A 60,868-nucleotide genomic window follows, 5' to 3' on the forward strand; every position below is an offset into this window, starting at 1 on the left:
TAACTAACCCAGTCTGATCTGGGCCATGCAGTTTCGTTAGCAAAATTCTGAAAAAGTTTCAGCCTACGGTTCCAGATCGCTCCCGAGAACATTTTTACTTCTTTTAAATAAAAATCTTTGCATCTTAGTAGAATTCGTACGTTTCAACAAACGCTTTTACATCTAGAGAGCACTTTCTACATTTCATCCAAACTTCTGTATAAACTTCAAGATTTTCCAGGAACCATGCGGGCCCAAATTTCGAATTTGATAATGCTGATGTTGTAGGATATGATGCATTGAAATGACTGCATTATTTAAGAGCTTATTTTCGAGGGAAATGGAGTTTCAGTTTTAGTTTTTGCAATTTATGAATGCGTCATCAATAGACATATCTATATATATATATATATAACATAGCTATAAACTTTCAGGACTAGTTTGGACAGCCCGTTTTTTGCCGGAAAATTACGTAATTTTCCGTGATCACATTTTTCTATTATCTTTTTTCCTTACATACATCAAATCGCTACGGTAATTTTTCTACAGAAAATCCTAGACAATGCTTAAATATCAGAAAATCCAAACACAACCTTATATATCTATATCAGGATCGAGGTATAGATCCACAAAACACAATAATGTGTTTAAGAACTGAAAAACTTGAATTCTAATTTAGGGGCTACAATAAAGTTTTAGAAATGAGGATTGTGAAGAAAAAACTTTACCACATGCACCGATTCTTAGTCCAGAATCTCTTCAAAGAAATCGAGCTTTAGGAACTTCTGGTCGTATTCGATTTCACTCGACCATTTGAAGCTTTTCATGTTTCACAAAGTGAGACTTGATCGACCTCCCATATTCCAAACCAAGGGCTCTTTTATCACCCCATAGAATTCATAAAGGACCACATTCAAGAAAATCAAGATCTCGTAATCATACTTTTTAGAAATTGTGATCTCCAATTTTTCTCATACAGGAAGCAGCCTAGATTTTGAAGCATCAAAGAAGCTTGGAAAGATGGAGAAGAAAAAGAGCTGATGTGGCATCATTTGAGAGGCTGGAGTACAATCAATAAGTAGAGAATAGAGAAGAAGAATGGAAAACAAGAAACGTTGAAAATGACATGGTAAATATTTTGAAGATGAATGGTGGCAATTTTCAGCTGAATAGAAATATGGTCGACGTACATAATAAATTGACGTTTGTATGTGGAAAATCGCTGAAATAAGTGGGATCCAAATGCTTGCACGCAACGCTTTTTGGTAAGACAAGTTTTGTTTGATTTTTTCAATCGCTGGGATAAGTGTGAACTCAGTGATGCCAAACGCAGGGAGAAATAGTAAACCATATGATTAGCTTGCAATTAAATCATTGATGGTTTCTTTTCAATGTTGTCGTTCAAGAATTCTATTGGAGAGTGTGAAAGCATGGGGGACTAGAGAATCTAATATCAAGGAATAACATCTGTTGATAATAGGATGAAAATTAATGCTGGGTAACTTCTTTTAACAAAAACCTTTGAATGTTTGTTGCAAACATCAGTCATGGTACTAGATCCTGTGCTGCATGAAAGGTGCCGTTTCTTGATGAGAAACGCTAATTGGCTGCTGCTAGAGGCGTGTGGCAATCATGATGCAAGAATAAGTTGTAAGAATTTGAGATCAATCAAAGGGAAATTCTTTCAAGCAGTCGCAATTCAATCAATTAATTCGCGGAGCCGCCTGCATCCAGCAGCAGACTTGCCTCTTTTTCTACAAGGAGCAAGACCAAAATACCCTCGATTTTATGATCCCTTTCACTCAAGAACTAATTTCTGATCTAACCATCAAATTGAAAAGTGAAGCGAAAAAGTCTAACAAAGTAGTTCTGTGATCTCTTTCAGGTAAATATCTAGCACAATTAATGAGAAAGAGCCTTGTCTAGGGAAGTAATTACAAACTTCTTCCTGACGAAAAGCAACAGGGCTAGCTAGATAAGGTCAAAATGCCTGTTGGCTACTAGAAAGGTTGTGTTGGCCACACTTGCAGTAGCAGGAATAGTAATATAATTGATCGTGCGTTATTAATTGCTTATCGCGGCTTAATTGACCAAACAAATTTCTGATTTTGTTCTTAGGAAGTGTGAAGTTTGACAACAATGCACGCTATTGGACCGCAGCTACATGCGATAACTTAAATAAAAAGTAAAAACACCATAGAGCAGGTGACCGCGAACTGTTTTTTCTTTATCGGCCAATTCCAAGACAAACTTCTTTTAAGTTTGTGCATTAAAATATTACTTTGACCTCAAATCCCAAGAGAACTACATATTCCTAAGAAATGATCCAACAAGGCAAACCCTAGTTTTCATTCAAGAGATTAATTACTAGGCAAAAGAACAAATTGTAAGTACTAAAGTGACCAATGGAACAACATAGAAAAGTTAACCATTCTTACATCAACTGATAATAAACAAAGTTCTTATATTTCCTACCCTACCCCTCCCACCCCTTTCCCCTCCCAGAAAAATTAGTGAAGCATGTCTCATCCCTCCCGCGCCTGTCATCAAAGGGTCCCCACAAATGCCAATAAATAGCGACCCCCGGGAAGGGAATACATCGTTCCCAAGTGAGTGTGTGTTGTGTGAAATTCAACAATAGTTAGTAAACAAGTTCTCCTCAAGTTGTTTTAGCACATTCCATAGGAGAGAGCATCAGACTTTTACTTCCCTAACCTCATAGTGTCGACATGGTTTGCCAGAAAGATGCTTTGGTGCAGAAAGTCTGCGAGTTCTATGAGAAGATCTCAAGCCTTGAGAGCCTCAAGCCCTCCAAAGATGTCGACATGCTGTTTACACAGCTCGTTCTCACGTGCATCCCACCAAATCCAATTGATGTAACAAAGCTGTGCAAAAGAGTTCAAGAAATGAGGTCCAAGCTCATTACACTTTGTGGAGAAGCTGAAGGGCATCTAGAGAGCCACTATTCGACAATCCTAGGTTCCTTTGACAACCCTCTTGACCATCTCAACACCTTCCCATACTTTAATAATTACCTTAAACTCGGCCGGCTGGAATTCAACATCCTCAGCCAGCACCTGACCAATATCAAAGTCCCAAGTCGAATTGCATTCGTGGGCTCAGGTCCCCTGCCTCTTACTTCAATTGTCTTGGCTTCTTATCACCTGACTACTACTTCCTTTCACAACTATGATATTGACCCTTCCGCCAATTCCATGGCGTCCCGCCTCCTTGCATCTGATCCTGACTTGTCCAAACGAATGTTTTTCCACACCAAAGATGTTATGGATGTTACAAGCAGTGAGTTGAAGGAGTACGACGTTGTGTTTTTGGCAGCCCTGGTGGGCATGGACAAGGAGGAAAAAGTTCGAGTTATCGATCATTTGGCCAAGAACATGGCTCCAGGGGCAATCTTGATGCTCAGAAGCGCTCACGGAGCAAGAGCTTTTCTCTATCCAATTGTTGAGCCTCGCGACCTTCAAGGTTTCGAGGTACTCTCAGTTTTTCATCCCACGGATGAGGTGATTAATTCGGTTGTTATTGCCCGGAAGCTTTCAGTTGGAATGCCTGTTCAGTCACTGGATCAGGGGCTTGGAGCTCATGTGATGTTGCCATGCAAATGTGCCGAGATTCCAGCCTTCAATCCCCTTAATAAAATGAACATGATTGAAGAATTTGCAGCTGAGGATCGTCTTCTGTGAATTGTCTCTGATCTCACTTTCTCCTAAAAGATATATTCTGGCTATGCTGTCCCTTGATGGAATTGCTTTTGTTGCTTTTGGCCTTTTCTATGTCTCTCCCTAACTGTTTGATCCACTTCAAACAATGTGCCCATTTGTGCCCTTATGTAGTGATTTCTTGAAATAACAGAAGTATTACCCCTTGTTTCAAAAATTTGTACTAGTACTCTATAGCTATATGTGTACCTCTTCTCTAGTAATCTATGAATTCAATAACGTTTATGTGGTTGCAAGTCCATGATTGCTGCCCCATTACATGCTTTTGTTTTTTAGCCCAATTTTTAATTTGTTGTTATATCGGATCATACAAGAAAAAGGGGACAATGAGAGTTGAATTTACACAGATGTACTCAATGATGGTGGGTGACCATTATTCCAATCAAGATTGCATCTACCACAAGGAAAGTCCAAGCTTGCGCGATTCTCATTCTGGTATTACGGCTATGAAAAGAAGGTAACAGAAGATGACTTAATTTGCTATATTGATAGCCACACATCTAGAAGGTAGCAAGAATATGACATCAACTCTTTTTTTCTCTTGTTTTCTGTGCTTTTACTTCGTTGCAATAATTGATGGATTGAATTATGACAAGCCCCATGTCCCAGAATGGTCAGGATTAGCTATTTTTGGGATGTTTTAAAAATTTTATTATAATTATATATATAAAAAGATTTATTATAAATATTTTTGGAGGTGTTTTTGATGTTTTTCAGAGGATTTTTTTGAATGCATTTTAAAGTATTTTTAGAATTTATAACTATTTTGGAATATTTTTTAAAAAGTTTACACCACTCACTTCCACCATCCACCACCACTATCCCTTCCTCCTCTCTACTTTCTTTCCTCTCCCTCCTTCTCCTCCCTCCTCTTCCTCCTTCCACCGCCCCCCCCCCCCCTTTCCTGCCCCTCATATCCATCTCTCCCTCACTAGTTCTAGTTGTGGCCAGAAACCACAACTAGTCACAGCTTTTGGTCATGACCCTTCTAGTCGTGGTTAACAAAGGGGTATCATAGGTAAGGGAAGGGAAGGGATAGGATGGCGAGGAAGGGAAGGAAGGAGAGATAAAGGAGATGAGAGAGAAGAAAGAAGGAGGGATAAGAGGAGGGAGGAAGGAGAAGGAGAGATGAGAGAGAGAACGACGGTGGCGATGGTAGCGGAGGGTCAATGGCAGTAGAGGGTGATGGGTGGTGGTGGTGAATAATGTATGGAAGAAGAGAAGTAAGAGATTTATTTTTTGTGTTATTTTTAGGTATATTTGAGATGTATTGTGTTTTTGTAGTTATTTTTAAATTGTTTTTGAAGTTTATTAATAAATTTGAAAGATAAAATAGTTTTTTAAAAATCCCTTAAATTCAAATAGACCCCACATTATTTCGACTATTTATGCTTCCATTTGTGCCACCATCAATCAGTCAATCAAATGCAACAGCAGATATTATCAACTCTAATTTTGCACTTTTGTCTTCAAGTAATTAACTTCTCTAGATGATGCAAGCATTTGAGTTTTGTTCATTTTACTTTTTGACTTGTGAATCACCAAGGATGCCGATCCAGAAGCAATAGTAGATATGGCTACTCTATTCTTGTTGTGTCTTGAAGTAACTTCTCTAGATGGTGCAAGCATTGGAATTTGGGATAATTTCAAAAATCTCTCCTGAGATTTCTGACAATTTTAATAATCTCCCCTAAAATTTGTAAAATTACACAAATCTTCCCTAATATTAAGGTTTTGATAACGAAGTAAGTCCAATTAGAAAAAGTAACATTAAAAAGCATTTTAAGGAGAAAGATGAAATTTTTATTTCATAAATATCCCTTATGCATGTATATAAATTGTATTAGCAAAAGAAAAAAAATAACTAAAGTTAGAAACAATTAATGCACATATTTAACTACTCAAAAAGTTCACATTTAATAAATTAGATAATAGAGATAAGTAAAACTACACTAATGATTACAAGATTCATCAAAACAAACTAGTCATCTTTTTTAATATAATGTTTGCTATGATTCTTGTAACTTTGAATAGCAAAATTTTTTAATTTTGCCTTTATTTTCCCTCCTTTTAATTTTTTTTGAAACTCTTGAAGTTGTGACAATTGTAAAATAATTTTAGAGAAACAGGGAGACAAATGTAAAGTAATTTCATGAAAATAAAGGAGAAAGGAGGGAAAACAGACAAAATTTAAAAAATTTTCTGTTCAAAATCACAAGAATTATAGCAAACATCAAGTTAAAAGAGATGACTAGTCTGATTTACTAAACCTTGTAATCATTAGTGTAGTTTTGTTGTTTATTTGTATTATCTAATTTATTAAATATGAAACTTTTAAGTGATTAAATGTATATATTAATTATTTTTAACTTTTAATTATTTTAATTCTTTTACTAATACGACTTATATACATGCATAAGGGGTATTTATGAAATAAAAGTTTCATCTCTCTCCTTAAAGTATTTTTTTAATGTTATTTTTTTCTAATTGGACTAACTTTATTATCAAAACCTTAATCTCAGGGGACGTTTGTGTAATTTTTTAAACTTCAGGGGAGGTTAGTGAAATTATTAGAAACCTCAAGGGAGGTTTTCTGAAATTATCCCTTTGAATTTTGATCATTTTGCTATTGACTTGAAATTCACCAGGGATGCGGGTCTACCTTTTCAGCTCATCAGTATTCCCATACAAAGAAAGCTTCTTTGTGTATGTTTATTTTGGTTTTACTAGTAGCCCTCATTGTAACATCCATCTAATCAACAAAATTGGTAGTCCAGTGCAAAAGATGAAATGCAATGTATCCACAATCCAGTAGGCCAAGTGAAGAATAAGAAGTTTTCTGTTTATAGAAGGTCAAGATTGTTAAATTGGTGGAGCAAAACTATTTAAAGTCTGATGTCCAAAGTTGAATTTCTGAAATTTTCTTTAATGTAAAGCACATTAGAGAACTTACTATCCTATTGCACATTGTACTGTTTCAGCTTTCTTATTCTTCTTTTCATCCTGTATTGTTGTGTAAAGTGAAGTTAATTGGAGCTGAAATTTCATCATGTTAAGTATTGCTTCTCTTTATGCTATCTCGAAATAATTTACGCTAGCTAGGACGTTTTTCTGATATTTTTTCTTAATTTTTTGGTTGGATTCGGATTGTTTGTTTGTTGGCCATGTACTGATTCCCATAAAATTGAGGAGGACTAAATAGATATAACTAGAATTTCTCGCCTTGTGATTTAACTATTTCATGGTTATCCCCCGAATTAAATTACCGTACTATAGCCCCAATGAGAAGATGCACATTAAAACAAAGTGCTTTTTTCGTTGAATCTTGAATATGTGAAAAACATCTATGTATTTCAAGGTCATTTCCAACTCTAAAAGAAAACCTCGGGCCTGTTTGGCATCCAAGATTTTTGCCGTACTTTTAACAGACAAATTTCTTTATAACTTTGTCTACAATAACTTTCTAAATACATTCTAAAATTTTTAATATACACCCCCAAAAATATCCAATAAACACACAAATTTTTTCTTTTTTTCCCGTATTTTCTTCCTCCTCCCTACCTCAACCAACCACCGATTAGCTTGCAACTGGTAGGAAGGAAAAGGAGGAAGGAGGAGGAGGAGGGGGAGAGGAAAGGGAAAAGAGGAGAAGGGAGAGAGGAGGACTAGGGAGGGGGAAGGGAAAGGAAAAAAAAAAAAAGGGGTGAGGTGGTTGTGGTGGCTAATGGTGGCGGGAAGGAAGGAGGAAGAAAAAGAAAGGATAAAAAAGAAGGGTAAAATACCAAAAAACCTCCCTGTGATTTGATAAATATTCAATTTAACTCCCTTTAGTTTGGAAACCTACACTATAACTCCCTGTGGTGTTGAATAAATTGAAAATTGGATAGAAAGCATCCAATCTAACGGTTGTGCGTGAAATGTCAATATTGCCTCTACTATATGTAAGATGCTTTTCATTCAATTTTCAATTTAGTCGAAATTACAGGGAGTTATAGTATAATTTTTCAAACTAGAGGGAGTTAAATTAAATATTTGACAAACCATAGGGAGTTTATTTATATAGGGGCAATATTGACATTTCATGTATAACCGTTAAATTGGGTGTTTTAATCCAATTTCAAATTAGTTGAAATCACAGGGAGTTATAGTATAGGTTTTCAAACCAGAAGGTGTTAAATTAAACATCTAATAAACCACAAGAAGTTTTTTGGTATTTTACCCAAAAAAGAAAGAAAAAGAAAAGGGAAAGAATTATTTCTCCAAATTCTACACAAAAGATTTTCTACAATTTTTTTAGTAAATTATAGTAAAATTTTATACAAATACCTAAAAAAACTCATCATCCAAATAGAGGCATCTATTGCCCATATCTTAAAGCTAAGACATCTAATTATGAGAAACACTTTATCACACGAAACTAATGTAGTTCGAGTTTTACTGCTAATATCTATTTCACAACCCTAAATTTTGGTGGGATAGATTACATAATTTAGGAAGTAAAGCGTCCAAAATTAAAGTCAAAGAAATTAGAGTATAATGAATTTCATACTTTAAAGGATAAAGTGTCCAAACTTGAAGTTTAAGATTAAAGTGCAAATGTGTTTATATTTAAGGTTTCAAAGTGAATTTAACTTTGAGTTCTACAAGTTTTTTTTCCTTTTGGTAAAAAGTTATTTTAATTAACAATTTGGTGTCAAGGTAAAGGGTCAAAATTGATGCTTTTTTTTTAGGGTAAAATACACGGAACCTCCTTATGGTTTCGCGAAAAGACACATTACCCCCTTATCATTTAGAAACCTACACATAAATATCCTAAACTTCATAACTAAAGTGAAAATTACCTTTTGAACCGGCTGAGGTACCGGTAACAGGTCGAATATCTGGTCTAACTTTATATTGTAGACATCAACTTTCAACCACTATACGATCTTTGACCTCATTTTCTCGAGAAAACAATATTCTGAAAATTACTTTAAGAAAGAATGACACTTTGGCTGTGTCTTCCTCGGTTTCATTTCCACCGCCACTGACGACGACGAGCAATCCCCCGGCCCAGTAGCAGCCATGGTTCACGTCAGTTTCTATCGCAACTATGGGAAGTTGTTCAAAAAGCCTCAACGTCCATATGAGAAGGAGCCTTTGGATGCTGAGTTGAGGCTTGTTGGAGAATATGGACTCAGATGCAAGAGGGAGCTTTGGAGGGTCCAGTATGCATTAAGCCGTATTCGTAATAATGCTAGAATGCTTCTAACTCTTGATGAGAAAGACCCTCGTCGTATCTTTGAGGGTGAAGCCCTCTTGCATAGGATGAACAGGTATGGCCTTTTGGAAGTCAAAATAAGCTCGATTATGTCTTGGCTCTGACTGTGGACTCGTCTTCAAGACAGGCATGGCCAAGTCAATTCACCATGCTCGCGTGCTTGACTGATATTATTATCAGGACATTACAAATAAAACTCATCATATCCACTACTTGATTATGTAGCTACACGTATAAGTTGGGTCATAGATTGTTCAATGGCACATATATCTAGAGTCAGATGTACCATTTCAGAGCATCACCTTATCCTGGGCAAAATTCTCTACAACGTGTGGTCATTATTGGTGACATGGGAAAGGTTTGAAAACTTTTGGATACAGATTAACATGTATACCTTTTTCTCTCACTCCATCAACAGATCTTTTTTTTCCGTAGTTGCATCAATGTGGAATATTTGCACTGCTCAGTGCTGCGATTGTAACCCTTTTCCCTCATTTTGGTGGCGATGACTTCCCAGAGAAGCTTGTGCCGCTTGGTTTCCATGAAGGTAGGATCCAGCTCTGCCCGAATCATCAAGAAAATCCCTGGTTTCTTGCATACTCCATTGAGGGAACCTATCACCACCACCTGTGTCAATATGAACGCTCCTGCTGCTATCATACTGATGTTGATGCTGATGCTGATGACTTTCCATAGTCGGTCAAGATCGAAAGCAACTGCTACTAAAATATATGAGTAGAAGGTGATGGTGATGGCGGATCGATCACTTTCGTCGCGGAAAGAACGCAGTCATGATTCTTGAATCATAAAAAAGAAGATCAAAAAATATTTGTGTTATTTAGGAGGAGAATAGACAGAGGCACATCAGGGTTGGAAGGCAGGTAGTTAATGTTCCTTCATTTATGGTGAGAGTTGATTCCCAGAAGCACATTGACTTTTCAATCACCAGTTCATTTGGTGGCGGGCGTGCTGGAAGAGTCAAGCGTAAGAACCAGAAGGCAGCTGCTAAGAAAGCTGCTGGTGGTGATGGTGATGAAGAAAATGAAGAGTGAGCCATTGCGTGTTAGATACCTTCTTTCTTTTACCCTCCAAAAGATAGCTTTACATCTGACTGCTATTTGGAATTTTGTCCTATTAGATTTTTCAGAGTATTGCATTTTCTACAGAAGAGAGTATTCCTTTCAAAGCTATCTTCTGCAATACTCTCTTCTTCCCTTTTTCCTTTTCAAAGGAATCTCGCATACCCATCGTCACTAAGTCACACACCCGGTTATAGGTTAATTTCCACTTTAGTTATAAAGTTTAGGGTGTTTATGTGGAGATTTTTAAATGATAGGAGGTAAGGTGTCTTTTCGCGAAACCACAAGAGGATTCCTTGTATTTTACCCTTTTTTTTAACTTACAACAAAAATTTTACTTGAGAGTTTCAGCTTTGGTCCGAAGCTTACAAGTTATGCTCCTGAGTGTTCTAATTTTTTTTTAAATGATGTTTGCAATTATATCTCACCTCATAAAAACCTGTGTAATATGCACCAAGATACACTTTAGTCTTATGTCAAAAATATCATTTTGCTGAATATGGGAGTTGGGAATGCTACATACCAGAACTTCATCATGGGGGCTCAGGCCAGATTCTAAAATGAATAACCTTCAAATGGCAGCTACTCAGCTTATCCGTTTGGATTTCTCATTTTTTCAAAAACAAGTTTTTCATAAATAATGGTGCAGTAATACATCAAAAAAAAACTCCAAAAAAACTATATCCATACAATAAATCAAAAACAACTCCAAATATACAAAAAATAAAAAAGATCTAAACCATTTTCATCTACCATTGATCACCACAACCCACCACTACCACACCTACCTTCCACCGCCATCATCCCCTCCTTTCTGCTCTCTCCTCTTTCCTCTCCCTCCCTCTTTCTCCTCCTCTCCTCCTTTTCCCTTCTCCTACCCTTTCCCATCACATCTTACCCCTCCTCTTCACCCCCTCCCCAAAAAAAAAATTGGCCTCGACTAGAGGCTATGATCTACCCGTGATGTCGTGACTAGAGACCTTGACTGGCCTCAGCTAAATCTAGGGTTGGGGAAAGGGAAAGAGGAGGGGTAAGGCATGGCGGGAGGGGAAGGGAAGGCAAAGAGAATAGGGGAGGAAAGAAAGAGAGAAAGAAGATGCGAGGTGGAAAGAGATGGAGGAGGAAAGGAAGAGGAGGAAGAAAAAGAGGGAGAAGAAGGGAGGTGGTGGTGGTGGTAATTTTTAAAAAATATCACAAAAATTTTTTAAATTTAAAATATCTCAAAATATATCTCAAAAACACTTTAAAAAAATCACGAAAAACATTTACAGTAAAAAGTTTTTAATATACACTACTATAGTAAAATATTTCAAAAACACTCCCAAAAACAACTAATCCAAATGGGGCTGGTCTAGTTTCCACCTGGATCATAGGTTTGGAATTTTACATGAAACTGTAATTTGTTAGATGAAGGAAATAATTAGTTGGAAATGCAAGTTTAACATTCTAATTCCTATTGTTTAAACCAAACTTAATTGATCTTTTTTTTTGGGTTGGGGGGTGGGGGATATACAAGGTAAGTTCAGTACAGTAGTTGCAATGGCAGTACAATAAAGGAAAATTAATATGGAGCTTATAATATTCGGATTTTGGGAATGAATAGGTAATAGCACAAATCAATGATCAGCAACACTTTGGGCTATCCATTACATGTGGGCTAAGCCCTAGCCTGGCCTTAGCTATTCACTTCCAATTATGAACTTACTCGATAAATCTGTAAAAATTGTTTGAATTTTTTAAATTATCTTTAAATGAATTGATTAAAGATCAGATTAGTACTTTAAATTTTCAGGAAATTTTTGGTAAGCCTAATTACTAAAGTTTTTTTTTTTTTAAGGGACCATATTAACCTCCTCTGAAATGTATGAAGTTGTTGGACACCTTGGTACTTTTCTAGTCTTGTTTCAGAATTTCAATTATCGTGACACATAAGAAAAAGTTTCCATATCGGGTTTCTCATACCATACACAACAAAATTTCTCCTCATTGCTATTGGCAGCACTACCAAATACTAGTTGGGAGCAGCCATGATAAAAGTCTGGACGAAATTGATTTAAAACAAAAGCTCTTCTAAAAAAGAAGGAGAATCATTCGAAGCATCTTTCACATTTCGTCAAATGAATTTTTTCATCTTTCACTTTTAAAATATTAATTTTATGTTCCTTACAAATTTAATTTAGTAATATTTAGTTCAAGTCAATAATCACTTTTTAGCCTGAAATTATTATATGACCCACATGTAGTCATTTTTAATTTATAAAAGGGCCAGATTTCACTTTTTTGAATGGAAAAAATAAATACGAATTAGGTTAAAAAAATAAATGCGGTTTGGATCAGGTTTTTTTTTTAGGAATAAAAATAAATATGGATCAAGACATTTGTTTAAGTACAATAAGATCTAACATTTTTATTGCTAAAAAATAATAACATGTGAGTCACATGATAGATTTAGGATAAAAAGTAATAAAATATCTGGATTCCAAGTAAATTTTACTAATTTAAATTTATAACAGGTTTAAAATTAATATTTTAAAAGTGAAGGACAAAAATATTCATCTACTGAAATATGAGAAGACGTTTTCAACGATTTTTCCAACAAAAAAAAAAAAAACAAGCGTGCTAATTATGTAGGCAAATTCATTGGACAAGTTTGTTACCATTGTAAGCAAAATGTTTGAGCTCAACCAATTGACGCCAAATATTGATCTTATTCAGAGTAAATCCTCTTAAATGGCCCATCCGACACAAGGCTTTCTTTTTTCCCCATACATAATACAAAAGTGTGACAGAAGAATCATAATTATTCAACGAAAAAAATCCTAAATGGTGTGGTTTGTCAAGGAATTCTTTGGTCTCAACGAACCAACCTAGTTTTCTAGAAATTGTCAATTTGTCAGCCCAAATAACTACAAATCAAAGGGGGGAAAAAAAGTACGACGATACAAATATTCAGTTAATGATACAAGAAAGAAACACGGAAAATTTTCCCAAATATTCAGTCTACTCTTTCCCGAACACAAGCTGAGGTTCACCCTGTTTGGAAAAATAAAAACTTAGCCGTTTCATGGAATACCTGAGAAAAAAAATTGCCACAGAGACCCTATATAACTTTTTTTATCTAGATGAATTCGGGTGGCAGTACTTCCAATTGTCTGAGACTTCTTTTCTGAAGATTTGTTCAGCCTTGGAACAACAAAGCTGGCGAATGGAGTTAAACTCAAGACCAGAAGCAAGATATAATACGATCTATGTTGCCTAAATTAAAGATAAACAAGAAAAAATTCTGATAAAGAAAATAAAACTCTGTATAGAACTAGATATGAATTCCATATGCCATGCTACATTTGTCAGTAAAGATAAATTCTATCGTGTGTGCAACTTAACTAATGTAACTAGTAGCACTTTTCATTCTTAGATTCCGAAACCTCCATTTCCTCCAGCAGTATCAAAACATATAGGTCCTCCTGGACTTGGAGTGCCAGCACTAACACCTTGCATCAGAGCAAATCTCATGTCCTCAGATGGTTTCCAGTGTCTTTTCCTCTGATTTATAAACCAGTTGTTGATCTGCTTCTGGTCTAATCCTGTTGCCTCGGATAGCTTATTTTTCTCCTCTTCCTGCATCACAACATATACTTGAATTGGAAGGACAAATAGGGTCCGCACAAAAGTAGAATGAAAACTTCTTGATGTCGTCAAGGACAAATCACACGTTAATTTCCAGAGGATTTCCAGACAAGTTAATCAATCTTTCAGGTTCTGTTCCTAAGAGTCTTGTCACTGATATTTCTTATGATAGCCTCCATATAATCAGCTCTAGGTGTATTCATGCCGAACTACAAGAATAATCATTCATTGACATGAAATAATCTGCTTCTTACTTCACTTCTTTTAATATGCAAAAAAGAGACATATAGTGAGAAGATGCCTCATTTAATGTACAAATGAGTTCAATATTTTGTGATGCTGTTAGACTCAAAAGCAGAGTTCAAGTCTGTGTGTGGGAGTGCCAATGAAAAGAAACTACAGAATGTCCTTTTCAAATTGCATCTTACAACGAAAGACGTATTTACTCCAAGCGAATAATTCAGAGACATGTTAGCGCATCAGATGTAATGGAATTACCGTCGGATATGGCCATCTATAATGTGTGTTCCACCAGTCCAGGAGTGCTATCCTTGCATCCTTTGGTAGCTTTCCCTTCTTCCGTTTCTTCAAGAATTCCTTTCTCAAGCTGCTAAGATAGCCACTGTATTTGCGCATCAGCATCTCTTTGAGCTCGCTCTCACCTTGACCAGCAGCAGAAGATTCTTGACTCTCGGCAACTTCAACTTCTCCACAGCTTAGATCCTCATCTGATGTGACACCTGCTTCATCTGATGATATGAGGTGCAAAGAACGATCAAATCCTCATCCACAAACAGATGCATAACAAGTACTTCAGGTGCAACCTCATCCATAAGCAAGTCAAAAGCCTCTACAAGATCTAAATTTATTACAGACACTTGAGCATCCGGCATGTTATACACCTAAACAGAGCATGCATGGAGCAAAAGGAGCTAAAAAAGGGGGCTAACAAGAAAGCAAAGCTACATATTGACGAGTGAAAGCCCTATTAACAAAAAGACACGAGTCAAATATCCAAGTTACTCTATCTCCATCATGTGATGCATTACAATAGTACAAGGAAATCTTCAGTGAACTTGGGGCTCTAATTCATTACAAGATATAGGCCAATTATGCATCATTAACTATGAAAACATTCTCTTATGATCATCTCTCTTTCAACTTCCAACAATTTTCTGATAAGGTAATCCAGATGTCATACCATACATAGGAACAATCAACTACTACATTTTAAAATAGTATAAGCAAGTAACAAGTTCAAATTCAAATCAAGTCATGCAAGTGTGTTGAAGTTTGGATCCATACAGCAATATCACATAATTGTTCTTTAGCTATTATACAAGTCTTAGCCCAACTTTTTTCCATTTTTTTGGTGAGTTCTATATCTATCTTAGGACAACTTAAGGGCACCTAAGAACTCAAACGACATTCTGCACCCTACTAAAATCACTGGAAATTTTATGGTCCACATTTCTCAGCATCCTTTGCTTCAGTCTTCCCAAAAAGTGTACCAAGGATGGGGTCAATGGCGGAGCCAGAAAATCTTCTTAGTGGGAGCAAAACTTATTAAGCTGTGTTTGAAGGATGATTTCTGTATCTCGTGTACTTTCTTTTTTTTTTTCCAAGTCCAATAGCATTCAAGTTTTTTTTCGAGTCAACGACTAATTTTTTTCTCACATTGGAGTCATCCACATATGGTTGTCTTATTAGATTAACTTCAATATGAAAAGCTCGATAAAGTGCAAGAAAAGAACATTAAACCGACGTACAACTTGCAAGAAAATAAATAGTTTATAGTAACTTTCAATTTAAAAGAATAACGTTGGAATTTGACACTTTATATTTATCATGAAAGGTTTCCATCATTTTTTGCAGGTTTTCTTTTCAAAATATATAGCTACCAAAACAAACTTTATTCTAAGTAAATTTTCGATCAGAAAAATAAAAGCTACCAAAATGCTTGACAAAATAAAACAAGAAAATAATATATGTTAGTCATCAATAATTATGTGTAATTTAGATGATCAAAATAATACTTAATGCAAATGGGATAGACCTTAAAGTTATATGTAGTTAACATTGTTTATACCTTAGTAGGGGCAAAGAGTTGAATTTATTATTATGTTTGTAATTCTTTCAAGTTTTTAACCTATTACACAAAGGAACACACTGGAGGCAGTGGGGGCAAGTGTCCCCATTGTGGCTCCGCACTGGATGGGTTATGAAACTGCACAAGCACAAAGCTGCTAAGCCATTATGAATAAGTAAATGGGAAAAATGAACCAAGACTTGATGACTAAATTATTAAACTGTTCCATCTTTAGAGTTTCTACTTCAGATTATAACCAAAATTCCACCCTAGGTAATTCTCTCCTTAAATCTCCGTGGACTCAAAAGCAATCTGCATTCACTGGTTGTCTTTTCAAATTTGCCCCATTGTTGAAGATCTTCAGATGCACTTTTCCATGCCTCTACCTTCCTTATCCGTTTCATTCCTACATCCATTTTGCATATAAATTTCATTATGAGTCGTATCTAGACTTCCTCTCACTTGAACATACCAGCAACCCAACATTCTTCTACCTAAACCCATCTGATAACACAAAAATCATCATGTCATGTGCTTTCATCATTGATCTCTTATAAGACTTTTCTAAGCTTGTATTTTTCCTTTTCTTCAGGTTTACAGACATCTTTATAATGTATACTTCCAATTTATTAAGAAAATTAATAATTTTTCTGAACAAAAGTGAAACTTTGCTTCTCCCCGTTTGCTCTCTGTTGATATATTAAACAAACAAAGAGAAACTTTAGGCACCATGGTCCTTTAGAGGTTCTTTTGATTGTGAAGCGCCCGTATCAGGCTAAATGAAGTTGCACGTGGTAGAATATCAGGAACTAAATCGTGAATGAATGCAATTGTACGAAAAATCACTGAAGGAAACTCTTATATTCAGTCACCTATTTACCTGACATATAAACAAGAACTGACATATAAACGAGAATTCCTTCCAGTAGGTAGGGTTCACAAAACTAACCTGTTTTCCTTTTCATTTGGGTAAATAAAAACGTGCCCGGTGTCCATGAAAAGACCTAGCTTCCAGCGCCTAGCCAAAACAAGTAGATCTAAATGCCTTTTCCAGTAAACTCTCACTAGGAAACTTACATTGGTCAGCTTCAAAATCAGCTGTACAGCAGTCTATAATTGCATCGTCCTTGTTCCAACTAACTTATTCAATCCCAGATGACAAAGTCAATTAGCCGATGAAAATTTCCACTAAAAAGCCAACATCCATTTCTTTCTTTATATCCCTAGTCAAGGTACCTGTAGTCCCACAAACAACAGAAAAGGGACATAATCACTGCTCGTCATTTATTTATCTTCCTTTCTTTTCTCTTTTACCCTTCTCATTAGGAGTAAGACAGTTCTTTTGCTGTTTGCAATGCTTCTGAAAGTTGAAAATAAACCTTAACCCTTCTGTTCCACGATTACTATCTTTATTAACCTATGAAAACTATCAAAATTATCGTCAAAACTGTTCATCTTTTACTGCTTCCTACTGTAGGTGAAAGGGAACAAACTGAAGACTAATAGTGACCCTAACCACCTACAAGCGTCAATTGCCTAGGCTAGAAAACTGACAAGGCCATTAAAAGGGGGGCCTCACCTAAAGCCAATGCTCAAGTGAATGGGAGCTCTTAGCTGCTTCTCTATTCCTACGGCATCAGTGGTAAGAGTTACCGAGTCGGACGTTTACGCCACAGTAACATTGACCAAGAAAATATTCAAATACATGGTTCCTACATACGCATAATTCAGGGTTTAGGCATTTAGCTAGCTTTGTCATGCAGGTTAATCAACAACATGATTAACCAAAATAAAAACTAATCTGATCCGACCATATTTAATAGCCAAGAAACAAAAGCTCCAGCGGTATACGTTGTACAATGATGAAGGTCAACATGAAATGTACTTTGAGAAACCACAAAGGCAATAGAGGAAATATATAATGGTTATAGGTTCACTTTTGCTGCCAAATTTCTATCTTTTGCACCCTCCTTTTGGCAGCATAGATAAATGCTACACATACGAACAAATGCATTACAAAAGCTTGCCTTATTAAACTAATGTACCATGCATAGATTGTAAAGTTCAAAATTCACGAGCTCCTCTATGTTCAAAGCTAGGCATCCCAGAGTTGTCATGTCATGTCCCTTGTTGTGAACTTTTCCTTGTCACTGTTTCTTGAATAATCAATAGTCGATCCAAGAACTTTTCCTACTTGAAATCTGTTACCCTATCTCTTTTGCAGGAGCAAGCAAAGCAACACCATGCATTATTCTCTTTCTTGTCACGCCTCTACGTTTTTGTGACAGACTATAAAAGATTTTTTCCATTCATTTTCTAATCCATCTTTTAAAACCCCAAACCCAATAGCAGGTGAAAACAACCAAAAAAAAAATTAAGGGGTTCAAAAGATCGAGTACCAGAATAATAGTTTGTGGAGGTCATCGAGGAAGACGTGGTTGTGGTAAAATTCTCCTTGCAGAGGTTATTGAGTTCCAACTCAATATTGCTCAAGAAAGTAGTCGCTTCATCAAACGGTTTCAACAGCTCCTCCTTATATCTATGTAGAGCTTCACAATATGATTCCTTCAGCCAAAAAGAAAAAGAAGAAACAGCATCAAAAATAGTAGTGATTCCCAATAGCAAGTAATCGAAAACAGTACTCCAAAATCAAGAATCATTATTAACGTATGTAGAACCCTTGACCCCTTAAATTCTATCTGCTAGAGCAAAGTCTTTCCAACTTACCATGAATTGATCTAGTTCAGGATCAGCACTTATCCCGCTAGGACTGCTTATGGGGCGACTTGCTTTGCTAATTTCTTCAAGTAACGAAGCCATCTCTGGTGGTGCTCCAACCTTTTTTAAGCATAATATACCATAAAAAATTTTGAGGGTTTAACTCATAGTATGTGTGGGGAGGAGTTATGAAAGACTGATTACCTTTCTGCATTCAACATAGGCAGAAACTAAGTTAGGGTATAGATGATGACTAGCAATTTGAATCTTTAAAAGATCTGACATCTCTGATCCAATGACTTCATCGTGACTATTTTCACCAGGTCTAAACTGAACTAAATTCTCAACTGGGCTACTGCGATCTAGCCCTCTCATACTTCCAACTTCAACAGCTCCACCATCGGGACATGAAAATGAGGTGTGAATTCTGTATAACTCGTCCATGAGCTTTTATCCAAACAAAAAAAAAAACCCCAGCGTGTATATCGTTACTATCTTCTTCCTTCAACTTGGAAACCTCGCTTTGAAAAACAAAAACAAAATCTTCAAGAAATTACACTATATACAAGAACGCGATGAAAACGCTCAACTGTCATGCTCAGAGAATCCAGACTATTGAGTGAAAAACGAGGAGAAGTTCAACAAGGTTTTGTACACATATCATAAGATGGACGGGGATGGAACCTGAGAAATTACGAAGGAGTTAACAAATTTATGCAAAAGGGAAAAAGATGAAAAGGACTAGTCTTGGATAACTTTCTTTCTGTTCCAATATTTGATGGGAGGAAAAGAAGAGAGGTAAAGAACGCTAGTAGAACTATAGTAGTACTTAGATTTAAGATTAATTAGCTGAGGTGGTGGGGTTTGAGAAGGACGATTGATAGGCAGATAGCACTTGCAATATTGCAATATTGCATAGTACTTGATTTTTATTTTTTTTCCCCAACAGCTCAACTAGTCAAATATGCACAGATGCATGCGTGTGGGTTGGCATTGTTGTTTAGTATAATGTGTGGGTGAAAAAGTTAGGGAAAGTGATGAGGAAGGGTTACGGAGGAAGGATTGGATGTTCGAGGTATTTTGGCACGTTTTCGCACGCTGGGCAACAGTAGAACATTGATAGGGTCCGGGGCCGAGGGTGCTGCTGCAGTGGCAGTACGAAACAGTGGTATATGTGACTTAGCCTCAATTTTTTTGAACCAAGCATAGATTGCCTTTGGCTTTGAGCGTTTGAAGAGGGGGATAGTTGTGGACTTAGCCTGTATCTATCTGAGAGATGGATGTGTCAGTGCAGTAGTGATAGATAGGGATAGAAAGAAAGGAAGGAAGAGAGAAAGAGATTGTTGTGATGTGACGAGGCCACGTTTCGGGAGATGATTAGAGGGCCGGGCTGCAATTGTGGGACAGCTGCTCAAACTTTGACGGGAGTTTGCAGCTGTTCCATTGTCATCAGTGGAGTGAAACAACATGACTCCCTAAAGGCATGGAAGTCCCAGCCCTGAATCCTTCCAATTCTCTCATTACACCGCTGAATTTATAGGAGCCAAACTCTTGTCTCTCTCCCTCCTTCCCCGTTGTTAAAACCTCCTCTTTTCTCTCTAGGAGTTTCTTTGATGTTTCCCTTTCGCTATGTTAATTACAAGTGTCAATCTTATGTATGCTATTAGTATATATATTATTGTTATTATTAGATATACTAGAGGTACCTTGGCTGTGCAACGCACAGTAACGGCCCTCTAGAACATTAGTTAAATATATAGTAACAAATGTTTTAGTACATAATGAATAGAAATATAAGAAAAAAATTAAGTATAAAAATAATTAAAATTTACTGTGAAAAGAAATTTCATATATAAAGTTAACCCCAATTTATTGTGATCTGGAAAAAATAATTTTTAACTAATATTATGTGTATGTAATGATACCAAAAAAGAAAAGAAAGCAAATCCATTATGAGTGCATTATCGATTTAATAGCAGCATAATTTTAGTTGTAATTAAATAAAGAGTAGTCATAATGTTTCTAACATTTTAATAATTAGAAAAAATATAGAAAACCACAAAAACCTGTCACTATCTTCAACATCAATAAAAAAAAAATACAAACTTGCATATTTTTCTTTCTTTTTTGAGAGAAAGAGCTAGTTAATCTATCCATTTAAATCATGTCTAATAGCATTACAAATAGGTAAAAACATTATCTAACCAAATAGTTATAGAATACGTATAGAAAATTTAAATAAAAACATGAATTGCCATATTTGTAAATCTACATATACAAATTCAAATCCAACAATTTGTTTGATTGCAAATATATCTTCTTAATCAAAATAGAATTTTCTAATAATATTTTGTAGAGTGACACTCTAAGCTAAAAGCCTCAATACTAATTTCCCACCAAATGCATTCCTTTGAAAAACTGCAATTGTTTTATCTATTCAAATCGACAAAATATTATTAACTTCTTTAGCCAAATAGTAATGATATGTCAAGTTCTATGCCTAACAGTCATCTCAAACTCTAATTACATTATCTATCATTATGGGCAATAGAAAGGGATAAGAGTACAAAGTCATATAGAACCAATTTAAGTAGAAATCTAATTTTACACTTCTTTTATTTCCAAGCTATTGTTTGCTAAAATTAAAACCATGAAAATAAACTACTTATTATGTATACAAGCTAGTCATTCAAAATGTTGAATGAAGAGATATAAAATATTATCTTCACATTCTAAATTGCTAGCCCCAACAATTATTTTACCCGTCATCCATCTTATCCAGTTTATAAGCACTTTTCACAATTAATAAACTTTATATAAATTAAAATATAATTACCTATCCATAAATTAAGAGATTCTGGTTAATTTTAATTTAGTAGGCATCATTTTTTTCTTCTTGATCATCGTTTACCTTGGATTCTCATTAATTAGATTTTTTTCTCCTCTACTGTAGTACTATCACCTTATTATCAAACAACAATTTTAATAAATAAAAAATTAGAATTAGAATGATTCTGCATAATGGTGTTATTTATTTTATGAAGGAAAAATAGTTACAATTCTTTCATTGTTAGCCTAAAAATTCTTCATGTAATCACCACCTATCTTGTTGTCAACCTTTTCCAAAAATAAAAAGATCAAAAAGTAGTTTCAGAATAAATAAAATATAAAAAAAGTAAAAAAAAATGTTTCTTTAGATTTGGGGAAAAATATTCACAGCATCACATACCTATTTTGGGCAGAAAAGAAAGTCAGATGAAGAAGAAATATGTGAGAAAAGCAATAAGCAAAGGTTGCCGATCAAGAAGTAAAAAATGACAAAAAAAAATCAAATAGTATATACCAAAAAGAGACATTAAAAGTAGAAGATCATGAATCATAATTATTGGACTATGGAAGAAAGGAAATATCAAACCCATTCTTGATCTCCGATAATGAAATCATTCATTTAGTTAATTATGGACAAAAATGAAAGAAAATACATCAATTAATCCAATAGAGAAAAAATAGAATAAATGATGAATTAGGATGATAGGGGAAAACATGGAGTACAAAGTGGAAACTAAATAACAAACCTGCAGTGTACATGGGGATTTGTTTAATTATCTTTAATCAAAAAGGAGAAAGGAAATAAAATGAACAAAAGAAAAAATAAAGCAAAATGAAGAAAAGAAAAGGAATGGGCTACGTGTCAAAATAAGAGGGATCCACTTGGCAATCATTGGAGTTGCTATAGTAACTCCACTTTCTTCTTATATAATAGGTAGATATCACATATATAAAATATGAATTTAAAATTTAAAATTTAATTATATATTATTCATCTAATCATAATAGTGTTTATAAAATTTACTCTAATTAAAAGGGATAACATCAAAAACTTCTACTAAGGTTTTTGACAGTTAAAACCACCTCTCATAAAGTTTGAAAAATTACGAAAACCTCCTCAAGAAAGTATGTCTTCTAAAATTGATGATGTAAGCAAAAAAAAAAAAAACCAATGAATATCCAATATTATCCCTCGCTGATATGTAAAAAGAATTAAATGTTAAAAGTCAACTATCACATTATCCGTTAGGTGAAAATTTCAAGTAAACTTTTTGTAGAAAAATTTAAACCATGGTTTAAAAGCATTCTTTTTTGGTTAGGTGATTTTTGAAGATACTTATTTTAATAAATGCCTCCCTAATTGGTCGATCAACTTTTTGTGAATTGATTAATAAATCTAGTCAAAAAAATTGAGAATGAAGTATAATGCATTAGATTAGTTGATGTTTGAATTTTAGGATTACGATAAAGGAGTATTACCAAAAAAAGAAATTTTATTTTTTCTTTTGGACTCATTTTCACTTAAAATTTGTAAAGTTTGTGGAGGTTATTATAGTCTTGTCATAGCATCAAAAGAGGTAAGTATAATTTTTTAAACTTTAGAGGAGATAGACACAATTGTCAAAAATCTTAAGGGAGGTTTCTTAAATTATCCCATGTTAAAAACTAAAAGACATGCACTTGTATGTTGAGAGGTGCATGTTATCTTATGTCATTTCCATAGATTTAAATTTAAATTAGATTAATAATCACTAAAACATACAAACTACATATATCAAAAGATACCCTAGTAACTATCAATTTGTTTGGATCGAAGATTATTCAAAAAAAATGGAATAATTGTATCATTTTTCAAGACATAGAATTAATGTTTGTGAGATAAAAAGATTTTTTAACAACAAAGATAATTAAAAACATGTTTAGGATGCAATAAGATTTTGAAAACAATTGCTGTCAAAATAGATTTGTTTGGATTAGGAGTGCTTGGAGACGTTCTTAAGAAAAATTTAACTGCAATTTTGTAGTTTAAAATTTTTTTAAGTTATTAAGGTTGGTTTTAAACCACTACCCTTGCCTTCCCTTTCTTTTTTTTTTTTGGCCATCTCGTCCAACCACTTATCAACTTGCCAACCTCTCCCTCTATTCCCCCGCCCCCCAAGTCACTTCTCACCATAACCCGCAAACCCCTTCCCCAACACTAACAACCCACCATGCCTCTTACTTATCACCAAAACTTTGAACTAGTCGAATCAAGTCAAATGCTTGATTTTAAACCCCTGTTCGTATATTATAACAATATGATTCAAATTCAATCGAATACTAAATGAGACATAAATGTTGTTCGAATTTGATTCATTAATTTGTATAAATGTTAGAGTTTGACTTGTTTGATTTAACGAGACAAATTTGAACTCGAGTTTGAATTTGAGTTTGAAAATGATTTAATTATATTTTCTAAAAAATAATTCTTTAGATAGAATAATTTTAATTATATTTCTTCGTTATAAAAATAAATAATACTAATTTTATATATAAATATTTTTTTTGATAAAAATACAATATATATTTAATAATATCAAATGTATTTATACATGTATTTATTATTTTTATGTTTAGTTCACAACAGATTCATGTTCGCTCGATTATTAATAAACATAATATTGTGTATGAACTCTATTCATTTTTTATAAATCAAACTTTTCTGAACTCGAGCAAGTCGTACTTGAACATGTTCACAAATAGTTTAATCCATCACCTCTACTTATTATAGGATTGTCAATGGGGTCGAGTCAACTCGACCTCGACCCAGTTGACCTGAAAAAACTCATTGAGCCTAAACTTGAATGGGGTTGGGCAGAATCTGGGTTTAAATATTAGGATCGGACTAAATATGAGCAAAACTTGGGTTATACTAGATTCAGACTCGATTAAAATCGAGCCCATATATGAGTATAATTATATATGTAAAATATCTATAATTTATAATTATACATAATACGACATAAAATGTTTATAATTTATATATAAATTTGTATTAATTCATAAATATAAAATATATATTATATATAATTATGTATTTAATTAATACGAGTTTGTGCTAAATCTAATTTAACATTGAAATTCATATAATGGTGTGAGTTGAGTTTAACCTTTTAAATATGAGCTCAAACTCAAAAGATCGAAACTCAAAAATTCATATAATTTGTAAACCGAAATTGGGTTTGCTAAAGTCCGATTCAAAAAGCAATGAGGTTGGTTGTAGGGTAAAGAGGTGGGGGTTACTGGGGATGGCAGCGAATGTGGAAAGAAAAATGTTGGGGGATGATGGAAGGGGATGGTAGTGGGGAGCTAGAGCCTGTACTGTAGGGTATGGTAGAGAAAGAAGCGATGATATCGTTAGTGTGTTTTTTCCTTTTTTTTTTTTTTTTTTTGGAATGTGTTTTTAAGGGGTTGCTATTTTGTTTAAAAACGTTTGTCTTTTAAAAAAACCAATACAATTACATTCTAAATTCTATTTTTTTTTTTCTAAATTCTATTTGGATTCCTTGTTTTTCACAAAAAAAAAAAAGTATAGTAAGTATCTAAAAAATATGCTAAAAATACCGAAAAAACAACCCACAAAACACCCCAACACGCTATCATCCAATCTCACTCTACCACCGCCCTCACCACTTCTCACGCCCCCCGTACGAAGGAAGAAGAAGGCCGAGAATGGCGGGGCCAGAAAGATGAGGAAGAAGGGACAAGAACTGCTATAATTTATAAAAATTCCGTAAAAAAATCTTTAAAGCACCTTATGAATTTCTTATTCAGATATTCTTTCAAAAGACAAAATCCACAATATATTTCAAAACCCAATCAACAACACCCAAATTTTGTTTAAATTTAGAGTAAATTTTGTATGCATTAATAGCGTATATATCATTACGATCAAATACATGACATACATGTAAATTTTAAATTCAAATTGAAATTAGTTATCATTTACAGTAAATTTTATGATGTGTATAATGTCAATGTATACAAGATTAATCTTTAAACTTATATATTTCAACCACTATTTTATGTTTTTGACTATCTTAACATAACATGCCATGTTATGTGTTTGGATCGTAAAAAATTACACTTTATTTACACATTATTTATACACGTTGATTTGCTTGCATCATCAATACATTTTTCAATTACCTTTTTATCTCACATACATCATATCAAAAAAAGTGTTACAATACTTTTTTTTCATAAAATTATCTCAAATAATTTACAATCCAATCTTAAAACAATTTCTAAACTACCCAACTCAAAAACTAGACTACATTAGTACATACAAATCAATTGAAAAAAAAAGGGCCTTAAAATAACTAATAAATGTTTTCAAGGTAATGAACGCTGTGAGAGCTGTTACTCATCTACCAGAAGAGCGGATTAAAAGTCCTCGAAGCCAATAGACCGGGAAAAGAACTCATCTTTTTTTTTTTTTTTCGGTCAAAAGAGAAAAGTAAGGAACTCTGTCGATGCAGTAGAACATAGTACAATTTGTCAACGTAACCAGCGATGAGGAAGAATATATCCCGTTGAACGAAATACATATGGGTGCTTAATATGGCTTTGCTTAAGATTCATATTGGTGCTGTGCACCCGTATGGGTGCTTAAGTGCCATTTAATATGACTTTGCTTAAACTTTATATGGGTGTTGTGCACTCGTATAGTCCGATAGTGATTTAATCCCCGTCGGTTCCCCGTGATCCTGTTGGGTCACCCCCCTAGATTAGGATTAGGAGTAGGTGTAGATGTAGATGATGACAAATGATAAAAAAAAAAAGAATGAAATACACCGTCCGAGGAAATGTATACCTAGTTTTCAATTGAGAAAACGTCGTTGGCCGCCACTGGCCATTTGGTCTAGTGGTCATCACCCTCTTTGATGATGCTGAAAGTCAGGGGTTCTACCCCTGCCTCCCTCAAATTTGCCACAATATATGGCTGGTCTTAGTTGACCATCTTTCCTTACCCCCTACCCCTTCGGCCCTTCTCCCTAGATTAGGCTAGATTAGAACCCTTGCCTCCCTCAAATTTGCCAGAATATGTAGCTGGGCTTAGTTGACCATCTCCCCTTACCCCCTATCCCGTTGCCGACAAAAAAAAAAAAAAAGAGAGAGAGAAAATGTCGTCGGCCCAAAGACTAATGAAAAAAAATAAACCGTTGGACTCTTTTTTTTTTTTTTTTTTTTTTAAAAAGAAGAAGAAAAATCCAGTAAAAATCCCCCACAGATATAGGTGCCATATAGTTTTGAGTAATCCTTTTCTTTAATTAAGAGCTTCATCTCCTAATTACACCAAAAAAATTAAGAGCTTCATCTACTTTGAAATTAGTTATCATTTACGGTAAATTTTATGATGTGTATAATGTCAATGTATACAAGATTAATCTTTAAACTTATATATTTTTTCATCTCCTAATTACACCAAAAAAATTAAGAGCTTCATCTACTTTTTTTTTTTTCATCAACTCTTAATTATATTCTACCAACCTTTTCATTTCCCTACAGTAGTAGATGAAATGTATGTGGTCTTGATATTAATATTTAGATTTTCCTAATGAGTGTCCCTGAATACATTCGTTAACATACCTAAATTACATCTAATTTATTATATGAATGTAAACACTTGTATTTATTGTCCTTTGAATTTACACACTTTCCCGAATTATTTTCATTCTTGCCAAAAAAAATTAACAATTGAACTTTCTTAACTAGATTTTATTATTAAAATGGCTCAAAAATTTTTTTTTCTTACCATGCCTTGAGGATTGAAGTTTTTATTAAAAGTTATATTATATTGCACTTGAAATAGTAGTGACGTTGGAGACAAATTATTTGAGTAAATGAGATATTGTGACGTACATACACAAGTTTGTAGTACATCTACTTGTCTTAAATGTATAATTAATCTTTATGCACTCTTGTTCAGTGTATTATTGTCAATAGTATTGAGATCTCTCAGTAGAAACTTAGGCTCAATTGGTTGGCAGTTTTTAGGAATAACTTACTAATAATGGTGCATGTGTGACAAAAATGTGATTAACAATAGGGTCCGTGTAACAGGTGTCCAGTGGACACTCGTTAAGATATATTTTAGGTGTCATATTTTTAGAAATATAAAATTAATTAGGAAAAGTAAATAAATATATGGGAATGTAGATAAAATTAAATAGGAAAAATATATAAATTCAAAATAGGGTAATAATTGTAATATATGTATGCACATGATAAGTAAGGTAAATTTTAAATATGTTAACAAGAGCACCCGTACGTCGTGCACCCGTCTGATCCGGTGGTAGTTCTGTCCCCATCGGTCCCCCCATAGGTCCAGTTGAGTCTCTCCCGTAGTTAGATTAGAATAGAGTAGGATTAGAAGTAGGGTTGACTATTGACCAAAAAAAAAAAAAAAACAAGAGCACCCGTAAGAAAAATTATTATTAAAAATAAAGTTACCCTTATTATTAAAAAAATTAATACTTGAAACTCTCTTACCATGCCTTTAGGATTGAAGTTTTTATTAAAAGTTATATTACATTGCACTTGAAATATTTGAGTTGTGACAATGGGGACAAATTATCTGAGTAAATGAGATATTGTGACGTACGCACAAGTTTGTAGTACATCAATAGTATTAACTGTATAATTAATCTTTATGTACTCTTGTTCAGTGTATAATTGTCAATAGTATTGAGATCTCTCGATAGAAACTTGGGCTCATTTGGTTGGCAGTTTTTAGAAATAACTCACTAATAATGGTGCATGTGTGACAGAACGTCATTAATAAAAAGGTTTGTCCAACGGGTGTCCACTGGCAGTTTATCTAACAGGTGCCTATAGAGCACTTGTTAGGATACGGAAAGTATATAAATACAATAGAGGATAATAATTATTTGTACGTGTATATATTTTGTAGGTGAGGTGAATATTAAGTGTGTTAACGAGTGTTTTAAGAGCACCTGCTATAAAAATCTTTTTTAGAAATGTAAGACTAATTAGGGAAAATAAATAAATACAGTAGATAAGATTAAATATAGAAAGTGTATAAATGCAAGAAAGGGTAATAACTGTATCATATGATTTGCATCTTATTTTCACACACTAACTTATTTGCAATATCAAAACATTTTTCAACCACATATTTTTATCTCACATATATATAACATCAAAAAAGTGTTACAGTGTTTGGACTGCTGAATTATTTCACATAATATTTCATTTGCATCATAAACACATTTCTCAATCCACCATTTTATATTCGCAACTACGTTTTTATCTTAAATACATCACGTCACAAAAAGGTGCTTCAGTAATTACTCTAAATAATATTTCAAATAATATGCTATCCATATTTTTTTTCAAAAAATTATCCCAAATAATCTTCTATCCAAACATAAGTCTAAAGGTGAATTTCAAATATGTTAACGAGCACCCGTTAGAAAAATCATTAATAATAATGAGCATGTAAAGTAAACTTTTAACAAAATGTCAACCAAAAGGAAAGAGGAAAAAGAAAAGGCAGAGATATTCAATGGCATCCCCAGAAATCAAACGAATCATGGAGGCAAATCTTTTGAGTTATATAGGATATACTTTGTTCACCAGATATGATTGTGCATCTCTTATTGACCAGAACCTTTTAGCACATATTATTAAATTAAGATTACGAATTGTAGGTTGAAAAAGTGATTGTGATTTGTGAATCTGCATTTGGAAATGATTATGTTGTTTAATAATCACATGATGCTGTGCTAAAAAAGTATTAGTAGTTTTATAAGCTTTAATGCATAGTCACTGCTGCAGAAACTAAACGAACTTCTTCGACCTAGGATCCTTACCGGGTGCCCATCTGAATTGTGGGCCACTGGCTGGCACATTCAATAGGGCCCCCAATAAGTGTTCTAAATAGGAAATCCATTTCCCCAAAAACAAAAAACAAAAAGAAAAGATACGAACTATGATAAAAGCAAAATATATGTGGATACTTTTGTTTTTGTCTTTTTGATATAGTATTAGTGTTTAAGGCACACTCGATTCGATATCCGTGTAATTAATAACAAATATATTTGTAAAAAAATTATTTATAGTACAAAATGAAAGAATTGCTTTTTTTTTTTTTTGTAAAAGAAATGCTTAAAAATTTTTGTAAAAGAAATGCTTAAAAATTATGAAAAATCTTGAAGAAGTCAAAATAATAGAAAGAGCCGTCTCGTGGATAATTGGAGAAGTATACGTGATTTGCAATTGTGAGAGTAAAAAACATTTTCTTGTGGAGTCGAACTAGAATTAGAACTCGAATATTTGTGGATAATTGGAGAAGTATACGTGATTTGCAATTGTGAGAGTAAAAAACATTTTATTTTCTTGTGGAGTCGAACTAGAATTGGAACTCGAATATTTATACAACTGAGTAAATCGAAATCAAGTAACAGTTATAATTCCTTCAATATTAGATCGAGTTCAAATCTAACGAGTTTGACAGTTTAACCCTATTCGTATGTTATACGAACAAAAATTGAACGCCAATTATTTTGGTGGGCTCCGGCAGTCGAAAGATAACAAGGAGGTCCACCAGAAGAACAATTAGGCCGAAACAAGGAAAGCTTACCCATATACTCCTGCACCTCTATAAGGCTTAAATCAGTACTACAGACAGAGACACAAGAGGAGAAGCTACAAGAGCACAGGGTTTCATGAAAATCTTATGTCATCTACACAAACATTGGCCGCAATTTCTGGATCCAACAGGGGCCTAAACTTGCCTGAATTGCTAATGAAACCAGATGCCCAAAAACCATGCTTTTCTTTCTTCTTGTTAGTGGGAATGGAAATTAGGTTGCAATTTTTGTCGTTAGCCTCTTGTTTGGATTGCAATTTTCCAAAAATTTTTTTTTTACATTTTTCATAATCACATTTCCTAATTATCTTTTTTAACGTCACATATATCAAATTGCAGTAATATTTTTTTTTACATGAATTCCAGAAAATAACAACCAAACGAAACAACTCGGCCCCTATTTCACTTCCGCATTTATACTTCGAGAAATTTTCATGTGATAAAGCCTTTGTTTTAGTCTTCTAGAGTTTAGTTTGCTTTCTCTCTTAACTTTATCTCTTTTTTTTTTTTTTTTGGGGTATGAAACAGAAAAGAGATTGGATGGTCAAAATTTAGGATTAATTTTTCCTACATTGACAGTGTATACACTATTAACATTGGATGAATGACAACTATGCAAATTACATAGTTGTCATGAATCCAACGATGATAGTATATACACTGCCAGTGTAGGAAAGATTTACTCCAAAATTTGTTACCTCAACGAATAATGGTCGTGACTGAGTCACCAACATTTTTCCAAGTTGCTTCCTGTTCCTTTCGCTTCACATATGGAGTTGTATTCCACTTTGAGTTTACAGCCATATTCAGGTTAAAACTGGTCTAGAACCACATTTTCTGTAATTCATTAGGGTCCATGAATATGATTTTCCGGAAAAAAAAAAATTTTGTAACTTGTACGTGGGACTTTTAAGTACCATGATGCATTTTATGGATCAAGATTGTCAGGTTACCCATGATTCTATTATGATTTCACACGTTATAGTTAAGAGATTATGCTTCATTTTATGGATCAACTTAGTTTTGTTAACGACTCAGTTTGGTTTCTTCTGTAGTGCCGTCTCAGGTTTCATGAACCCTGAACAACAGCTACGTATTACCATGCACAGGGACGAAACTGCTCTTGCCCTCTTTATGGCTGCTGGCATTTCAATTTTCGTTCATTTTTTTTTAAAGGTTGGGACAATATTAACTAACTGATAGAAAACCTTCCAAGAAAATCAGTTCTGCATATATATTTTCTCTCCATCAGAAAGCATTTCGCCCACGCAGACTGCAGATAAGAAACTCGGTCGCATTTTCACACACAAACACACAGGGTTTTGTCTTGTGCGCTTTACAAGCCCATAGGGGTTACATAATTTAGTCTGCACTGCAAACTGTTGGTGTCAATGCGAAAGCCAATGCTGCGAATGGCATAAAGCTAGGCAACTAGCGAACTAATTACACATCATCTCGAGGTGCAAACACTGCAAATGTTCTAGGCTTGACAAGGCTAACCTCATAAACATTACCTACGAATTTACAGTCACTCTAGCACAAAGTTAGACGATACATAAGCTGAACCAGGCCTCTCTCTAACCACGAGCCGCTCGGAGGAAGTTATCAAAAGGACTTGCAGGAGGCAACCTAAGAGCCAACCATGACTCCTTTGGCATCTCCAAACCAGAAACTGGCCCGTCTTCACTGCTTACCTGCAAATATAGAAGTTCCAAGGTCACAACAATTATCGCAATAGCTAATTGAGCTTAGAAATTCTTAGCTCAAGACTAGAAATTCAAGTATCAAAGCAAGAGCTCTTTGGTTTAATCTCCCGGGTAAAATGTTGGTCTGATCAACAGCATGCACATGAAGCTCCAGGAATCTCAATGTACAGTTTCTAGCTGACAATTAGTATATTCACTCACCTTCCTGATTGCTGACAAGCCATAATATCCAGGATTTGGTGGAAACGTGGTGTCTGTCTTCACAAAGTGACCATCATTAGTCAACCAGTTTGAAAGCTTCTTTCTAGCATCTGAACCAAGAGCTTCACACTGACTAGCCATGGTATGATAGGGAAGCGGAGAAGTTGAGACAGATGTTCCAGCAACCTGACCAGCAACCTCAAGTGCCTGAAGACACAGTGTCAGATTTGTAGACAAAGAAGAACATGGTAAAACACATAAACCTATGAAACCATAACTACAGCCTGTGTATCAGATAATGAGCATCATAGACAATTCTATTGTTCATGAAACATAAGACTAGGGAGCAATTCAAGGCTACAATAAGCCTGTAGTGGCACATGCCATACCCCCTACCATCCTCAGGTGTTGTGTGTGCGTGTGTTTTTGAAGAACCATGATGCAATTCATATAAAGTTCTGTATGATTTTTCAAGAAAGTTGGATGAACTGTTAGGCCAAGTCATTGATGATAGTTTCAGTCACAAGTTTAATTAACTTAGTGCACAAGTATCAGTAAAATAATAATGTTAATCTTTCTACGAATTGGTAGTTTGTTTCACCCCCCTTTAATGTTAACCCATGCCTTTGTAGACAAATAATATTAACCCCTTTTAATATTAACCCATGCCTTTTAATATTAACCCCTTTTAATAATAAAGTTCTGCATCCTTTTCTCCTTACTACACCCCATCTGTACCAGATATTGTAACTGACAAGTAATCCTAGAAAAACCACCATATCAGCCTTTAACGAGTACATATTCAGTTCAAAAGATCCATAGTTTTGTGAAACAAATCCTGACCCTAAAATACACTATCTATTTGTTTTTTTTGGTTCAAAATTGTACAAATCACAAAAATCTCAGTTTCTTTTTAATACAACATAACAATGAGAATTTGAGTAATCTAATTTCATACCATCAGCTCATGCTTTGAGTCCACAAAATGTAGGTATCAGGACAAGGACAGCCCTACACAGCCAGCTAAGGATTCTTGGTCTGACCCAACTATCAAACACAAGTCTGTGCAAACTCACACCTCATCTCATTCAGTTTCACACTATTGCAGCCAAAGCTCAAATGAGATTTAGCTAAATGTGAACTCATCCAAAAAGGCCAAGAAATCTATTGTTTGTTCATTCACTCGCTGTTTCTCATAAGAATCTAAAAAGAACTAGACAACTAATTGCCTCTAGACTTCAGAAACATCTTAAGCCTTTTGAGTCTGAACAAAGGCAATATCTAAAGGTTTGGAACTCTGCAGTCTTTCGGTTCAATTTTAGTTCATTTTTGTATTTCTTGTGTCTGTGCTCAGTATGCAGTAATTCATGTATCATTCAACATAAGCCTTGAGAAATTATAACCAACACAAACAATTTTGTATATTTCTTGGCCCTTATGCTGTCTATTAATATTATGTCGCAATTTAACTTTTGAAAGTGCGACCAAAGACCGAAGCATGTGCATGCGTCTGCATCATACACCCAGAGAGAGGAAGATTACTGATTCCAGAAGTTGCCCAATGCTGACAACATGTGACATGGAAGGGCATGGTGACATAGGCGTTTTGATGAAGCGCGAGATGTCAACAACTGAAGATTCACTGATGATGTCATCCTCACTAAGCACATTTGCAGGAAACTCCTGCAGCAAGAAGTATAATCAATGGCAGCTCCTGCTTCATTATTAGCAAAAACATTCACAAAGATGGTAATTATAGACAAAGGTCTCCATAAAAGTTCACTCCTAAAATAAGTTAGGTCAAAGATCTTATTCAGCCTTTTTTAACACACCGTTTCCAACTTGAGAAGGAAGAAGCAAAAGTTGTGCCTTCTTCCTGCTTCACTGGAAGCAACATAATAAACTTAAAGGAACTTACACCATCAAATGATGGAGATTCCTTGGAGAAGGGTACTCCATGCACATGATCAAAGTCAAGTGGGCCAAACATCAGCACATCATCTGGTGTGAATGCTTCTGACAGCTGATTAATCAGATCCTCTTCCTCAAGCTAATGAACAAACAGTCAATAACAATGTAAGTCAAGCATTTCCTACCTGCCTGCATTCATTTCATGCAAAAGCATAGAAAGCCTGGCCTTGAAGCATGAAACAATAGTATTTTGAGATAGAGAACGAAAGTCCAAACTTTTTCAACAAGCTCATACCCCAGTAATGGTAGATAAACTTGCAACCAAAAGATCTAATATAGCTTTCTCAGATTGTTTAATCTTGCCATGTAATTGAGAGAGTAAAGCTGCAGCTTCCTGGTTGTCACCAGGAGAACCATATTCTCTAACATCTGCTTGTGGTCTAACATATACTTGGATATCATCATTAATGCCAACATATGGATCAACCTGACCAAAAAACAATATGTAAGCCCATCAGAAAGAACACTACAAAAGTCCCATACCATACAAAGAACTACCCAGACTGGAAAGTTAAGCAAACATCAATGCATGGTAAGATATAGAGAGGTAGACAAAGCTAGTTCTGGAGAAATGTAACACTTAAAGACTAGTTAATTGACCATTTAGTGTTGACAACAGAAACAGTTGAAATTCAGAAAATGTGTCAAAGTGTCCACATTGCCAAATCAAGAGGCAATTTCAGATCTACAATGAAGAGTATAGTGCCCAAAACCACTCGTATATTGTACTTATACCACCTCACATTCCTTAGCAAATGCTATAGCATCATCTAATCGTGAAATAAAAGAACGTATATGAGTCTAGTATCATTCAAATTACGTAACCATGACAAGTTATAACAACCATAAATCAGTAATTTTATCGCAAGTTGTGATATCAACATAATCAAGTAGGGATACGGCTTATAAGCACTCACATCAAAATCGACTGAAGTCTTGATAAGATTAATCAAATCAGCAATATGATATATCTTAGCTGTAAACATGAGCATTGCAGTCGATAACACAATAAGCGATCTCCGGTATGCAGGAGAAAAGGTCCCTGTGAAGGGTAAAGAAGTTGTTAATGATACAATACCCTACTAGACAAGTACACTTTATTCAAAAAGATATTTTACATACCATTGTTAGAGTCCAAGGACATCTTCAAAAGTGAAAGAGGGAAGTGAAAGAAGCGTATGATCAAGTTGCCACGGGGGCTCTGCAACAACAAAAGATCATTAGACCTCATGCAATTGAAGGGGCATACACACACACACACACATTACACGTGGCACAAATACATAACTGGAAGTTGCACATTTTAGTAAGCATACAAATCATTATCTATTTACCTCAACCCACCCCGTCGGCCTACAAAAGAAAAGGTCAGGTATGATGGATGCCAAGACTCAAAGTTTGATACACAAATCTAATAGGAAAATGAAACACTGCAAGTATATTTAAAACATGATAAATGATCTGAATCCTCACCTTCAAGCGTGAAGTAATTAGTGTTAAGAAGAAAGAATGAGCTATAGCTTCAATATTTGCTGGTAGATTATCAGAAAGATTGGCTTGTATCCACAAGGCAGTTAGCACCTGGGTAATTTGGTCCTTATTAAACTTCATAACAGATGGTTCCTGCATGCACGAACATGCCGATCACGCATGTCAAAGATAAATAGCAAAGACAAGTTTCCAAAAAATGCACAAGGAATCAAGTTGGGAAGAGAAATTTCTTACAGCCTCAATCAAGCTCGCTGATCCAGGAGTCTTGTCAATAATATAACTTATTTTGTTAAAATTGGGAGAGTTTCTGCGAGCCCACCCCTGATGAAGTTCTTCTTCAACATCTCTTTCCTTGGAATCATCTTGAATGCTATATCCATTTTTTAGCTTAGTTCCATCTTTTCCCCTCCTGAGCTTCTCAAGTAAAGCTGCAACTGAGTCAAATGTAGAGGAACTATTCGAATGCCATCTTTTTGTGTAAACAGAAACATCCTTTCTTGTTAGGTTAGAACTCGGAATGAGAAGAATTGAGAGTACGTGGTGGCCTCCAACACGTACTTTAACATCAGGATGCAACATCACCTTCAAAAGTTGAACTAGAAGCATATCTGGGAATCCCTGCAAAGTATTTAAACTGTAATGTGGCCTTCCCTCAAAGAAAATCCTAAAATAACTCTTAATTTGAATGTTCAAGTTGTTAAACTCAGCTTTCTGCAGGGTTTCTGAGATAACATCTTCCATTAATACTATATAACATCTATAAGTTAATATGAGGATGCAGAATCAAGGAAAGTAGAATAAGAATTGATGGTTTAGCAAGCAAAGATGACAGATGAGACGGAATCACACTAGATTAGATATTGAACCTCATGCTGAGATATAAGTCAGTGCAGATTTGTTTTCAATGCTTTTAGTAGGATATCATGCATCTATGTGATTAAGAGCTGGTTCAAACAGTAGAATGAAAGGCTAACCTGGAACTAAAATAATATTAAACTGGAAAACAGCTGACAAGTCTTCCACCCACCCTTCTTTACCCCGAAAATGGTATGCATGCAAAACATTACTACAAAGATTGCATTACCCAATTAAAGCACCAAACCTGCTGCACATGGGAAGAGACTGCTGCTAATGAGATCATGTGAGCTAGAATGACTAATGATCCAATGGTGGCCCTGGCAATAACTTTAACAGTTGAAAGTGTCTCCATTGACATGGCCATAATATCATATAGTGGTCGGCCATCACTAATCTACAAGAACAAAAAATAGATTTCAGGCAGGAATAACGTTTTTACCTACAAGTGAACTACAATTTCACTAATCGCAGATCTATAAAAGCAAGGATGTCTGCTGAAGGTGTTGGTGCTTACCCCTTTAGCAGTTTCCAGCAAGAGATCTTCAATGGAAGTTTGAAGTGTGAGATTCATATCCACTTCCTTCTCCCCATCTGATTCAAATGTTGCCTGTAGGCATTTGCGCAAGTGCCTGCAAATGTCACTAACAAATCCAACATCTAAAAGCACAGTTCCACTTCTAATCTGTTGAGCCAAAGCAGTAGCTGTTTGGACCACAAAAGATTTAATTTGGGGATCATGCACAATATTCTTGTGGTCAAGATGGCGAACCACACTAGCTAAAATCACAACCTGATTCCCTGAAACCGATAAAAAGAAAAGTTTAGGTTGATCAAAGTTCAAATACAGAGATGAAAAAGAAATGAGATGAAAACATTAAACAACACATATTTTCCTTCATGAAGCAAGTTAAATAAGTTCAATTATCTAAACCAAAACTTTTTAACTAACTAACAAGAAAAAGTAAAGGTTGGAATAGGTTAAACTTATTCTGTTCTGAGTTTGTTCTTTTCCTTGAAAACAAGTACGCACACTGCTACTTTCAATTACATTCCAATCCTTGAATGGTTTACGTAATATTCCTAGCAAATATATCTTCTAATTCACCTATTTATGTAGAATAAGGAACCATCTAGATGACTACCACTAGTTGTACAATTTAAACCAATACCACAAGCAGCCACATGAACAGAACGACAAAAATTCTGAAGCAATAGGACCGAACGAAATAAAATCATCACAGAGGAAAAATAATGATTCATGCACTAACAGCACAACAATGAAAAGATGCCTGGTTGGAAATTGCTCAGACTTGACCAGAGCAAGATAAGACAAACTATGTTCATTTTTTCACAAAGTAATGTCATAGGACATCAATAGAATCTGATGATAAGCAGGAGAGGAAAAGAAAAAGACAGAAATTCCTCAGTGCAATGTATTAGAAGACCTAAAGAGACAAATAGCTTGAGCAAAAACCAACCACATCAATCCAGTAGAAGGGTGGCTCACCTGAACTTTCCATAAAGTAGCACATATCAGACAGAACTACCAACGCCAACCCATGGGGTGGAACCCAGTGTCTTCCACTGTCAAAGTAGACAAACATTGGATCTAATACACGGCGAATTGTCGTACTTTCCTTCGCCAGCTCCATCATCCTCTGTACACATATCTGAGCCCAAATATTTGGTTTCTCAACCTCTTCTCTGCAATCCACAAAATCCATAGAGTTCCACCCATTATTTTCAACAAACTGACCTCGCTAATTGAATTCTCCTACAACAAACTGACCTGACTAATTGAGAAGGATCTTTCCAGTCTGGTCGAGGTCTGATGTTGATACTACTAGGGCTAAATTCACCAACACCCCTTCCTTCACATCTAATTACTTCATCAACCCAATTATGATGTGCTTCACCTCCATCTTCATCATTTTCATTGTGTCTATCGGGGTCATAATTTACTAGTGTAGCATGAACAATCTGAAAAAGCAATACAGAAGCTTCAGTACTAATATGTACTTCTTAAGATAAGCTTCTAATAAACGGTGAAACAATGGAAAATTCCTATATCAAGGCATTTAGATAATTGACGAGACTGAATTCAACAAGCATATCAACGGGCCCTTTTTTCTTTTGCAGGACTTATATTCCATGTTATTTTAATAAATAGCTACCCCAAACAGGAGATATCCCTTATCTCCTGTAGGTAAAGATGGCTAACACAGGTTCTTTTTAGCCATTGACATGCAATCTTAACTTGCTCATGTGACAAATTCTCTCCCTTATCGTCCTAAAAAAGGACCACTATCCCATGGTTCCAATTCAAATCTTCATGAATTGATCCTCATGAGAGATTTCTCATAGTGAACTAAACAAATGAGAGCAGATAAGCACTTCAGATACATATTGATCAAAGTGAAAATTAACACCAGCAACACCAAAAAGGCAAGTTGATGGCATATGCAACAACTTAAACAGTAAATTTTCAGATAAGACTTGAGAGAATTGGAGTGACTGATCAGATGCAAGGTCTTCTCATTGAATCAATAGCAAACAGATGCAGAGAAATAGAATTCCTGCTAAAAAAGTCTCTAAATTGCTATCAATTCATCAGTTGTAAACATATCAGCATTAGATTACCAAATGTTTCAACCACCTCCCACAGCAAAAGAAAGAAAGCGAAAGAAAAATTGAAGCTTACATGTGTTTATTCCCAAGAAAATTACCCCCTCTCAAACGAATATTTGCATAAGAGGCAAACCTTCACTTGCCATAAGAGGCACAGTGCTGACAATTAGAACATACAGATTTGTAATAGTTTGACAATGTACTGAACCAGTTAAGAATGAAACAATCTCTAGCCATTTGACTGTTAACATTAACCATTTATTTTGTAATGGAAGTCATCCACTGTCACTTCTAATGCATTTTCATTTCCCAGTTATTTTTGCATCTTTCAACCATAGAAAGCTCAAGAAGTAATTAAGCAACTACGGGCTTGTTTGGAAGCTCAGTTTTTTCACAAGTTTGTATGCTACTAGTTTTTTAACAACTTTTGCTACAGGAATCCCAAAAACTTATTAAAGTTTTTAACCTACACACTTTAAAATACCAAAAATTTACAAAAAAAAAAAAAAAAAAAACACAACCCTTATCTTTTTCTTTTTCTTCCTCCCCCATCCCAACCCACCACCACTTCCGTCGCCAACCACCACCTCTGGCGTCGGGGTCTTTTTTTTTTTTTGCCTTTCTCCCTCTCCCCCTCATCCTCCCCGCCATCCTTCCCCTTTACCATGGAATATGCAGAACGCCTTTCCCCCACTCCTCCCCCACCACCCATTTGCACCAGATTGCGGGGAGGGGGAGGGGGGGAGATGGGAAGGCTAAAAATTGCAAAAAAAAAAAGTTTCTGTTGGGCATTGACTGCGCCTTGACTGCCAGGTGAGGGAAGAGGGAGGGGGAAGGGCAAAGGGGAGAAGAGGGGGAAAGGGAGGAGAGGGGTGGCGGGTAGGAGATGGGGGAGAGAAAATGCGGAAAAAAAAATTTTCTGCTGGGCATTGATTGCGTCTTGATTGCTGGGCATTGACTGTCGGGCGAGGGAAGAGGGAGGGGGAAGGGCAGAGGGGAGGAGAGGGTGGCGGGTAGGAGATGGGGAGAGAAAATGCACAAAAAAAAAAAAAAAATCTGCTGCAGATTGCGGGGCTGAGGGAGAAGGCGGGGGAAGGGGGTGGTCGGGCTGAGGGGTGGCGAGGCAGAGGGGAAAGGCGGGGCAGAGGGGGAAGGGGGAGGCGGGTGGTGGGGCTGAGGGAGAAGGCGGGGGGAGGGGGTGGCCGGGCTGAGGGGGAAGGGGGAGGGGGTGGCAGGGTTGAGGGAGAAGGCGGGGCAGATGGGGTGGCGGGGGGAGAGGAGGAGAAGGGGAAAGGGAGGAGAGGGGTGGCGGGAGGTGGAGGAGGTAACGGGGAAGAAGAAGAAGAAAGAAAAGAAAAAGGAAAGAAAGAAAAAGAAAAAGAAAAAGAAAGAGAAAGAGAAAAGGAAAAAAAAAAGAAAAGGAAAAAAAATTTCACCTTACAAAACTTCTACAAAATTTTTCTACTTACAAAAACTTCTACAAAATTTTTTCAAAAACTTCTACAGTGCACTACAGTAATGTTTTAGACAAACTCCCAAAAAACTCAAGTTCCAAACAGGCCCTACATTTTTATAGCACGATAACTCTCCATGATGACATCAAGAATTTGAAAAAATGCAACCTCCTCCCCATTTAAAAGTCAGAATTGGCAATTGCGAGTCTTAAAGGTTACATACAAGCCATTATGTCTAGATAAGGCAGCCCAGGATCTATGCACAACATAATTCTGTATCATTCAAAATTTCCTCCTTAGGAGGGGGGGTATTCATTTGCAAGAAGTTACTCCCCAAATATGTCTCTTTCTTTCATACATCAAAAAGCAGGAAAGAAAAAATTAACAAAGTCATGGGGGAGAAATAGATACTGCACTATCAAAATAGATGCAAATAACAAGCCAAAAGAAGACCAACCTTATCAAAAGCAGCAAAAATATGAGAAAACTCCCCCATGAACCATACCTGCAAAGGAGAAGCAAACCAGTTAAAGTATATATCTTCAAGAAAGGCAGAAACCAAGTGATTACGAAGTTCATTAGTAGATTTGAGAGTGAATTGCAAAGAAACAGAAAGAAATATCCAGAAAATTTTGAATTAAATGCACAATAAAAATAAAAAAGTCCAATCACCATGGCAGAGAGAGACTGCAAACTTGACGCTCTCAAGCGGTGTTTTTGAGGTTCTTCTCCAGTCTCATGAGCAATGATAGAAACTTTGTGAACCAAACTTTCCAAATTGTATGAATAAGTTCCATCAACCTGTTCAGGCATTGTGAGGATATGGACGATAGCGTAAATGGCACCACCAAAAATAAATGATAAAATAGTTGGCAGATAAACTGCATCTAAATGCAGGCCATGGTAATTTTTGCAAATCAAATTAATATCTGCTAATGAAACCATGTGATGTACTGGGTGGAGCATTTAAAGCATTTAAATTTGATCGAGATGGAGCAAGAAAAATTGTCATCACAGTAAAGCTGTATGAAACAACTCTCAATATAAATGTTGGAATAAAGCTATTGCCCAACTATAAACAACAATTACATATGATTTGCAATTGTTTTGGAAAAACAAATCTAGCAACATAGATTGACCGAGGACTTCTTGATAAGCTAGCAAGGATCCAATGGCACGAGAATAGTTTTGTCTAACAAGTCAAAATATTTTGCCCCCCCTCCATCACACGTGGATTTGTTTGGATAGGGTATTATTTGAAATATTATTTGGAATAATTACTGTAGCACTTTTTGTGATGTGATGTATGTGAGATAAAAAGGTAATTGAAAATATAAAAAGGTGAGTTGAGAAATGTATTTATGATGCAAGTGAAATATTATTTGACATATTTGTGCTATCCAAACACACAGTATTTGCAATATAGCTCAAGCACAAAATTCACCTGACTGTAAATAAACTGAGTTAGCATCTGGCATCCAATTATCCTGACAGCATCTTGCTTCGACTCATCAAGTAGTTCAACCACTAGGCTCAATAGGTTGATAGCAAAATATGCCCTGAAAGTTAAAAAATGTTAAAGTTTTTTTCTCCCTTTTTGACTGCAAATCTTCTGGAACTTCACTTCTAAGAGAAGACAAGAATCTTTAAGGCAGAGACAAAAATGTATAAGAGCTTAGCCATTCTTAAATTCCAAGTTAGCACTTTAAAGCCAAAAAAAAAAAAGAGCTAAAGGTCCCAGACCTGGTCCCTTAAAATAATGGCAGCAAACACTAAAAGAGATTTATTTCATGCCAAGGTATGTTCATAAAATCGCTAACATGCAGAGGAACAAGAGATAAAATATGCAAAGAACTATCAGTATAGCAACTCACATTTGGTCCTTACAAATGCTGAGCAACTTATTATAAGCCTCAACAACGATCTCAACAAATTTGATATTCTGGCTTCTTAGTTCTTTGTAGCACCTATCTTCAAGATACTTGGTTATCTGATGGAAATTAGAATGTCAATAACAAGTTAGAAAAACTGAATATGTTTATATGGCAAAATCCATCTTTCTTCTATAGTTTTTTGTAGAATCTGTCTTATTACAGAGTCCATGATATATTTTAGATGCTAATTATCTTCATCAGTTTTACAGTAGTATTTCTTAATTACAGTCAGCATATCTATTGGAAACAGGAAACTTTCATCACTTCCAGAATCCATCCATATACACGTATAGCATATAGGAAAATTAAGTACCTTAGGGATTCTGAAAGGGTTTTTTGCCGCATATTCACATAATTTAACAACTTTCCTCTCGTTGGAAGGGCTATCCTGCACAAAGAAGTGTAAACATCAGTAATTCTTGGCTATTATCTATCCCAGCTGGCTTGTACAACATGTGAATGTTAAAAGGAGAATGGCAAAAGGGAACTTGCCCTCTCCTTGAGTAATACCAAATGTTCAATTCAGTTAGTTACCAACTCAGCAGAAATCAAAGTACGCCATTAACTTAAGTATGTAAAATTAAAACACATTCTCAGTTGACAACATATTTCAACTTTTCTGCAGGAAAAAGTTCACAAGCGCTCCAAGCCTCCAATCATCTATCTACCACACCGGCCAAAAAAAAAAAACTCCTAAAAATTGAGTTGCAACTTATAAACCATGAACATAATGGACGAGCAATAATTGATAATATTTGCTATTCAAGTTTCCACATGTAGAGTACAAAAAGTAGCTTTTTCCATCATATCATAGTGCTCAGAACAGAAATCCAAACCAAATTCTAGCAAAATATAAAACTTACAGGGGACTTGGGAAAGATGTCAGCTAGCAGTTTCTTGTATCGCTTAACAGGTTGTCTTGATCTTGACCTCAAAGCAGGACAGCATACACACATATTCCCACATGCTGGGAAAACCTTTCGGGAAATGAACCCCATTTTCCTAAAATAAACATTAAACCACCAGATCAGCCTAAGTGTTCGAGTATACAGCTTGAAGTTTGCATCAGATGTGCATGATTTAACAAAATATATAAATAAATAAATAACAGAACTACAAGAAGCTCAACTAAACAACAATGCAGCTTAGGGGCAAAATTAACCAAACAAGAATAAATTAAGAGAAGAACAGCGAAAAGACTTACAACGACCAAATGTGACAGAGCAGAGGAAGAGAAGAACCAAAAAAAAAGTGAACTTTTGCACACGAGAATGAGAAATTTGACAAAAACGGAAATTAATTAGTAGCAGCACCATTTTCCGGCTACAATACGAAAGAAAAAGCCAATGGCAAGTTAAAATAAGGGAATAACCAACGCATTCGTGCACCAGCGTAGAAAAGTAAACCAGAAAAATTGCCCAAGGATAAGAAAAATCCACCACATCAAAGTAGCACTAGACCTCAACCGAAAAAAAAAGTGAGCAAAACAACAAACTCAATGAGCTACAAAAAGAGGAAGTGAAAGAAGTTGAACAAAACCCATAATGTAGCTTTGCAGAAAAACAATCAAACAATAATACAGCGAGGAAAGATGGGGAGAAAATACACTGGCAAAATATGAAAATAATAGAGGAATGAATAGACCAAAAAGGTAACTTTCAACTTTAGAGAGACCCAAAAAACAACATGACACACAAGAAACTTAAACAGGACTAAGATTTTCCAGCTTAAATGGGAAATAATTAAAGCCCATTGTAGGTAAGAACAAAGGGGTGATCATACAAGAAGTCGAGAGACAAACATGCACCAGTTTGTACCAAAGAAATTACATAAATAAAAGAAAAACCCAGAAAAAATTACACAAAAATGAGAAAAACCCACATCACAAATTAGTACTAGACGTCCAAAAGGAGCAACCCAAAAAACCAAAAAAAAAAGGAAAAGAAAGAGCAAAATCAATGAGCCCAGAAAAAAAAGAAACATAAGGAATTTTTTGTTAGACTGAAACAGAACACCAAAATGGAGGAAAAATGTCAGCCCAAGAAAGGATAATAACACACCTTGCTTGTGAAACCAGATATGGGGAGTAAAAACTCCCACAGAAACTGCTATAATTTGCAGAAAGTTTTGAACTTTGAACAAGAACGGTGAGTAGCAAGCACGGGAGAGAACAGTAGTGTATACAAAAGTACATAAAGCAGAAAAGCAAAAAAAAACTTACAAAACGAGGAGGGGGAGAGAGTGAAAGAAGGCGCGTGAATTTTGAGGAATTATTAAGGGATAATTTCAGAAACCTCCCTGAGGTTTCTATAATTCCAATTAGTTTCTTTAAGATTTTAAAATTTACACTTACCAAGTCATCCATCTAAAACGGCAGTATTAATTTTAATATTTTAATAAAACTTCCTTACTGAATATGCATATACGAAAAATGGGATTTATAATTATTTTTTCTTTTCTTTCTCTTTTTTTATTCCTTATTTTTATATTTTTTTATTAAAATTATAGAAACATAAACACTGATCCTAAATATTAAAATTAATGACCTTTTTAAAGAACTTTTAATGACACTAACTCAAAAAAAGACTCAAAACTACTATCAAACTGTGACAGTTTTACCAATCAAAAAATTCACTAACTTTAAAATCATTATGATGATAGTTTCTTCCCTAATTTAGAAAAAATATGTATTTTCAATAAAGTATTATTAAAAGTAATTTATCATAATTTGATAGACAATTGCTTACCAAATAATAAAATTTTGGTATTGAAAACTTGATAACTTTCCTTACCCTTGTACTAAATATCTTATTGCTTTATAAAGTAATTAAACTTTATACAGTGAGGGTGTTTAGAGGTATTCGTTTAAATTTTTTTACCAAATCTAAGGTTCAGTTTTTAAAAGCATCAAACTATGAGAGGGAAGTGTAATTTTTGAAAATTAAAAGGAGCTTATTTAAATTATCAGATACCTTAGGGGTAGTTTATAAAATTATCCCAATTATTAATAAGGGATAATTGCATAAATCTTCCCTGAGGTTTCAGACATTTGCATTGACCTCCCTTGTGGTTTGAAAAATTATACTAACCTCCCCTGAGATTACTAATCCTTTGTAAATTTAGTCCAAACAATTAAAATATTATTTTATGGAGTGAAATTAGAATTTTGTATCAGATTTGCCCTTTGTGCTACATATCCAATGAACGACAAAGTACTATAAATCAATTAATAATTAATAAATTTTAAAGAGTATAATTTATGGGCAAACACGCATTACTTATTTAAAGTATCGGTTTTTTATGGGTATTTTACTTTCAAATATTTAATTTATGATAAATATATCAATATTTGTAAGTAAAATTCAAAAATTGTTATAGTAATATTCTTGCAAAAAGAAAAAATCGATAAGTTATTTATTTAATATAAATTAAATATTTTTTTTTAAAAAATAAATGGCCCATAAAATATTGATTTTTTTATAACTTTCATCCATTACACGAATAAAGTATTCCCTATTTATGTGCATTTTATTTTGAATCATTTAATTTATGTTAGATACATAAATGTTTGTAACTAAAATTGAAAAAGTATTATATTAATATTTTTACGGAAGAGAGACTGGTAGGTTTTGTATTTAATAAAAATTAAATATTTGAAAGTAAATACAAATCTGTATTTGAGCGTAAATATTTGTATTAAATTAAATGTTTGAAAGTAAAATACCTTTAAAGAATCGGTACTTTAAATAGTTACCAACTCTTTATAGACAAACATGCATTATTCATTTAAAGTACCGATTTTTTATGGATATTTCACTTTCAAACATTTTATTTTATAATAAATATATCAATGTTTGTAAGTAAAATTCAAAAAGTGTTACAGTAATATTCTTACAAAAAGGAAATCGATAAGTTATTTATATAATATAAATTAAATATTTTTTAAAAATAAATGGCCCATAAAGTATTAATTCTTTATGACTTTCATCCATTACATGAGTAAAGTATTGGCTCTTTATGGATATTTTATTTTGAATCATTTAATTTATGTTAAATACATAAATGTTTGTAACTAAAATTGAAAAGTGTTATATTAATATTTTTACGGAAGAGAGATTGGTAGTTTTTGTATTTAACAAAAATTAAATATTTGAAAGTAAATACAAATATGTATTTGAGCGTAAATATTTGTATTAAATTAAATGTTTGAAAATAAAATACCCATAAAGAGCCGATACTTTAAATAGGTATTGCGTAGTTGCCTATAAACTATATTCCTTCAAGTTTATTAATTGCTAATTAATTTGTAGTATTTTGTCATTACTTGGACAAGTAGTACAAAGGACAAATTTGATAAAAAAAATTCTAATTCCATTATCTAAAATAATATTTTAATCGTTTGGACTGAATTTGCAAAGGATTAGTAACTTCAGGGGAGGTCAATGTAATTTTTCAAACTACAAGGGGATCAGTGCAAATGTCAGAAACCTCAGTGGAGGTTTCTGCAATTATCCCAATTATTAATAAAGGAGAATTTGGATTGGAATGGCGGGAGGGAGGACAGACAGCACGTGATTGTCAGACAGTGTTGCAGTGTGAAGTCGTCCAAGTTTTAGAAAGTGCGTTCCTTTAGTCTTTGGATGTGTCAGAACTTGGAAGACTAAACAACACCAATAATTTAATATTTCACTTTTTGGTTTTCTTAATCTAATTTTATTTTATTTTTTATCTGAATTTAATTTTATCTCGTTTTCATTTTCATGTTTCAGTATGCTTTTTTTCTAATTTTGGTTTATACTTTCTTTTCTTTGGGAAGAAGTTATGAATTTAATGACAATTTGATTAGAGTTCTTTGATCACACTATATTACCACACCTCTATTGTTTAGTGTTAGTGTAGTGGTGTCAATCTAGCTTTTTAAGTCTGGTTTCAGCAAATTCAAATTTGGCATATGAGTTATATGAATTTTCGGGTTTCAGATTCAAATAAAAAATGTTCAAATTCATCTCACACTATTACATGAATTTTGGATTCAAATTGAATTTGACCCAAACTCATAATTAAATATATATAATATATATTTTATAATTATGAATTAATACAAATTTACATAAAATTTATTAACATTTTATGTCATAATATGTATTAGTATTCAAGGAACACACTAATGTGAGTGCAACTAATAGAAAAAATATTGGTGAAATATTTTGAGTATATTTATTGAAATTATTTTAAAAAATATTGGTTTTATATATTTGAAATTACATATGTAAAAAATTCACCAAAATAAAAGTAAAATTCATAACCATAATTGGAAGTTGCTAATTAAAATTAAGATATACTAAATAAGTTTAAAAATAAAGTATAAAAAAATACATAGTACTTGATAAAAAATCATATTGGTAGTAGATATAATTATAAAAAATAGATAGATTTTTGTTTATACTAGAAGCTCTCTCATCATCAATGGTGGTTTAAAAAATATATAAAGTGGTAAATTTTTGTTTATTCCAGATCCTTCCTCTCCTTTTATATATAATATAGATAATCATAAATTATAGATATTATTATATATATTTTACATATATAATTATACTCATATACGGATCACAATCAGGTTTAATTATTTAGGCTCAAACTTTGTTGGTCCAATTAAAATTCAGGCGCAGTGTGTTTTTTCCGGCCGAGAGGGGCCTAGCCCAGCCCCCCTTCCCCCCCCCAATCACACTTCATTGCGTGCGAATCTGTCGGTGAAATGATCTATATCGGTAATCCAAAAGATTACCTCGACAATGAATCTTTTCCATTACCTAATACCTATTGACTATTGAAGTCAAACTTTTTACAAGCACCTTTTCTTGGCCTTAGCAACGGAGTAGTGTATTTTAAGAGCCCTGCAGTGAAGGTTAATACTCCCTCAGTCCCACTTTAATAGTTTTATTTTTTATTTTCGTCTGTCCCAAATTATAATTCACTTTTCAATTAAAGAATATAGTTATATTTTAATTTTTTAAAAATATCCTTATTCAATGTAAATTATTGTTACTATAAACCTACCCCATTTAATGAGAATTGGTTCTTTTTTTACCATCAATTCAAGTTCCCATAAAGTTGTACTCTAATTATTGTGAGGGTATTTTAGGAAAATAGCTACCTAAATGGATTGTTCCAACAAAATTAACTACTTTTTATTAAACTGTATAAAAAAAGAAAAATATGACTATCAAAGTGGGACGGAGGGAGTATAATGAAAAATTTTATCACTCTCTTAGGGTTAGAAAATTCTGCAGTTTCTTTAAAGGAAACTACTTCTACATTCTATATATGACAATCACTGATTGCCACCTTATTCAAAAAATGACAGTGATTTATATCTTAAATAATTAAAATTATTGTAATTTAGGGATTAAAAAATCTTATTTCTACCATCCAACAATAAATTTTAACTTGAGTCTCCCAAATATGATATACCAATAAGAACAAAATGTTGTACATGATGTTCAATTTTGATAACATTTTGCTTAAACTATACCACTTTTTTTTTTCTTCTGATATGTGATAATATATGATTCAGCAATATCATCTAAGGATCAATTCGTTTTATCATGCAACTTTTGAAGGGTGTTGCATGTTTTAATGTGGTCTCTTTCAAGGCTGAATCCCTCTGATTCAAATCTTTCTTGCTAGTACAAAAACTACCTCTTTTTTTTTTTTTTGCCAATTTAAATACTGTTGCTCCATATATTTTTATTGTGTAGTACACATCAACGTGCAAGAAAGGTTAGGCAATTGATTAAAGATATTTCTTGCATGGAGTTAAGATTTATGAAAGCAACGTTTGAGGAATAATGAACAATTTTTGGTTACATAAAGCTGATCCTGCAACGGTCTGAAAAAAGGAAAACACAAGAGCTCATCCCAAGAATTTTTTATTTTTATTTTTTGTTAATGATGGAACTTCTTTAGAAATTCATCCAAATTCTTCTATTATCCCTAAAAGTTTGTATGATTCAATGCCAGTTGTCTGTCTACTGTGTGAAGAAGCTCCAAATATCTTGTGTTGTGTTGGTTGGTGGTCTGCCTGCCCAAATTCCCAGCTACCTTCTTGCCCACAATAAATATCAAATGATTGGTTGGCAAGACCAATTTCCATCAAATCTGGACTTTACTTGGTATATGTGAGAAGGTCTAGACCAAATACTCCCTCCGTCCCACTTTGATATTTCTGTTTCTTTTTTCACACAATTTAAAAAAAAATAGTTAATTTTTTTGGAAAAGTAAATTTAGATTGTTATTTTCCTAAAATACCCTCACATTAAATATGGTACAACTTTATGGAAACTTGAATTGATGGTAAAAAAAAATCAACTCTCATTAAATGTGGTAGGTAGGTTTATAGTAACAACTACTTACATTGAATAAGAATATTTTAAAAAATTTAAAATACAACTACATTCTTCAATTGAAAATGGACTATAATATGGGACAAATGAAAAAGGAATACAAGACTATCAAAGTGAGACGGAGGGAGTAACATGTTAGTATCAAACTGTTACAGTTTGATTCATGAAAGTGGAAAAAAAAGGGCTAAAAACAAAGAAAAGAAAGAACTAATAAATGAAAATTTGAGTTAGTAAACTACTTTGGCTGCATTTGGATTGGTCATTTTTTTAAAAACAAGATTTTCACATATTGTGTTGCAGTAATATACAAATAAAAACAATCACAAAAATACTAAAAACAACATCAAAAAATACAAAAAAAAAAAATCTCAAAAACACTAAAAACAGCCTAAAAAATAATCTCATCTACAGTAAAATTTTTTTTTACCTATATTATTATAGTAAAATATTTCAAAAATATCCTAAAAAACAGCTAATTCAAATGGAGATTGTTTTTTGGATTGTCCCATAAATGTTCTTTTTTTAGGGGAGGGGGTGAGATTATATCAACAAAAGATGAAAATAGGATTTGACATTTGTATATACATTTTTCCTCTCTCGTTATCCTTCACAACATGAATAAGATTCTTGGGTAATTACTATCCAAAAACAAAAAAACAAAAAGCTCCCAAACATCTTTCGAACTCTAATGACAAAATCTGCAGCTTTGTTGCATTTTTGACAAAATGCAAAGCTAATATGGACATTATTAAAAGAGGGCAACAACAGTTGGTATCTGTCGCTGCAAAAATAGGCTCCTTCAGGAACATTATTGATGATTGTTCTTGGTTATAAATATCCTCGCACAAACGTTTAATAAATAGATCAACAGAGATTTGTGAATCGAAATTGTCAAGTAGTATTTTAAAAGAAGAAGTTGGCCAGACAAAAAATCACATTGGGACAATGCAAAAACCGGAATTTCAAAGTTTGGTAGACATCCCTTATCCCTCGCCAAAAACAATTGCAGGTGGGGCTACCAGCACCAGCTCATGGCTGTCAAGGATTCTTGGTTTGCTATCCATTTTCTCTATTGATGATCACAACGAAAGTGTATGCCAGGGCAAGAATAGTAGTAGTACAAGTATTTCCAGTTTTGGGTCAAAATCACAATGAATGCTAGTCTCTATTTGTTTCTTCATAAATTGGGTCAAAATCACAATGAATGCTGTGAATGCTAGTCTCTATTTGTTTCTTCATAAGTAATTCCCTAGTCTCTCTCTCTCTCTTTCAACCAGCTTTGGAGTCTTGACAAGGAGGATTGGAATTAAATTCCCCCAACAACCATAGTTGGTCAGTAGTTGCGCCAATTAGATGGACAGGCAACAAAAGTATTGGTTAATCTTCATACTTCCTTTTTCAGCCCTGTTTGGCACTCAGAGTTTTTTGTCAAGTTTATCTGCTATAAATTTTTTAAAAACTTTAACTACAGTAATCTCAAATATTTTTCAAAATTTTTAAACTATACACTTCAAAAATTTTTTAAAAAACTTTTACAGTAAACTACAGTAAAGTTTTAGACAAACATTCAAAAAACTCACGTACCAAACGGGGTAATGGTTTTCCTGTGAACTGATACCAAGAGGAGGGCCACAATTGTGCTGACATCCCAGTTCAAAGGATAAGTAGACCAGAATAACAAGCCCATTAGGGCGATAACAAGCAATAAGTCCACAAACATGGCAAAGGTTAAGGCTCAAGAGAGACTAGACAGATATTCAGGCTTGCTATAGCTAATTGAATAATGAATCCTCATCCACACTGACCTGACAAGATGCAGATTATTGTGGAAGCAGAAGTGAAGATTTACACTCAAGGATTAGAAGCTACATGGCCTTCTCAAATATTAGAAGATTGAGAATTTAAGATTATTAGGTCAAAACCTCGGATAGCCTACCAGTTACCCAACAAGATTCATACTGAAAACTTGATCACCTTCGACCTGCTAGACCATTTCATTTTTAAGTACAGTTGTCAGAAGTACAATTAGAATGATTCCCAGTAATTATTATGTACATAATATTTTATACATTCGCCTTACTTTTTACATAGAGTAGTAACAAAATGACTAAACTGATCCTTCATGCTTTAGAGCATCAACCTAAAAAGCTTTAAATCCATCAGTTCTGGAGTCTGTATCTTGAGCGCAAACGGCTGAGGATCTCAGCATATTCTGGAGTTGTCTGGCCGAATACTTCATTCCACATCCTGAAAAGGTCTGTACGTATAAACAGGAATCCAGGTCAATCAAACTCAGCTTTAATAAATGAATAATAGCATTGATACAAAACTCCACACGCATTCATTCGTCTTTCTGGTGAGAGCATATAAACTGATTCATAGGGTGAACTACTGAAAAACAGTAGTAATTGGCTGCACAAGGGAATTATTTAACGCGGTCATTTACAATAGTATGTTAGATAACACGAACTGCACATTTAACCATGTCTCAACCCTATTACATTATAATTCTATTAGATTAGCGTGGACCTACCAGCCTTATCAGCAGAGGAAAGACACATGACAATCATGTCGAATCTTGGGATTTTGGTTAGATTTTCTAAGAATTTGACAGCTAAATCCACATCTTCTCTGCCAAACATAAGGCAGAAGAAATGTCAGCAAATCATTAAAAGAAACATAATTTTGCGAATTCATTTACAAATAGTTTATTGAAGATATTAACTTACACGAAAAAGGTAGCAATACACCCAAGAATATCCATGAGTAATGAAGCAGACAAGGCATTCTTAAATATCTGTGGCAATGAAGTTGGAGGAGTTGCCTGATCAGGGAAAAAGAGGAGGTCACACAATGGGAAAAGAAACAAACTATAAACAACAGCAACAATGAAAAGTGAAATTACTATCAGCATGAAATTTCCATTTCTTTGTCAATCTATAATCAGTTTCAACATGAAGATGGTCCTTTCCAAAAAACAAAAAACACCACACAAACAGCATTTAGATAGACATGCCACTGAATTGAAAACAGAGTTGGTAAAGTTCCGCCTTGCCAATCAACCTTTTTGCAAGTCTCAAGACGGAAAAGTCATTCTCCTCCATCAAGATAAATTGTTAAAAAGAATTTAAAGTGATTTTGAGAGAACATAGCAAATAAATTTGGAAAGATTCATAAAAACCATGAGTATGCAACTACAGAAACTTAGCATCCTAAATGGTATATTCTGAATTGCGTGCAAAGGACAAAAGTGACACACGGCTGCAAAACAATTTAAAAATAGACCTTCAATAATTGAGCCTGTAAGCTGCGGTCACCAGAAAGCCCCCGCCAAGAAACCTCAAACTGGTAAGCTGAATTTGGAGGTGCAATGATTTTAGCAGCCTCAGCCTTAGCAAGAGTAGCAGCTCGTGCGGCAAGCTCTTGAACTGATGTCTTCAACTCATGCTTGCCATTGGTGCTGCTTCTCTGTGATTAAAAACCAAAAGAATCAGTAGAGAAAAAGAGAACCCAAGGGCAGGCTGAGTCTTAGCATATAAATCCATAAATCATGCTACAATTTTGATAATAGCCAGCTGATCACAAAGTCATGCCATGCACATATAAAATCTATAATTATTTTAGACCTGTTTGTGAAAGCAAAAAGTATTTGCAGACCGTTGACATAAGAGATCAATCTGCAACTTTTAATTATCTTGTTCTCTTAAATCTTTGTTATTAAACTATTTGCCCTTTCTAATCATCAAAATTGAAATGTTAGAATTGTTTGTTGCCCCTAATCTTCTTAAACATTCACTATCTTTCTAAAAACACCAGCTCTTAACGAAAAGATTATACAAGAAAAGAAAACAATGGACCTTCATTGTCTCCAAAGCAGTGTTCTGAAGAGCTGATTCATGAGAAGCATTTCCATTTTGATCCTTAGTCTTCATACTAGTACCATCAAGTCGCATAGCTGTCTTTAAAGGAATTTCTCCATTATTACCCTGCCAATCACAGCTTAAAGTTCAGAGAAATGACTTTTGCCCACTATCTGATAAAAGAAGATACTGATCAAATGTAAAGCTATTTTTTCCAAAAATTTCCAACCATCACAAATGTAAAGCCATTTTTTATCATCTAAAATACATTCTTAAGAATCTCTATGACAGGTCAGGTGCAATGAATATGAAGCTCCAAAGCCCATGCTTTCACCTTGCAATGAAGATGACTATAAAACTCTTAAACACAAAATAAACCTTCAGGAAACAGAATGAACTGTCCCAAAGACAAGTTTTTACCTCCAGAAGCTAAAGGAGCAAGAAAAGAAAAGAAGGTGATTTACTGGAGTCCTTTTTAACTCACAGTAGTTTTGCTCCCAGCCAAGCCAAACCAAATAGTATACATATATACAAGCAGTCAAAAAAGTGAAAGAAGAAACTCCATTGTTCAGACCTTTGTATGATCATCCTGAACTTCAGCCACCATTCCACTATTAAAATCACTGGAGACAAGTTTGACCCCATTTACAGCTTTGTTTGTCTCAACCTTTGACTTTCCAGCTTTTTGCAACCCTTGCACAGAGCTTGTTGATGCTCTAGATACCTTCTTAAGAATTTCCTGGAAATTGACAATGACTGATAAAAAATGGAAGAACTATATCCAGAGATAGCAGTAATATATGACTCAAGTACTCAAGGATTATTAGTTTAATTGAATTTGCCGTCTTAAGTGTTCAGAGGCATGTGAAAACTTTGACAAACTGAGTCCTCAAATCTATTTCTTTACAAGAATAAGAGAACAAGAAAATTGATTACAAGGTAAGGAGTAAACCTTATCTAGCAAAGATTTGGCTTCTGCATATTGCTTCTTGATCTCCTGGTTTTGTGGCTCTAACCTCAAGGCAAATTCAGCATCTGCAATCAGTCATACTTCATCAGAAATACTTCTTTTTTAAATAAATCAAAAAGAGGTTTCATAGGATCCATAATAATACCATCATAGGCTTCTTTTAGTTTGCCAAGCTCTTTTCTGGCTGTTGAACGACGAGAATAGGCCTTAATGTAGCGATCATCTAGATTTAAGGCCTCAGTACAGTCACTCTCAGCCTCCTCGAATCTAATTTAAAATGAGGAGAACATGTCACTTCTTATAGTGTGTACATTTTATCTTATAAAAGAGAATAATTTCTCTATTCTGGAAATAATAAAACTAAGAAGATAGATGATATGAACTTGCCTTTTGATTTTGATATAAGCCATAGCCCTATTAGCATAAGCAACTGCAGTAGGCAACAATGCAATGCTTCTAGAGTAACAGTCAATTGCTTCATTAAACTTCTTATGTTTAAAATATTCATTGCCCTACGCAAGATAGAAAGTAATAATCAGTATCAATACAAGACAAACATGTCATTCTAAACCATATTTGTTGAGTGTGAAGCATACCAACTCTTTCTCCGAGTTTGCATCAACTGAACTCTCTTCTGTCATGAAACCACTTGATAACTGCCTTATTGCATCATAGTTTCTCAAATAATCATATTTTTTAGCAGCATCACCAATATCCTCATTGGCATTTTTTTCAACTGCATGTCTCTCACCAACTCTTGAGCTACTAGACAGCTGATTAGCATTTGCTACATTATGTCTTTGAGCAAGGAGATCCTGAAATAAAACTTGATCCAATCAATAATCAAAAACAACATTTATGTAATAAAAAAAACAGTAAAAATCAGAAAATGCAATCAAAAGATCACCATCATGTCTTCCCCTTTGGCACCACTTAAATGCAATCAACAAGACTAGAAAATGAAAGGGAAAAGAAAAACAAAGAAAAATTTGCAAACAGAAATGCATTCACACTGACTAAATCCACTGTCAGGGTGAAGTGGCTATAAAAAAAAAAAAACACTAACTGCCAACAACTCTTTAAGATAGAGCATTCTAACAGAATTCTGCACATGAATATGATTTCGTATGCTGAGACAGTCAAGGGTTGAGTAACTGCACATCTTAAATACAAGAAAACAGAAAACTTACTGCCTTCTCCTTGCCTCGGGATTGTGACTTAAGTTTCTTGTCTTTATCCTTGAATGATAATTCCCAATCCTGTAAATTATTCAGAAGCCCCTCAAAGTCCTGTTCAACCAAAATCATCACTAAGGTAGGTGTAAAAAAAAAAAAACTAACGAGCAACATCATGTTTGTACTTTCTCTGGGCCAATTTAGTCCAGTAGTACACACTTCAGACGTAAAGAAAAATAATACAGTCCAGTAACATTAAAAAAAAATGCACCTTCATAGTTCTCAACATCTATTTTCTTTTTTTTTTCCTCGTACAAGAATATATTTCGCAAAGAAATCTTACAGCTAGCTTGATTTCATCCACAAATTAACACGGCTTTGAAATCCTTCCCGGACCACAAAATAGTGAACTCACAGAATAGAATTACTACAGGCCTTGACTCCACTAGATAAACATAAACACAATGATGAAGTTACTGCTCTCAGAATTTTATTTACACTTTTCATTTCTAGTCAAGAAATGGATTCTACCAACCCTATAATCTTGAACCATTTTCATCTAATTTCTTCTTAATTTCCATGAACAAATAAAGCAGCAAATTTGAAGGGTTCTTCTTGCTTGAATACCTCCAACTTCTCCACCAGCAATGTGATGGTAATAGAACTAATACCTCCAGCAAGTATAGAATCCAGACCTTAAAATCAACAAGCCCACAAAAAAAAATGCAAAAGCTAAAGCCGTTTCGATATTGAAATCATGCTTGGTGAAAAGATACTACAGCAATGCTGCTCTGCTAACAAATAGAAGAGAAAATGCATATGCACCTGAGCTTGATCGCGAGAATGCTTGGAGGGAACCCTAGACATTGCTGGGAATAGAGGGCACGGCAGTCGGAGAAGAAGAGAGAGCGGAAGCAGTTCAGAATTCAGATGCTTCTAGAGTTCCAAGGGGAGAAAGAAACACATTTCATTTTAATACTACCATCGAAGCTGGATCAACTTTTAAGGCTTAATTACAAATTGTACCCAGTAATTAGGAGTTAGTGCAAATTGACCCCCTGAATTTACAAAATTTACAAACTAATTTTTTTTGTTCTTCATTATTTCTCTTATATGTGTAGATTTACTTTTTTCCCTTCCCACTCTATTGTAAATCTTGATAATATTGTACTAAATAATCTTTTTCCTCACTTAAATATAGATTATTATTTCTTATGAAAAGTTTTTAAGGGTAGACTACTATATTTATCACTAGATAGAGTTGTTAATGAAGCAAACTGTTTGCGAACGTATTTATGTTCGAATCGTTTGAATTCAAAAAAAGTACAATTGTTTAATGAACGAATGCAGTTCAAACACAATATTAGATTCGTTTAATAATCGAACCGAACATGAACCTCTTCGTGAACACATATATATAAATATAAATACAATTAATATTATTAAATACATATTATATTTTACTAAAAAAGTACTTATACATAAATTAGCATTATTTATTTTTTATTCTAAACAATGTATTATTTATTAACAATATAATTAGATCATCTTCAAAATCAAATTCGAGAACCAGCCAAATTCGAGCCGTGCTTGACCTTGAATTTGGCTCGTATAGTTTAACAAGTTGAGTTTAAGCTCAATCTTAAATGTTTATACAAATAAACGAATCAAATTTAAACGATATTTGTAATTTGTTAATATTCGAATCAAACTTGAACCCTATTTGTATAATATACGAACAAAGCCTGAACATCAATCATTCAACTCAATTTGCCTCGTTAAAAGTTCTACCACTAGACTACTTCAATCGTATAGCTCCTTCATTCCTATTAAAAAATATATATTTTGATCATAATATGTTAAAGAATTTATTTTTATAGTTGAATATAATATTGTTATTTTTTATGAAAATATTTAATGGTTGAGAAACATATTTACCAATAAACTATACCTTTTTTTTTTCAACAAACACCACCAATAAACTATACAAATAACTTTTGCCACTTAACTATTTTTATTTAAAATCACCCACTTAACGCACAAAATTGTTTTATAAATAACCATTCGTTTAGGTTTTGCCATTAGATATCATGCATTTCCATTAGCTCGGAGGATGCGCATGGAATTTTATGTGGATGGTAACTATATACTTTGCTTAAGCACAGGCTAGAGACTGTATCTGCACGTTTGTTCATATTCAACTGTTGAAGCAGACAATTGAGCCTAGCTGAGAAGTAAATTGTATCCAACAAATGAAAAAGCAAGTTGCAAGATTACCAGAGTCAGATTTCAACATTTAATCTATAGCCAAGACAGCATGAAAAATTGAAAATCATCTGAACATCGTTGCTAACGCAGCAGACCAACAGATTTCAGCACAAAAAGGGAGAATAAGTCCCTTGTACGCAAAAACATAACAAGCAAATTTCTGCAGCTTTTAACCAACTTTGTGATTCTGGTACCACAAACCTAATAGCATTACAAGATTTACAAGACAACTTGATGATAATTCTAGACAAATGTCAACCCGCATTCTGGTGTGGCATGACAATTTCAGTAAACCAACACCAAGGCATATGTAGGCTTTCTTGCATATTACAACTCCAGCCTTGAAGATCTGCATCTTGGTCCTTCTATGAGGGGGGATCAAATTGCTTCAAGAAACTCCCAAAAGCTGCACTCCAAATGGACACCCCACCAAAATGACTTACATTGATCCAAGCAGCCAGGCGGTTGTAGAGTGCAAAAACAATCTCTAAAGAGAACATTAATAAGGAACCTATCAAAGCTATACCAAATAAAGTAATTAAGCGAAATTCAGCATCGCATCTTTCCAGTCTACAGATGCCAGCATCAAATTGGATTATATACATCCCATCCACTTAAACTGGGTAAACCTAACAGAACTATGCAAACACCGTATTCCTGAATTCCAGCAGAAGACAACAACCAGAGGTGGTCAAATCAAACAAGCAGCTGCAGCCTGCATCTTCTCATGTATTGCCTTGTAGCAACCGAGGCTGCACAGTGGCAACTTTGACTTTGAGTCTCGGTACTTGTATGCATTTGTACAAGAAGGGCCAGCACAGTTTTCACGTGGAGGAGGATAACTGACGGCAAAGAACAAAGGCTGAGTCAGAGACAAAAGAGGGTGAGAATAGCAGAAGTACATATTTGTAGTGCCACGGAGACTCCTGAAGATCTGTTGGCGTGCAATTAAATGTGCACAGGATTGAAAAAGTGGCATATTTACCTACAAGGCTTGGATTCAAGAATTCTTGGGAGGCCTATCTCATCGGGGAACGTCACAGTAGTCCCGGACGGGCCAATCACCCATCTAACTGCATTTGATGCAAGAACGTTGTTTGCAGCCCTCTCCTGCATCACATCAGAGACCTATAATTTAGAATGAATCCAAAAAGACGCAAAGATAGCTTCTTCACGTGGATCATTTGCGTTGTCACCTGAGCCAGCTCATCTTGTCGCTTCTTCATTTTATCCTCTTGCTTCTTCCTACTGGAATCTTGGCCTAGGATTTTTCTGATCGCCTCAGCCTGTAAAACCATCAACCCTTGAAGTCATATCTTTTACAATACATAACGTAATTTGACTGGAATATCAACCTAAATAACTGGCATAAAAGTCTGTTGTAGCAAGCACAACCTCAGCCTCCCGAGCAGCCTTCTCCACTTGCATCCTTCGTCTTTGAGCAGCCTCAGCTTTCTTCAGTTGTTGCTCCACCTCCGACAGTTTTTCCTTTGGCTCTGTCACTCAACCCAACATAAGTTATATTGTAAACATTCAATTAGAAAAGTTACAGATGCATTTGAACCAGGACAGAGTTCTATAACAGGAATGCTCACTTTTAGGTGGGGCAGGAGGTAATCCATTTGGGAACTCAATCAAACTTGCACCAGAAGGGGAAGAAGTGGATCTTGCACTTTTGAGTGCTCGTTGGCGGGTAGTGATAGCCATTTCCCTCTTAAAATCCCCTGACTCATCAATTAACTCGTTGCTGTGCTTTCTCTTTGGTTCAGGCTCATCATCAGAGAACGAGTCTTCATCTTCAAAATAGTCTGCATCTTCGGATGCTTTAACTGATCTGGACTTCCTACTCTCCTTGCCTAATGAAGAGCTGTTATGGTATCTCAAATCTACATCATTACTGTAGATATCACCATAAGATAACCTAGATGCATTCTGTTGCTTCTTGCTCCCTACTTCATCTACATCTTCAAACTCTGTGCCGTGACTTGAACTAAGTCTCAGACGTCTGACCTTTTCAAGGTACCGAATCTCGTCATCACTATTATCTTCTCCATCATCAAAAACTTCACCTAATGAACGTTTCTTAGGAACTCGTTTGCTCTTACGAGAGGACTCAAGAGCACCAGATTGCCTAGTAGAGACACTTTGTCCAGGCATCTTTCCCAGTGAAATAACATGTTTCTTAACAGTAAAACCACTCTTAGAAAAATCCTTCCATGGAATGCCCTGCAATCCACTTCCTTTGTCCTTAGAAGTGCAGCGACCTGTGTTTTCATTATCCTGGAAAATGTAGGAAGAAGAAGCCCCTGTTAAGCTCTAATTCAACCCATCTTTCACAAATTAGAGCTAGAAAAATATGGCCCAAGGAGGGGGGGGGGAAGGCATGGTTTGTATTGAGGCGGGAATGAACTGGCAAAGACCAAACCGCTGTGATGGTTGGACAAAATAAAGAGTCTTTTATCAACTTAGCTATCTGTTAACTCACTTGGAAAAATAACATGCTATTATGCTAAACTTTTTTGGTCAATGATCCTGAATAAGGGATCATCTTTGATCCAGAGCCCAGAAGAAGAGAACAAACCTACTATAGATATCAAAAGGATTAGAAGTTTCAAATAGAACAAGCTCGGACTTTGGTAGCCTTACTTAGTGCAAACATTAAAGCACAGAGTTACCTGCGCAATCAGCTTAGGGTGCACAGGTGGGCCATCAGAAGAGAGAGAAGACTTGGTTGATGAAGACCCAGCAAATGATGAAGCCTCGGAAACGGTTTTAGTATGTAGCGTATGAGTAACACCACCAACCTTAAGCTTCACTTTCTTAAGTTTACTGATACCTGCATCATTTGATTCTCCCAATCGTCCAACTTCATTACTCATTTTAGAGACAGTTTCGGCGTCACCAAGATTATCATACGATGCTCTGGAAACTGGTTTGTACTTTCTTTCCCCCCCGTAGCAGCAGCATGACTGAGA

General features: G+C 34.6%; 6 protein-coding genes across 11 annotated transcripts in view; 2 read left to right on the plus strand and 4 right to left on the minus strand.

Moving 5' to 3' along the window:
* The first annotated feature begins 2,519 nt into the window (after positions 1–2,519).
* On the plus strand, positions 2,520–3,952 carry LOC113727794 (nicotianamine synthase). The gene has a single exon (XM_027252145.2). It carries the CDS (start codon positions 2,709–2,711, stop codon positions 3,678–3,680), a length of 972 nt encoding a protein of 323 aa, XP_027107946.1. The 5' UTR covers positions 2,520–2,708; the 3' UTR covers positions 3,681–3,952.
* Positions 3,953–8,780: 4,828 nt separating this feature from the next.
* On the plus strand, positions 8,781–10,028 carry LOC113723724 (small ribosomal subunit protein uS4y-like). The gene is made up of 3 exons (XM_072077170.1): positions 8,781–9,031; positions 9,444–9,671; positions 9,926–10,028. The coding sequence occupies exons 1-3, from the start codon at positions 8,781–8,783 to the stop codon at positions 10,026–10,028; spliced, it is 582 nt and encodes a 193-aa protein (XP_071933271.1).
* Positions 10,029–13,336: 3,308 nt separating this feature from the next.
* On the minus strand, positions 13,337–19,983 carry LOC113727795 (homeobox protein knotted-1-like 1). 3 transcript variants are annotated; one of them, XM_027252147.2, is made up of 5 exons: positions 18,694–19,981; positions 18,499–18,609; positions 18,171–18,336; positions 14,181–14,422; positions 13,337–13,673 (listed from the first exon to the last, which is right to left on the minus strand). In XM_027252147.2, the coding sequence occupies exons 1-5, from the start codon at positions 18,931–18,933 to the stop codon at positions 13,467–13,469; spliced, it is 966 nt and encodes a 321-aa protein (XP_027107948.1). In that variant the 5' UTR covers positions 18,934–19,981; the 3' UTR covers positions 13,337–13,466. The 3 variants fall into 3 exon arrangements, with proteins under 3 accessions (XP_027107948.1, XP_027107947.1, XP_071932458.1); XM_027252146.2 differs by having other exon boundaries at positions 14,181–14,431; positions 18,694–19,969; XM_072076357.1 differs by lacking the exon at positions 18,499–18,609 and having other exon boundaries at positions 14,181–14,431; positions 18,694–19,983.
* Positions 19,984–31,248: 11,265 nt separating this feature from the next.
* LOC113727796 (protein SEMI-ROLLED LEAF 2-like) lies at positions 31,249–44,450 on the minus strand. The gene is made up of 20 exons (XM_027252148.2): positions 44,278–44,450; positions 43,081–43,219; positions 42,531–42,605; positions 42,158–42,273; positions 41,728–41,842; positions 40,956–41,084; positions 40,741–40,788; positions 37,991–38,181; positions 37,709–37,905; positions 36,716–36,999; positions 36,446–36,595; positions 35,578–35,961; positions 35,326–35,475; positions 34,975–35,053; positions 34,770–34,894; positions 34,088–34,279; positions 33,800–33,931; positions 33,424–33,564; positions 31,882–32,088; positions 31,249–31,668 (listed from the first exon to the last, which is right to left on the minus strand). Exons 1-20 carry the CDS (start codon positions 44,409–44,411, stop codon positions 31,552–31,554), a joined length of 3,105 nt encoding a protein of 1,034 aa, XP_027107949.1. The 5' UTR covers positions 44,412–44,450; the 3' UTR covers positions 31,249–31,551.
* A 7,126-nt stretch (positions 44,451–51,576) lies between these two features.
* Positions 51,577–56,587, minus strand: LOC113727797 (uncharacterized). Of its 2 annotated transcripts, none has more exons than XM_027252149.2 (12): positions 56,451–56,587; positions 55,641–55,739; positions 55,047–55,265; positions 54,838–54,962; positions 54,596–54,717; positions 54,433–54,515; positions 54,055–54,219; positions 53,478–53,606; positions 52,906–53,088; positions 52,350–52,444; positions 52,154–52,251; positions 51,577–51,877 (listed from the first exon to the last, which is right to left on the minus strand). In XM_027252149.2, exons 1-12 carry the CDS (start codon positions 56,490–56,492, stop codon positions 51,780–51,782), a joined length of 1,458 nt encoding a protein of 485 aa, XP_027107950.1. In that variant the 5' UTR covers positions 56,493–56,587; the 3' UTR covers positions 51,577–51,779. The 2 variants fall into 2 exon arrangements, with proteins under 2 accessions (XP_027107950.1, XP_027107951.1); XM_027252150.2 differs by having other exon boundaries at positions 55,641–55,709; positions 56,451–56,574.
* Positions 56,588–58,039: 1,452 nt separating this feature from the next.
* Positions 58,040–60,868, minus strand: part of LOC113727798 (uncharacterized) — a 4,128-nt gene continuing 1,299 nt past the window's right edge. For 2 of the 3 annotated variants that reach the window (XM_027252151.2, XM_027252155.2), the window contains exons 2-7: positions 60,569–60,868; positions 59,489–60,173; positions 59,289–59,389; positions 59,090–59,179; positions 58,879–59,003; positions 58,040–58,755 (exon numbers count right to left, since the gene is read on the minus strand). The exon at positions 60,569–60,868 is cut by the window's right edge and continues 214 nt beyond it. In XM_027252151.2, the coding sequence (XP_027107952.2) occupies positions 58,590–58,755; positions 58,879–59,003; positions 59,090–59,179; positions 59,289–59,389; positions 59,489–60,173; positions 60,569–60,772 (1,371 nt within the window). In that variant the 5' untranslated portion in view covers positions 60,773–60,868 and the 3' untranslated portion in view covers positions 58,040–58,589. The remainder of the gene's footprint in view (positions 58,756–58,878; positions 59,004–59,089; positions 59,180–59,288; positions 59,390–59,488; positions 60,174–60,568) is intronic. The other variant, XM_027252156.2, reaches the window with a different exon arrangement.

The sequence above is a fragment of the Coffea arabica genome, chromosome 2c (assembly GCF_036785885.1).
Source record: "Coffea arabica cultivar ET-39 chromosome 2c, Coffea Arabica ET-39 HiFi, whole genome shotgun sequence".
Classification (NCBI taxonomy): Eukaryota; Viridiplantae; Streptophyta; class Magnoliopsida; order Gentianales; family Rubiaceae; genus Coffea; species Coffea arabica.

Coding starts and splice junctions, on each gene's coding strand:
- LOC113727794 (XM_027252145.2), top strand. CDS start 2,709: ATGGTTTGCCAGAAAGATGCTTTGGTGCAGAAAGTCTGCGAGTTCTAT.
- LOC113723724 (XM_072077170.1), top strand. CDS start 8,781: ATGGTTCACGTCAGTTTCTATCGCAACTATGGGAAGTTGTTCAAAAAG. Junction 9,032..9,443: donor CTCTTGCATAGGATGAACAG/GTATGGCCTTTT, acceptor TGCACTGCTCAG/TGCTGCGATTGTAACCCTTT. Junction 9,672..9,925: donor GATGCTGATGACTTTCCATA/GTCGGTCAAGAT, acceptor TTCAATCACCAG/TTCATTTGGTGGCGGGCGTG.
- LOC113727795 (XM_027252146.2), bottom strand. CDS start 18,933: ATGGACGAGTTATACAGAATTCACACCTCATTTTCATGTCCCGATGGT. Junction 18,610..18,693: donor CCTATGTTGAATGCAGAAAG/GTAATCAGTCTT, acceptor TGCTTAAAAAAG/GTTGGAGCACCACCAGAGAT. Junction 18,337..18,498: donor CTGAACTAGATCAATTCATG/GTAAGTTGGAAA, acceptor TTTTGGCTGAAG/GAATCATATTGTGAAGCTCT.
- LOC113727796 (XM_027252148.2), bottom strand. CDS start 44,411: ATGTACTTTTGTATACACTACTGTTCTCTCCCGTGCTTGCTACTCACC. Junction 42,274..42,530: donor ACCCTTTCAGAATCCCTAAG/GTACTTAATTTT, acceptor AATTTCCATCAG/ATAACCAAGTATCTTGAAGA. Junction 38,182..40,740: donor TTTTTGCTGCTTTTGATAAG/GTTGGTCTTCTT, acceptor TTGCTTTTTCAG/ATTGTTCATGCTACACTAGT.
- LOC113727797 (XM_027252149.2), bottom strand. CDS start 56,492: ATGTCTAGGGTTCCCTCCAAGCATTCTCGCGATCAAGCTCAG. Junction 54,718..54,837: donor GCTTATATCAAAATCAAAAG/GCAAGTTCATAT, acceptor ATTTTAAATTAG/ATTCGAGGAGGCTGAGAGTG. Junction 53,607..54,054: donor TTCAGGATGATCATACAAAG/GTCTGAACAATG, acceptor TGTGATTGGCAG/GGTAATAATGGAGAAATTCC.